A 72,089-nucleotide genomic window follows, 5' to 3' on the forward strand; every position below is an offset into this window, starting at 1 on the left:
AGCCGAGAAGATAAGCAGCCATAGCTCTTTAGCTGTTAAGACATGTGACCGTGGTTTCATTTGGGGGTGGGGAGACTCTCAATAAAGCCATATCCAGGTTTCTACTGCTACTTGAAGATTGCTGTATTTTGGATTGTCACTGTTTTCTAAAGACTGACAGTGTCATATTGTTCAAGATGAGCAATTCTCAAAAGGTGCTTCTTCCTCATAAAGGTGATACCATCTTTGTTTTACCCCAACCTGCTGCCTTCCTAAGCTTCCTGCCACTGCATTCACTCTGTGACTTCTTGAAAACAACATGTATGATTTATGTAATAACCATGCAGTGTTCTGGACAAAGTGTGTGGTCAGACATCTTCCTTAAGAGTTCCTTAACTCTCCCTCCATTGTTTTTGGCTTGCACCAGATTTTAGAAGCCTCATGGCATTTGCCCTGTGGAGATGGTGAGACTGTACATATTTGCTATGGAAAGCTCCTCCCACAGATGTCCCCTGAGAATCCACTAAATAGGAGCTTGTGTTCTCTCAGAAAACCATCTCAGATGCCAGGGAGTTACTGTGAAATATTTGTCACTGCCTCCCGAGTTCTTCCTGTTCAAGTAAGAAATTCATGCATGCACAATGCTTTGCATTTGCTGGGGTGTCACAAAAGCTGGAGAACAGAAGGCAGTCTCTGAAACCACATATTCCCTTTGGATCGTTTGCTGTGAAGGGAAACACTTGAGACAAAAACAACAACCCTTCATGTTTCACACACTGCTCTGTGCAGACTGATCTTATAAATCTTTGGAGTCTCCCTGCTGTCGCTTTGGCTGTTATTAAACCCAACACCCTTGCTTGTGGCAGCATCTTTAATGACTCTTCAGCACCACAAGCATCCTCTAAATTTCTTTATACTCCAGCACCTTGGAAACTCACAAGAAGTTTCTCAACCCTGTAGTTTTATCCTGCAGTGAGTTTTGAAAAATGGAAGGTCAAATCTTTCCTGCAGAACCTTATATACCAGCAATTAATTCTACTCTAAAAGTAGTCCCTAACCCTATAATCAATCAGCAGAACTCACATGCACTGTGAGAAATACAAACGGAACATATAGCTTCATTTTCTAAGAATTTATAGTTTATCTGAAGAGGTAAATATGAAATAATAAAGTGTGTCATTTAGTATTTAGTGATGTGAGCTAGGGTTACAATTGGTGATGAAACAGTGCAGAATCCTGGGCCTATGGGAATGCTGGACCAGACCTGCTTTCATAGTAACAAGTCTTTTTTAGGCCTTGAAGAGACATGGGAATGGACTAAACAAAGAAGATAGAAAGAACATCTGAGACTATGAGAAGAGAAACTCAGAAGCAGGGCATCACCCTGGGAGAACTAAGAAATCAGCTGAACTAAGTACTGTAACATTTGTGATCATATAGTCAAAGCTATGATTCTTCCAGTAGTCATATATGGATGTGAGAGTTGGATCATAAAGATGGCTGAGCACCCAATAATTGACGCTTTCAAATTGTGGCACTGGAGAAGACTCTTAAGAGTCCCTTAGACAGCAAGATGAAGCCAGTCAGTCCTAAAGGAAATCAATCCTGAATATTCATTGGAAGGATCAATGCTGAAGCTGAAGCTCCAATATTTTGGCCACCTGATATGTAGAGCTGACTCATTGGAAAAGACCCTGATGCTGGGAGAGATTGAAGGCAAAAGGAAAAGGAGTGGCAAAGGATGAGATGGTTAGATGGCATTACTGACTCAATGGGGAAGAATTTGAGCAAACTCTGGGAGACAGTGGAAAACAGAGGAGCCTGGTGTGCTGCAGTCCATGGAATCACAGAGTTGGATACAACTTAGCAATTGAACAACATTTGTGTATATCCATCTGGTCTTCATTAGTGGGCATTTTCCTTCAGTTATAAACTCATACCTTTGTGTGCATTTTTGCCTTTTAGAGAGGTTCTAACTTCTGGGCTTTAAAGTCAGAAAAACCCTAGACTCAGATTCCAGCTCCATTACTTACTAGCTATGTGACCTTGGTCAAGTTGATTTAATCAATGTCTCAATTTTCCTGACAGTTAAACGGAGATAATCATGGCAAATTTTCCAAAAGGTCATTGTGCAAATTAAATTCTATGCTTAAAAATTACAACACAGATACGACACAATAAGACATACAGTGAGGACTCAAAAATGTTGAGTGTTTTACTAATGAATTAATTTTTGCCAGTGTTTGCTGCTGATTTTCAGAGTAAGAGCCCAATTCTTAATTTTAGTTCATCCAGTCTTACTGGATAAAAATATCTTCTCTCCTCTCTGACACTTTCATTGGTCTCTGAGCAAAAAACGACTTCTCTTTTCTGAATTTTCATAGCATATTTGTTATACCTTTGTTATTATGATGATCAGATTTGGGGTTACTGGTGTCAAGGTTGTATCTTTGCTGTCTTCTAGCCTCCAAGTGCATTGACTGCATGATTGAAGAACAAAATCCTCTTGGCTTTTCTAGCAGCACTTAATCCAGCATCTTCCTGTTCACAGTGGGCACTCAATGTGGGACTCAATAAACTTTGAGACTTGAATTTAATAGTGAATATTGTTAAATCAGAAGATTGTCTTTACAGGAATTCCAAAGAGCAGAAAATGGTTCTTTCCCTTTTCCTTTCAAATAAGGAAATTTACTGGCTCTGATGTTGCCAGACAGCTAGAGAAGGGTGAGGGTAAAGAGTTCCCTGGGAAACTTGGTACCTGTTGCCTGGATTTGAGGAGGGGGTGGTACAGTGGAGACTGGTGCCTGGCTATGCTCATGAGAGTCTGCTGAAAAGCCTGACTATGTTGCTAACGTCATTGCCTTAGACTAAGTGGAATGTAACTGGGCTTGAGTCATCTTAAGAGGAGATCACCCAGGAGGACCACATGCTGGAAAGTGTTTCCAGAAGAAGAAAGACTAGAAGTAGGGATGATATTTTAAATACCTACTACTATTAAGACACTGTAGACTATCAGGCTCCTCTTTTCATGGGATTTCCCAGGCAAGAATACTGGAGTGGGTTGTTATTTCCTTCTCCAGGGGATCTCCCCACCCCAAGCATAGAACCTTGGTCTCCTGCATTGCAGACAGATTATTTACCAACTGAGCTATGAAGGAATCACAGTAAGACACCAGCACCAAACAATGAGGATAGACTCCAGCAGATGATAATCCAGTACAGATCCATACTGGCTGAGCATCAATATGGCCAGAAATATTCTCCAGGGAGCAAGAGCCATCAACTACTCAGAAGACTAGCATAGGAGTCCACAGTAGGAAGGTGTCAAAATAGTCAACTAAAGTGCCCACAGAGAGAGCCAGCATTTGGACAAGACAATGAAGGCTGTATTCTCCCCCTGTTCTACTTTCCCTTTACAGCTGCCAACCACAAACACAAGAAAAGTAGAGTCAAGAGAGAAAATGGACAAACTTTAGGTGCTCTTTTTCTTGGGCTGGTTGGGAAAAGCCTGGGTAGAGGGTCCATGCTGGACAGAGGCAAGGAGCTTTTGATCAGGTGACATTCTGATGTTCATTCCATATGAGACAATTCAAAAGAGGCTATATTGCAATATAAGGGTCGAGGAGTGGGAGGTACAAACTACTGGGTGTAAAATAAGCTCAAGGATGTATTGTACAACATGGGAAAATAACCAATATTTTGCAATAACTAAGTAGAAAGTAACTTTTAAAAACTGTATAAAAATAAACTTATTTTAAAATTCAAAAGTCTGGAAGGCACCCAAAATACTGTTTAGGAACAGAAGGGAGATAGGCTTAAAGGCAGGAATCAGAGAGAAAAAGTAAGTGATTTCCTAAGTGCATTCTTTTGTGTCCAATCTTTTCAAAAAAACTGAGTATAGAGCCTCAAAACTTTCAGGAGTTGTCACGCAAGAATTCTGGCATTAAAAGGATCAACTGTTTTTTAACCTCTTTGTTGATACACTGGTCGGTCAAACAGCAGTCTCAGGGTGTATCTCTGACATGGGCCATTTCCTACAGGACAGATGAGAGGAGTACATTTTCCAGCATCGTAGAGACCAGGTTATAATGTGCATGAAGCGGGAAGAATAATTATGTTCTTCACAGTGGCTGAGCCAGAGATGAATATTAACATCAGTTCATGGGCACAATTAATTACCCTCTCTGATATCTAATTTCCACTGTGTGGAGAATACTCTTTGTGAGTGCTGAGGTGGAAGTAAGAGGGCAAAAACCAAACAGTATTTCAGAGTTTTATTATAAAAAACAATTGGCTTCCCCAGGGCAGCCATCCCTGATTCTCTGAGGGTAGAAGGAATTGATGTGATGTAGAAGAAAATGGGGAAAGAGAACAATAACAAGGTGATTTCCATTCACCTCAGTTTACTCATGCCTTTTGGCATGACCATGGTCAAAAGACTTAAACATTTCAGGTAAAATTTGAACCAGAGACAATGTCAGCAAAATCACTGATATTGACATTTTTATTTTGAAAGATCAGTTGATGTTCAAAGTAAGCACTTCAAGACTTTTCCCTCCCAAGAGGAATGAGACACTGGACACTCAGGAGTCCAGAGTTAGAAGCTTAGATTAAATCTATTTCCTCATAATAGATTTCCCCTCTTCCTGCTGCTATCTGTACACATAAAAACTAATTCCAAATATCATTAGATGACAAATATCAATATTTTGGGACACAATAAAATTAAACATAAGACACATATCCTGTGGCTCAAGTAGATCAAAATTTCTAGAACAATCTTTAAAATATATGTATGGAATTTGACTGGGAGAAGTGAGTTCTCCATAAAATTTTAAAAAATGAACCACTTCTAGGACCACAGTATCTTTATTCAATATTCCTTACAGATTAATCCTGTTGGCACACTAAAATAACTTCTGGTAGATCTAAAAGGGAAATTATCTAATTATTATAAAATAAAAGAAATTTTGGTAGGCATATCAATGGCCTACCCTTAATAATAACTCCAAAAGATATCCACATCTTAATTCCTGGAACCCTTGAAGGTGTTATGTTACTGATACATGGCAGGGGAATTAAATTTGCAGAAGCAAGTAAGGTTGCTAATCAGCTGACCCTGAGAGGGGAAGATTATCCTGGATTATTCAGGCGGGCCCAATCTAATCACACAGTCCTTGAAAGTGGAGCACCTTCCCTGGCTGTGATGAGAGTGAGATGTGAGGATGAAAGAAGGGTCAGAAAGATGCAGTGTTGCAGCTTTGAAGACAGAAGAAGGGGCCACAAGCCAAGGAATGTGAAGTGAAAGTTGCTCAGTCATGTCTGACTCTTTGCAACCCCATGCCTATACAGTCCATGGAATTCTCCAGGCTGGAATACTGGAGAGGGTAGCCTTTCCCTTCTCCAGGGAATCTTCCCAGCCCAGGGATCAAACCGAGGTCTCCCACATTACAGGAGGATTCTTTACCCTCTGGGCCACCAGGGAAGCCCAAAAATACTGGAGAGGGTAGCCTATCCCTTCTCCAGTGGTTCTCCCAACCCAGGAATCGAACCAGGGTCTTCTACATTGCAGGTGGATTCTGCAGGGGAGTGGAATATGCAAAGGAATGTGAATGGCCCCTAAAAGCTGAGATAGGCAAAAGAAGAGATTTTTCCTTACAGACTCCAGAAAGAAATGCAGACCTGCTAACACCTTGACTTTAGTTTGGGTACCAAGATGTTAGCCTAAAAGGCCTGTGCTGAACTTCTGACCTTCAGAAGTACAAGATGGTATAATCAGTTTGTATTAAGTTGTTAAGGTAGCAACAGAAAATAGTGGTATAAGATGCAGGTTTTAGCCCTTTATCAGAAAACATGCAGGTTGACACTAGAGATCAGAATATAAGCTAAAAATCACATAAACCCAAATCAAGTAAATAAAATGGGTAATAATCATTTCAATTGACCCTATAAAAACTTGATTTCAGTCAAATTTAGATCTTTAAGTCAAACAGAAATAAAGAAAGAGGTCAAAAAGAAAGTGAAAATCAAAGGAAAAACATAAATAAAATTTCATGATGGGTAAACATGTGGTACATATATACAATGGAATATTACTCAGCCATAAAAAGAAATGAAATTGTGTCATTTGCAGAGATGTGGATGGGCTTAGAGACTATCATACATAGTAAGTTAGAGAGACAAAAGCAAGTATTGTGTATGAAAGCATATATGTGGAATCTAGGAAAATGGGGCAGATGAACTTAACTGAAAGGCAGAAATAGAGATACAGACATAGGGAACAAACGTATGGACATCAAGGGGGAAGGAAGGGTGGATGGATTGGGAATTTGGGATTGACATATACACACTGCTATGTATAAAACAGATAACTAATGAGAACCTACTGTATAACACAGGGAACTTCACTCGGAATTCTGTGGTGACCACAATGGGAAGGAAATCCAAAAGGGAGATATATGTACACGTATAGCTATTCATTTTGCAGTACAGCTTAAACTGATGCAGCACGTGTAACTATAACCCAACTGAAAGATAAAATAAAAATGGAAAAAAATAAAGTTCTATGATAATGAGTATTTGTGCTAAATATAATTTATTGCTTTTTCTCTCACTTTTCCATTCTCTAGCTGGTTCTGCTTCCTGCCTTTATTTATATTACATTCTATCCATCCTCTTTTACTTAACTAACCTCTTTTACTTAACTAACCTCTTTTACTTAACTAATATGTAGCGGTTAATTAAAATACATTTGTGCTACATGTTGCATTTATCAGATCTACCCTGTGTTTCCTATTCTTAATTATTCACATGGATGACTGAACTGACATTTCTCCCTTTGAATGGCGCCCTCAATTTGTGAAGACAAGCTGATGCTCCTCCTAAGTGAGATCAAAACCAAGGGCAAGTGGTGCCAATCAAAGTGACCACAAGCTGTTTCTGCACAAAACTATTTAAATGTTTCTTTATTTGTATTTTCAATACCAATTGAAGGAACGGAAGGTGACAGATTCATTCAGTAATTGATTGGTCTGGATCCCTTTCAACTAAATGCTCTCAAAGAGAAGATATTCTGAGTGAAACAGGAGACACAGAAACCCTTCCCTTCCCAATCCCCCCCTGAGCTGAGAGCCAAGAAAGCTCAGTCAGCTACCCATAAACTGTGTTCCAGGTCTCAGCTACACTGCCATCATTTCAGATCAGCCCCATCAATATAGCAGATGGACCACCGGATGCACGCTCATTAGTCATATGCTTTAACATGAGCCCAGCTCTCACACCCCCTCGATGGTGGCAACGGAAGCGATTACTCTGGGCACCATGACTGTGTGACTGTGAAAGCAACTGTTTGGTGCTAACTGATTTGCATAATGGTGGAGAACTCCCGGAGTCCTGTTTGGGGAAGTCTCTCCTGTTTCTGCAGCTGCACATGTAGTGCTAGTTTCTACGGGATGGGGAGCCAGAGAGTGAAGCCCTGTTACCCCACCTGCGTAAGGAAGCAGTGCCTCCTGCCACCCTAACCACCTCAGTTTAGTCACAAGTGCCCTTACAAACAGAAAAACTTGCTGCCCTGGAAGTTTCCATGCCGTGGGTAATATATCCAGACCCCAGGACAAGATCTGAGTGCCCACTCAACTCTAAGAGGCAGATGAGAATAATAAGACTTTTTAAATGACCCTATATTCTGGGTGAGACACCCTGGCCACAGTGGCCTGGGATTGCAGAGTGCCACTTGAGCAAAGGGAGGCCAGTCAGGTAGCTGATGGACTCTTCCAGAAGAGGCACAATGAGCATCTGAAAAGAGCCATTGGTTTGAGAAGAGAAGGCATACAGCTGACCACATAGCAGCAGGATGGCAGGCAGAGTAAAGGCAGAAAGATGTCCTTGTTCTAATCCCCAAACCTCTGAACATCATGTTACATAGCAAAAGGACTTTACAAATATGATTCAGTTAAAGATGTTGATATGCGGACATTATTCTGGGTTGTCCATGTGAACCCAGTCTAAGCACAAAGGTCCTCATGTGAGGAAGCAGAAGTATCAGAGTCAGAGAGAGTTTGGAGTGGTGAAGGGGCTATGAGCCAAGGGATGGTGGCAGCCTGGAGAAGCCAGCAAAGGCAAGGAACTGATTCTCTCTGGGAACTGCAAAGGCACAGAGTCCAGTACTATTTAATAGAGAAAAATAAAATAAATATTACATTGGGTGTGTGTCTTAGTCGCTTAGATGTATCTGACTCCTGTGACCCCATTGACTGCAGCCCGCCAGGCTCCTTTGTCCATGGGATTTTCCAGGCAAGAATACTAGAGTGGATTGCCATTTCTTATACCCAAATACAGAAGGAAATGCAGCTCTGCTCACACTTTGATTTTGACCCATTTCAGACTTCTGACCAGAACTGTAAGATAGTAAACTTGTGTTGTTTAAAACAAAAGTGAAAGTGTTAGTCGCTCAGTCATATCCAACTCTTTGTGACCCTATGGACTATGGCCTACCAGGCTTCTCTGTCCATGGGATTCTCCAGGCAAGAATACTGGAGTGGGCTGCCATTCCCAAAGAAAAGAAAAATGTCCCTATAGCCTCAAAATGAAAAATAGAATTCAGTCTTTCTCCCTTCCTTCTACACTGAGGGCAAGCAGTGTTGTTTGTTTGTTTGTTTCTAATCTCCCAGACCTACCTCTTGGAAAGAATAGAACTATTTGTTGCAAAAGTCTTTGCACAGGAGAACAAACAGTTAAAATGCCATTTCCTTCAACCTCAGGGCACAGAGGATTTTGTGAAGAGCTTCCCTCATGGCTCAGAGGTTAAAGCATCTGCCTGGAATGCGGGAGACCCGGGTTCGATCCCTGGGTTGGGAAGATCCCCTGGAGAAGGAAATGACAACCCACTCCAGTACTCTTGCCTGGAGAATCCCATGGAGGGAGAAGCCTGGTAGGCTACAGTCCATGGGATTGCAAAGAGTCAGACACGACTGAGTGACTTCACACATCTTCAAGGATAGAAAGTAAAGCAGATTCCTCCAGAAGCAGAAATTAGTGCCCTGATCCCACCATATGTCCCAGGAGACACTAAGACCTTCTTATAAATGGAGATTCCCAGGGACTGGACCTGGAGACACAGCCTAGTAGTCCATGGTCAAATTTCTTAGGGCAAAACTGGAGTGAAACAAACAGATCCTTTTAAGCAGAATAATTGCCTGACTTTGAGGGAAACACAATTTGGACAATAAGCAGTTTACCAGCACCAACCACAACATGGAGCCCAGAAGGGCCTCCCCAGCTTCCTGCACAGTGTAAGAAACCTCCCATGCTTATATAACCCCAGAGAGTAGAAAGGGACCACCAAACATGCCAAACATTTCATTTCTTATCAAACAGGCAGACAAAGACTTGGAGCCCAGTATGACTTCATAAAGAAAAATAAAATATTACACTTCTTGAACCAAAATATTGGAGAAGGCAATGGCAACCTACTCCAGTACTCTTGCCTGGAAAATCCCATGGATGAAGGAGCCTGGTAGGCTGCAGTCCATGGGGTCGCTAAGAGTCGGGCACGACTGAGTGACTTTACTTTCAATTTTCACTTTCCACTTTCATGCATTGGAGAAGGAAATGGCAACCCACTCCAGTGTTCTTGCCTGGAGAATCCCAGGAAGGGGGGACCTAGTGGGCTTCTGTCTATGGGGTCGCAGAGAGTTGGACACGACTGAAGTGACTTAGCAGCAGCAGCAGCAGAACCAAAATATAGTGAAGCAAATTCCTGCCCCTTTAGAAAATGATCAGGATGAATCTTGTCATGATTCAAATCATAGTACAAGCCTCCCTGGTTACTTTTGCTGAAACCCTTACACCCACACTGCTCTGTCCCATCTGAAACAATCTCCATTTGATCCCCTTTCTCCTAATGCCTTTCAATCATGTCCATGATCTGCAAACAACCCTAATTCCCTGGTGGCTTAGATGGTAAAGCATCTGCCTGCAATGCAGGAGACCTGAGTTCAATCCCAGGATTGGAAAGATCCCCTGGAGAAGGAAATGGCACCCCACTCCAGTACTCTTGCCTGCAAAATCCCATGGATGGAGGAGCCTGGTAGGCTACAGTCCATAGGGTTGCAGAGAGTCGGACATGACTGAACAACTTCACTGTCAACTTCTTGGAATAGTCCCTCCACCTCTTCATCTAATTGAAATCTGGTTATCTCCTGAGAACAAAGCATTCCTGGGAGACTTTCCTATACAAGCTATTCTTGTATTCAGTCTCATGTAGCAGTGGGAGGGTCATCTTCCCTGTTTCTCACCGGCATGCCCATCCCATTGGACCCTCACTCTCTTACAAATCCACCAATTGTGAGGCTTGCCATCTGGCTATATCACCGTGCTCCTGGCTTATAACTTTCTTTGGACCTCAACTCCTTTTATCATTTTTAATAATACCAACAGTCAATACATATAGACCTCACTGACACCCCGGGACTCAAGTTCTTGACCTCACTATTCTGTGATGTAATTTTACTTTCCTCTGTATTCTCAAGGGCAAACCATGATTGGATCTTATCTTTACCAAAAGTTATATAACTTCAGCATCTTGAATGCAAACATTTCACTCTCTGAACAGTCTGCTCTCCTGCAAGCCCACTTGCTTAAGTACCAACATCTTAAAGTGCTTCTACTCCATCAGGACCTTCCAGTCCATTGGCTCAATAATTTTTCTCTCCATCTAAACCCTAGTTTCTCTCCATCCATTTACTTCCCTGCTTGTTCAGCTTAGATGACATGTTCCATTATGATAATCACGCCATAATTGGTGTTGGCAAACATCATCCATTTCCTTGTCCCCTCTCTCCCTCCATCATTCCCACCTGAAAAAAAACATCCCACGTTGGATACAAAGCAACCATTTACCTTTCTATGCCTTCACCCAGAGCAACTTAATATGGTAGAGAAATCCAAGGAAACAACCAGGAAGAACAGTTTCACTTTTAGTTCATGTTTGTACGTGGCGAATAAAACCTCAGCTACCCAACAATTCTACTTCCTTCTATAGTAAAATTGATTTCCGGTCCTCTATGATTGTTCTTTCACATGTTCACTTACCTCCCTAAATTTCCCACTCCCTCTCAGTCTCAGATGCTGACCTTGCCTCAGACTTGACGATGCGTACTTATCATTACATCACCAGACCTACAACTTCGCCATGTGTATATATGGGCCACAAATTCCTGTTCCAATTAAGGCAGTGCCCTAGTCTTCCCTAAGCGTTATGTTAGTTGCTCATTTGTGTGCAACTGTTTTGTGACCCCATGGGCTCTACCCTCCCAGCTCCTCTGTTCATGGAATTCTCTAGGCAAGAATGCTGGAGTGATTAGCCATTTCCTTCTCCAGGAGATCTTCCCAACCCAGGGACTGAACCTGGGTCTCCTGGGTCTCCTGTATTGTAGGTGGATTCTTTACTGTCTGAGCCACCAGGGAAGCCATTCTTCCTTAAGATTATCCCAGTGTTTTCACAGGACCTTTGGTCACCACCACTGTCCAGCAATGTCAATCTTTCTCCCTCCACTGATAATTTCCAATAATATACCAAAATGGTCTAATATTTCTCCTCAAGAACAGGGAAGAGGAGGAGGAAGAAGAAAGCTACCCTCTTTCACACAGCCTGCCAGCCATTGCTTCTCTTTGTATACAAAATTCTCAAAAAACTTGGCTGCACACACAGTCTCTATAACCTGCCTCCATTGCCTCCTCAATTCCCTTCAACCTGGCATTTTATGCCATCTGCCTTCTATGTTCTAATTGTTTACAGATCCACAGGAAAGCTGTGGACTTTTATACCTTCATTTTGATTTACTCTCTTAGCAATACAATTCATATGTCACCAGATTCTGTTTCCGTTTTCAAGTAGATCAGCATGACATCTGCATATATATGTGATTTTTCTTCTAACATTAATGCATATTATGCATTTGTTCCCTATATTGAATTCATTAAGATTCCTAGTACAAAGTGGAATGGCAGCAAAGAAAGCAATGAGAGCAAGCACCACCAACTTATTTCTGACTATGAAGAAAATGATTTTTGTGTGAATTTTATGTTTATTTTGAAATAATTTCAGATTTTTTAGGTTACAAAAAATACATATGTGGAGGTGTATATATATATATATATATATATATATATATATATATATGAATATATGTATATAGTAAAACACATTATATGCAGAGTACATCATGTCAAATGCCAGGCTGGATGAAGCACAATCTGGAATCAAGATTGCCAGGAGAAATATCAATTACCTCAGATGTGCAGATGACACCATTCTAATGGTAGAAAGCGAAGAGGAACTAAAAAGCCTCTTGATGAAAGTGAAAGAAAAAAGTGCAAAAGCTGGCTTAGAACTCAACATTCAAAAAACTAAGATCATGGCATCTGGTCCCATCACTTCATGGCAAATAGATGGGGAAACAATGGAAATAGAGACAGACTTTATTTGGGGGGGGGCTCCAAAATCACTGCAGATGGTGACTGCAGCCATGACATTAAAAGATGCTTGCTCCTTGGAAGAAAAGCTATGATTTACCTAGAGAGCATGTTAAAAAGCAGAGGCATTACTTTGCCAATGAAGGTCCACATAGTCAAAGCTATGGTTTTTCCAATAATCATGTATGAATACGAGAGTTGGCCCATAAAGAAGGCTGAGTGCCAAAGAATTGATGCTTTTGACTGTTGTATTGGAGAAGACTCTTGAGAGTCTTTTGGACTGCAAGGAGATCAAACCAGTCAATCCTAAAGGAAAATCAACCCTAAATATTCATTGGAAGGACTTGATGCTAAAGCTCCAATACTTTAGCCACCTGATGTGAAGAGCCAACTCATTGGAAGAGACCCTGATGCTGGGAAAGATTGAAGGCAGGAGAAGGGGACAACAAAGGATGAGATGGTTGGATGGCATCACTGATTCAATCTCCTGGGCAAGCTCCAGGAGATGCTGAAGGACAGGAGTGGGAAGCCTGACATGCTGCAGTCCATGGGATCGCCAAGAGTCAGACACAACTGAGCGACTGAACAACAACAAGAAACATTAACACAATTCTAAAAGTCAGAAACAGAGCAAGCGGTAGACTCAGAGAAGAGTCACTCTCTCCATCCCTTCCACCCCATTCCCATCCATCATGCTGTTCTGTTTCACCAATTCTTCCTAAGTTGTTTTTCTATTTGGGGAGTTGAGGGGGTTGCACAAATGAGCAACACTGTCTTATTTCCTTTTCTTTCTCACATGAAAGATAGCATGTTGCAGATACTCTCCTGCATTTTATATTTTTCACTTAACAACATACTCCCAGAAATCATTCATACATTTTTTTATTCATAGAGATTCTCTCCATTAACCCTCCATTATGTGGTGTTTTTTAGTTTATTCAATCACTCTCCTATATGTGGGTATTTGTTTCCTTAAGCTCTATTTTGAAAATTTTTTAAAGTTTCTATAAATAGCCATGGGCATATACATATTTTGAGATTTGGGAAGGTATATCTTCAGGTGAATTTCTGGAAGTGGGATTGCTGAGTCAAAATGTAACTGCATATATAATTTTATTAGATTTTGCCAAATTCCATTCCAAATGGGATGTACTGGTTTGCATTTTCACCAATGTTATATGAAAATGGCTGTTTTCCCAGCCTCATCAACAGCATTTTTAGTCATCTGGTTTTTAATTTTCACCAATAGGATAGGTGAGAAATGGTATCACAGTACCATTTGCATTTCTGTAATTTGCATTTCTGTAATTTGCATTTCTGTAATTATGAGTGAGGTTGAAGAGCTTTTCATTAATTTAAAGGTGATTTTCATCTTTTTAAAGATCAGTTTATATCATTGGTTCACTTTCCTGTCAAGCTTTTGGATTTTTATTTTCTCAATTTTTAAGAATACTATATTTAATAGAGAATACTATATTTAATATTATCCTTTGACTGTGATATATGCTGAAATATTTTCTGTCAGTTTGTCATTTGTCTTTTAACTTTGTTTACAGTGTTTTTTGACGTGAAATTTTTATTTTTCTCTAATGAAATTTGTCCATTTTTTCTTTATAGCCTCTTGATTTTGAGACAGTTTAAAAACCTTCCCTTATATCCAGGTTTTAGAGGAATTCACTCATTTTTTTTCTACTATTCTATTTTATGTTTAAAATCTGCATGCATTGGAAATTTACTTCTGTGTGTGGTGTGAGTGAATGACCTAATTTTATTTTTTTCCAAAGGAGTAAACAGATTTTTAAGCACTATTAAAAACTGGATCTTTGACTTGGTGATTTGAGATACAACTTTGTCATATGCTTAATTTCTTTACATACTTGAGTCTTTTTCTGAACTTTTTATGTTATTTCACTACTCTGTTTACCCATGTATCAGTATCACATTGCCTTAATTATAGAGGCTTCATGCTATGTTTTAATGTCTGATAAGATTAGTCTTCCTCATGGTTTTCTTTTTTCTTTTTTTTTTTCTTGCTGCTTTTCTGGGTGTTCACATATATTTGTTTTTCCAAATGATATTTAGAAACAACCTGCCTAGCTAAAAAAAAAAAAAACACTGATATTTTTATAAAGATTGTATTAAACTCACACATGAATTTAGCAAGTCATCCCATCCAAGAGAAGGGTGTGTCTTTCCATATGTTCAAGTAAACTTTTACACTTTCCAAAAGTATATTACAGTTCCCTCAAATAAGGTTTGCACATTTCTTAAGTTTATTTCTACACATTTAGTCTTCTTTTTTCCTATTGCATGTTGGGTGTTCTCTAACTTTATAATCTGTAATTCATTTTTATGTACGTGTGGATATGAAAACTATCTATTTCTGTATATTAATTTTATAACCTGGTACTTTACTTTTTATTGTTTGAGTTAATTTTATGATTGACTCTTTAGGGTTTGCTGGGTATGGGAAAATATCATTTGTAAATTGAAATAGTTTTACTTCTTTATCAATTCTTATTCCCTAGCTGATTTGCTAGTCTCACTGAACTGGTCAATACCTCTAGTATAATGTTGAATAGTAATGGAATAATGACTTGGACTTCCATAAGTTACTCTATGTTTAAAGTGACTTTTTACTGATACGTTTGGTACTTAAAGGAGAGCTTGACTCGGAATAAATTTTTAGTTCACACTTTCACTTTGTTGAAAATGCTGCTCCATATGATGTTTTTGAGAAATCTGATAGCCATCTGACTCCTTGGCTTTTGTTATTTAATGCTTACACATGGAGGCCTTAAGAATTTTTTATCTTTTAAGTCTAATTATTTTTCTCAGATATGCCTTAAAGTTAATTTTTCTGGGTTAATTTCTACATGCATCCAGTGAGCTTTTTAAATACCTAAATCTAGATCCTTTTTATTTCTAAAAAGCTTTCTTGAATTAAAGTTTTAAATGATACTTTTATTATTTTGTTTCTTCAAGGGCTTTAATCAAACATTATTTATTTCTTCTTTTTCTTCCATTTCAACCACTTCCTCCCTGACTCTTTTTACTTCTCTCTTCATCCTATTTTTATTCTCTTGGTTATTTTCTGTCTTTCTCAAATGCTCCTCATTAAATTTCCTTTTGAGTCTCTTCTCCCTTTGGCAACTTGCAATTTAGCCTTCATTTGTGAGATGATTTGATCTCTTTTCTATTTCTTTCATGAGTTTAATCAACTCTCTTCATTTCTTTCTTTGACTCTGTCTATTTCTGTTCATAATTTTTGTATTTGTGACTCAAGATAGGCTATCATATCCCCAAATGCTGCTGAAGTGCATTTCATCAGTTTGGAGAGATGCCTGACAGTTTTCTAATACTTCTTGGTTGCTTTGTTTGTTTGAACAGAGAACTAGTCATCAGCTGAGTTAGACTAATTCTCATTTTCTAATACAGTAATTTTATATAGATTTATCTGACTTTTTTCTATTCATTTTGCAAATTTGAGTGGTTTCTAGATTCTTAGTTCAAAGGCACCATCTCTATCAGTGAGCAAAGTGCAGTTTCTTTAGTGGATGAGTTCAATGCTTTGGTTTCTATGTTTGTTTCCACATGCTTTTTGGTGATGTTGTTCAGTTGCTGACCCTTTGTGATCCCATGGACTATAGCATGCCACACTTCCTTGTCCTCCACTATCCCCCAGAGTTTGCTCAAGTTCATGTCCATTGATTCAGTGATTCTGTCTAACCATTTCATCTTCTGCTCTCTTCTGCTTTTGCCTTCAATCTTTCCCAGCATTAGGGTCTTTTCCAGTGAGGCAGCTCTTCACATCAGGTGGCTGGAGTGTTAGTGGCCAGAGTATTGGAGCTTCAGCTTTAGCATCAGTCCTTTCGGTGAATATTTGGGATTTTTTAAATTAGGATAGTAAGAAGAAAACATTCTTTTTATTTTGGAATAATTTTAGATTTATAGAAAAGTTGTAAAAAGTATAGAGAAGGTGTGTATACCCATCAGCCAATTTCAATTTACCCTAGAGTTAACTAGAAAAAAGTGTCTTTGCCATATTACTGTTATTAACTGTATTCAACTTTATTTGGATTTCACCAGTTTTTCGGCTAATATGTTTTTCTGTCCCAAGACGCAATCCAACTTAACACATGGCATCTAGGTGCCATTTTTTCTCTGCTCTATGAAATTTTTCAGTCTTCCCTAATTTTTCATGACATTGACAGCTTTTAGAAGTACTGATCAGATACCTTATTGACTGTCCCTCAGTTTCAGCTTGGATGACTTACAGGGCTTGGAAAGAATACCGCAGAGGTGAGGTGACTTTTCTCACCACAACGCAGCACAGCACAGGATACAGGATATTCTCATGTCTTCACTAGTGGTGTTAAATTTGATTTTTTGGTAAAAGGTGTTTGCCAGTTTTCTCCACTGTAAAGTTTCTATTTTTTCCTTTCCACACTCTAGTTTTCAGAAGCAAGTTATAGAATCCAGCCCGGAATCAAAAGAAGAAAAGCTAGGCTTTACCTCCTGGAGAGGGAAATATCAACATACATATTATTTGGAACTCTTCTATAGAAATAGTAGTCTATTCCTCCCCATCTATGTGTTGATTTCATCATCTGTTTACAGCAGTATGGACTTGTCTATATTTATTTAATACTTTGGTTTATAATTCAATATTTTGTTCCTCAAAATATTCCAACTTTGGCCACTGGTAATTATTTCAGTTTGGGTCCTATGTCCCTTTGACATGCCTCCATCCTTTTACTTTTTGAGAAACCTCTCACTTCCTAGTACTGTGTTTGTTACTTTGGGGGGAGGTTGTTTTTTTTGTTTGTTTGTTTTTTGGAGAAGCAATTATGGTCCTCTGGGTATTTTTTTCCTTCTTTTTTGTCTCAAAGGATTCTAAAATTTGCCCTTAACTTCCTCTTTATCGGCCTTTTTTGCCTTCTTCACCCAAAGGGTATGCTTTTAAAAGGCTGCCACTTCATATCACGCATAATTTTAAGACCCTCTCTATGGCCAGTGCTCTAATCTAACAGGACACTTTTTTACCATTTTTTTTTAATTTCAAACGAACTTTCTCTTCCAGAGGTTGCTTTCAAGCAATTTCAAGTGCACCTGTAGCTCTCTACTTCTCTCTTCCACTCTATTTTTCTGCCTTTACTGTGGCTGCCCTTACTTGCCCCAAACTTGTACCAGAAGCATAAGCAATCACTCACTGAGATTTGGTGCTTTTTCATTTTTTATTAACAGTTCATTTGAAATTCGGTACCTTTTACCCTTTACTTATACTGAAAGCATGATATGATGTGTTCTGGTTGTTCTATACTGGTTTTTGCAGGGTATCAGGATACAGATGTAAGCACTTGCCATAGCCCTAGTTTCCTGTCAAGAATGATGTGGAATGCTGATGCCCGCATCAGTGTAAAGAAGTTTCATTTATTCCTAGTTTCTTCAGGGTTTTTCTTTAAAGTCAGTATTTATTCTTACCAAATGCTTTTCCACATTTAGTGAGATGATAAGTAAGATAATCAATTGACATGTCTTCATAAGTTCTTTAAAATAGTGATTATATCAATGGATTATTTTTTAAAGTAGATCCTTCTTCCATTACAGTAATATGTTGATCATATTACATCCCCTGCTAAATTACATTTGCAAAGAATTCATTTTACTTTTTGGACCCATGAAAAACAAAATATTAGCTTCCTCAAATAAGTTGAGTATCATGCTGTATTTTTCTCTGTTCTAGAACATGAGGACTAGCTCACCCTTAAAATTTTGAAAGACTTTACTCATTAAGTTTCCTTAGCCTTAAGAAGATATACAGTTTAGATGTTTTCTATGGTTTTAGACCTTAAGTTCCCTGCTTAAAATCTACTTTTCTACTTTTTATCCAATTTTAATATTTCATATTCTTAATGTTAATTTATTTAATGTTCAAATATGTTGGCAATATTTATACATATTTATGTTGTTTTCATTTTTGTTATATCTATAATGATGTTCCCTTCACATTCTTATTGTTGTTATATTAACGTCTTCTGTTTTCTAGATTTAAAAAAAAACTAATGAAAGAAACTGTTGTTATGGATCTATTCTCATGAGTTTGTTTTTGCATTTGTTTTCTATTTTGTCTTTGCGTTCTATTTGTGTCCTTATCTTTGTTAGTCTTTATAGTTTTCTCTAATTTGTCCTTTTTCTAACTTCTTACACTGAACACTCAGTTCCATTAATTTCTATTTTTCTCATTTGCTAATATATGCATCTAAAGCTACACATTTTTTATCATTTTGACCATATCTCAAAGCACAAATTTTTATAAGTACTGCTTTTAGAGTTATTCATTTTAAACTACTTTATCATTTTATTCTTATAAACTCAATAAGCCAAAATTATTTTAAAAGGTTTTTGTAAAGATTTTTTGAGGTAGAAAATAATTTTTGTTGAGAATGTCTACTTGAATTGTGTTATAGACAGTGAATACAGATTGTGTGATTTTATTCCCCTTTTTACAACAGTCTGGGTTTCTTTCATGGCCTAACACATGATCGGTTTGATAACATTTTACACAAGGATATATATACATGTGCTGGTCACCAAAACTGCTGCCTTTTCTTTCTATACATATTGCATTTCCCAGCCTCCCATCCTGGCAGATATGGCCAAAGAATGAGGGAAGAAGTAAACTGTCCATTTCCAAGTCTTTTCCACTTTTGATTCATGGGCTTCTTTTTTCTTAAGACTTCAGCTGATAAACACAATGACTTTACAAGTCAAAAGGGACAAAACCACAAGAAAGGAGTCACACCTACATCACATCTTAGAGAAGAGCCATCAATTCACCATAAACACTCATTTTAAATTTTACATGAAAAATAAATAAAATTCTGTTATGTGAAACCATTGAGAGCTTGGGGTTCGTCTGTTATGGCAGCTAGTATTACCTATACATTGACTAAAGAGGCCTGTTTATTATTTCTAAGGATTGAGGTTGGAGTTGGCTAGAGCATTATCAGTTTGATCGAATCTCCCAATTTCTTCCCCCCGTGAGTCTTTATATTTAGAACCTATTAGTTTCCTCCTTGTCATCTGATGTTAGCTATTGCTTGTCAGCCTCTTCTGATGCATTATGCCTAACACTTGGTCCTCAGGAAATCATCCCCTAAAGGTGAAGGATATTCTATATTTTATACTAATCTATATCCAATATCCAGTTCACTGCCTCATACCTAGTAGATGTTAAACATTTCCTTAATGGACAGATAAAGGGAGAATGACTGCTAGACAAAGTCCTTTATGAAAGAAATCTGTGTTACTTCTCTGGGGGCTCCTAGGAAGCCCAATTTATACATTTGTCTTTAAGGGTATGCAAGAATAATCAACTCTTAGAGGCTTAGGGGATGTCTACAGTGGGAATAGAAAGAATCCCAAGCAGATTGTTAAAATGGTCATTTAAATGCACAGTGAATTTTCACCACTTTGAATATCTGCCTTTGCCACATTTCTTCCCCACGGAAAAGGCTGGAGACATAGACAAGAGAGCCATCTTTTCGAAACCTTAATTTTCAAAAATAGAACAGAGACTAAGCACCAGAGACCATGTGCAAATATATCACCTACTCCCCAAAATTAAGTGAAGCAAGACTAGCCTTCAAGTACTTAAGCAACCAATCCACAGATACCAAGGGCCTCTGCCATATGGTCTTTCCACCATCTCCCTTCTACTCTAATGACAACTATACCGCAGGCAAATCTACACTTCACTATCCGATCTTTCCGTCTTCGTGCCTTGCTCCTGCTTCTCCCTCAATCTGAAATGTCCCCCCACCCCATCCCCAACCCATTGTACTTCTGCCTTCTGATTTCCCATCTGCGCTTCAAGGTCAAGAATGCTGCCTCCTCTAGAATTCCTTCTCCAGTTCTCCTAGCTGGAAATGCACCTCTCTCCTTTCCACCTTCTGAGATCAGTTACTTTATTATTTGGTTCAGATATGGGATTGTCTATGCAAAGAGATCAGTATTTAATATGTGACAGTGTGAATGATATTAAAATTGGAGTCCTGTGTTACATAGTTCATCAGTTCAGTTCAGTTCAGTCGCTCAGTCGGGTCTGACTCTTTGCAACCCCATGAATCGCTGCACTCCAGGCCTCCCTGTCCAACTCCCGGAGTTCACTCAGACTCACGTCCATCGAGTCCATGATGCCATCCAGCCATCTCATCCTCTGTTGTCCCCTTCTCCTCCTGCTCCCAATCCCTCCCAACATCAGAGTCTTTTCCAATGAGTCAACTCTTCACATGAGGTGGCCCAAGTACTGGAGTTTCAGCTTTAGCATCATTCCTTCCAAAGAACACCCAGGACTGATCTCTTTTAGAATGGACTGGTTGGATCTCCCTGCAGTCCAAGGGACTCTCAAGAGTCTTCTCCAACACCACAGTTCAAAAGCATCAATTCTTCAGCGCTCAGCTTTCTTCACAGTCCAACTCTCACATCCATACATGACTACTGGAAAAATCATAGCCTTGACTAGATGGACCTTTGTTGGCAAAGTAATGTCTCTGCTTTTGAATATGCTATCTAGGTTGGTCATAACTTTGCTTCCAAGGAGTAAGCGTCTTTTAATTTCATGGCTGCAGTCACCATCTGCAGTGATTTTGGAGCCCAAAAAGATAAAGTCTGACACTGTTTCCACGGTTTCCCCATCTATTTGACATGAAGTGATGGGACCAGATGCCATGATCTTAGTATTCTGAATGTTGAGCTTTAAGCCAACATTTTCACTCTCCTCTTTCACTTTCATCAAGAGGCCTTTTAGTTCCTCTTCACTTTCTGCCATAATGATGGTGTCATCTGCATATCTGAGGTTATAGATATTTCTCCCAGCAATCTTGATTCTAGCTTGTGCTTCTTCCAGCCAGCCTTTCTCATGATGTACTCTGCATATAAGTTAAATAAGCAGGGTGACAATGTACAGCCTTGACGTACTCCTTTTCCTATTTGGAACAAGTCTGTTGTTCCATATCCAGTTCTAACTGGTGCTTCCTGACCTGCATATAGGTTTCTGAAGAGGCAGGTCAGGTGGTCTGGTATTCCCATCTCTTTCAGAAGTTTCCACAGTTTATTGTGATCCACACAGTCAAAGGCTTTGGCATAGTCAATAAAGCAGAAATAGATGTTTTTCTGGAACTCTCTTGCTTTTTCAATGATCCAGCAGATGTTGGCAATTTGATCTCTGGTTCCTCTGCCTTTTCTAAAACCATAGTTCATGGGTTCAAAAAATTATATTGAAGTTTTGCACCTCAATATATATATTTATAAATATGTATAATGGTCATAAATATGTTACAGAGAAACAAAAATTGAAACCTCATCTAATTTAGAAAAAAATTCTAACCACGTGTTTGGAGAAAATTTTTGAAAACTTGGTACAGAATAGAAAAAGATAACAAATAACTAATGATCAAATAAGAAGCATGTGAAAGGGGGATCAGCAGTAGCCTTTAAGGGAGATTTCCAAGCTTAGGGTGGAAAAATAAGCAGATAGCATTACAGTTGAAAGAAGGTCTAAATTAAAAGCAGAGAACCATGTAAGGAAAGAGTGAGCGATGGGAGCTGTCAGCAATACTACAGAGAAGTATGAATTCTTGGTATTAAGCCTGAGTGTAAGGAGCTGAGAGGAGTTAACTCTTGACTTCTTCCAGAATTGGAGTTGCATTTGGAGATGCTATACAACTGGATCTTTTAGATACACTTAGATCAAAACTGACATATACACCCTGAAGTGAAAGTCACTCAGTCATGTCTGACTCTTTGCAACCCCTGGACTATACAGTCCATGGAATTCTCTAGGCCAGAATACTGGAGTGGGTAGCCATTCCCTTCTCCAGGGTATCTTCCCAACCCAGGGATCGAACCCAGGTCTCCCTCATTGCAGACGGGTTCCTTACCAGCTGAGCCAGAAGGGATGCCCAAGAATACTATAGTGGGTAGTGTATCCCTTCTCCAGCAGATCTTCCCAACCCAGGAATTGAAGCAGAGTCTCCTGCATTGCAGGTGGATTCTTTACCAACTGAGCTATCGAAGTATGTAAAATGGAAAACTTTTTGCAAAAAAATGGATAAGGACCTACTGTATAGCACAGAAAACTCTACTCAATACTCTATAATGAGCTTTATGGGAAAAGAATCTACAAAAGAGTGGATATATGTATCTATAACTGATTCATATTGTTGTATATCAGAAACTAACACAACATTGTAAATCAACTCTACTCCAATAAAAATTGGAATAAGTAAAAAGACAGAAAATAGATCAGTCAAATAAAAATTTTCTCTATTCTATTAAAAATCAAGATCATAAAGTTTTACCTCTCAAACACTAGAAAGAAGGGACAGGCGATAGTTTTGGAAGTTTTAGCCACAACAATCGGAGCAGAAGAAATAAAAGGAATCCAAGTTGGAAAAGAAGAAGTGAAACTCTCACTGTTTGCAGATGACATGATCCTCTACATAGAAAACCCTAAAGACTCTATCAGAAAATTACTAGAGCTAATCAATGAATATAGTAAAGTTGCAGGATATAAAATCAACACACAGAAATCGCTTGCATTCCTATACACTAATAATGAGAAAGTAGAAAAAGAAATTAAGGAAACAATCCCATTCACCATTGCAATGAAAAGAATAAAATACATAGGAATATATCTACCTAAAGAAACTAAAGACCTGTATATAGAAAACTATAAAACACTGGTGAAAGAAATCAAAGAGGACACTAATAGATGGAGAAATATACCATGTTCATGGATCGGAAGAATCAATATAGTGAAAATGAGTATACTACCCAAAGCAATCTACAGATTCAATACAATCCCTATCAAGCTACCAGCGGTATTTTTCACAGAACTAGAACAAATAATTTCAAGATTTGTATGGAAATACAAAAAACCTAGAATAGCCAAAGCAATCTTGAGAAAGAAGAATGGAACTGGAGGAATCAACTTGCCTGACTTCAGGCTCTACTACAAAGCCACAGTCATCAAGACAGTATGGTACTGGCACAAAGACAGACATATAGATCAATGAAACAAAATAGAAAGCCCAGAGATAAAGCCACACACATATGGACACCTTATCTTTGACAAAGGAGGCAAGAATATACAATGGAATAAAGAAAATCTCTTTAACAAGTGGTGCTGGGGAAACTGGTCAACCACTTGTAAAAGAATGAAACTAGATCACTTTCTAACACCACACACAAAAATAAACTCAAAATGGATTAAAGATATAAACATAAGACCAGAAACTATAAAACTCCTAGAGGAGAACATAGGCAAAACACTCCCTGACATAAATCACAGCAGGATCCTCTATGATCCACCTCCCAGAATACTGGAAATAAAAGCAAAAATAAACAAATGGGATCTAATTAAAATTAAAAGCTTCTGCACAACAAAGGACACTATAAGCAAGGTGAAAAGACAGCCTTCTGAATGGGAGAAAATAATAGCAAATGAACCAACTGACAAACAACTAATCTCAAAAATATACAAGCAACTTATGCAGCTCAAGTCCAGAAAAATAAACGACTCAATCAAAAAATGGGTCAAAGAACTAAATAGACATTTCTCCAAAGAAGACATACAGATGGCTAACAAACACATGAAAAGATGCTCAACATCATTCATTATCAGAGAAATGCAAATCAAGACCACAATGAGGTCTCACTTCACACCAGTCAGAATGGCTGCAATCCAAAAGTCTACAAGCAATAAATGCTGGAGAGGGTGTGGAGAAAAGGGAACCCTCTTACACTGTTCGGAATGCAAACTAGTACAGCCACTATGGAGAACAGTGTGGAGATTCCTTAAAAAATTGCAAATAGAACTGCCTTATGACCCAGCAATCCCACTTCTGGGCATACACACCGAGGAAACCAGAATTGAAAGAGATACATGTACCCCAATGTTCATCACAGCACTGTTTATAATAGCCAGGACATGGAAACAACCTAGATGTCCATCAGCAGATGAATGGATAAGAAAGCTGTGGTACATATGCACAATGGAGTATTACTCAGCCATGAAAAAGAATACATTTGAATCAGTTCTAATGAGATGGATGAAACTGGAGCTGATTATACAAAATGAAGTAAGCCAGAAAGAAAAACACCAATGCAGTATACTAACACATATATATGGAATTTAGAAAGATGGTAATGATGACCCTGTATGTGAGACAGCAAAAGAGACACAGGTGTATAGAACGGACTTTTGGACTCTGAGGGAGAGGGAGAGGGTGGGATGATTTGGGAGAATGGCATTGAAACATGTATACTATCATGTAAGAAATGACATGCCTCTTCAGAAACCTGTATGCAGGTCAGGAAGCAACAGTTAGAATTGGACATGGAACAACAGACTAGTTCCAAATAGGAAAAGGAGTATATCAAGGCTGTATATTGTCACCCTGCTTATTTAACTTATATGCAGAGTACATCATGAGAAATACTGAGCTGGAGGAAGCACAAGCTGGAATCAAGGTTGCTGGGGAAAATATCAATAACCTCATATATGCAGATGACACCATGCTTATGGAAGAAAGTGAAGAAGAACTAAAGAGCTTCTTGATGAAAGTGAAAGAGGATAGTGAAAATGTCAGCTTAAAACTCAACATTCAGAAAACTAAGATGATGGTATCTGGTCCCATCACTTCATGGCAAATAGATGGGGAAACAATGGAAACAGTGACAGACTTTATTTTGGGGGGCTCCAAAATCACTGCAGATGTTGACTGCAGCCATGAAATTAGAACATGCTTGCTCTTTGGAAACATGCTTGCTGTTTGGAAGGAAAGTTATGACCAACCTAGATAGCATATTCAAAAGCAGAGACATTACTTTGCCAACAAAGTTCCATTTAGTCAAGGTTATGGTTTTTTCAGTAGTCATGTATGGATGTGAGAGTTGGACTATAAAGAAAGCTGAGTGCCGAAGAATTGATGCTTTTGAACTGTGGTGTTGGAGAAGACTCTTGAAAGTCCCTTGGACTTCAAGGATATCCAAGCAGTCTGTCCTAAAGGAGATCAGTCCTGGGTTTTCATTGGAAAGACTGATGCTGAAGCTGAAAGTCCAATACTTTGGCCACCTGATGTGAAGAACTGACTCATTTGAAAATACCCTGATGCTGGGAAAGATAGAAGGCAGGAGAAGGGGACAACAAAGGATGAGATGTTTGGATGGCATCACTGACTCAATGGACATGAGTTTGAGTAAACTCCAGGAGTTGGTGATGGACAGGGAGTCCTGGCGTGCTTCAGTCCATGGGGTTGCCAAGAGTCAGACACAACTGAGTGACTGAACTGAACTGAACTGAACTGATAGCCAATTAACAATGTTGTGATACTTTCAGGTGAACAACAAGTGACTCTGCCATACATAAACATGTATCCATTCTCCCCCAAACTCCCCTCCCATCCAGGCTACCACATAACACTGAACAGAGTTCCATGTTCCATTGGATTATCCATTTTAAATATAATAGTGTGTACATATCCATCCCAAATTCCTTAACTATCCTTCCCCCAGCAACTATAAGTTCATTCTCTGTGAGTCTCTTTGTTTTGTAAATAAATTTATTTGTATAATTTCTCTTTAGATTCCACATATAACGATGTCATACAACATTTCTCCTTCTCTGATTTACTTCACTCAGTGTGAAAAATCTCTAGGTCCATCTATGTTGCTGCAAATGGCATGATTTCAATTCTTTTTTAAAGTTTGAACAAAGGACTCCTGAGACACATCACTACCTCTTTTCTTACATTGTCCACAAGGCCACAGTTGAGTAGTCTCACCTAACCATCTGGGCAAAATCAGTCTAACTTGAATCAGGATGATAAAACTATCTTAATTGGAGTTGTTTATGTGTCTGCTTTTCTTTCTTTGAGAAACTGTCTTTTCCATTGCTCTATCCATCACAGTACATACATAGCGATGTCACTCAATGCATAGTTAGTTAATGTTGCTCTTTGAGTCTTCAGATATTTCCAACATGACTTCTGCAATCACCTTAGCAACTCCGGAAAGACTTAAATTACAGAGATATTAAATTTTAACACTGGAAGTAACAGTAAACATGTTCAAGGTCTGGGAAGGCAAAAAGTGATTTTTTCATTATTTCCAAGTGTGATTGACTGCTCCTGACTCCTTGGAGTCCTGCTTTGAGAAGAACTGTAAGGTCATTTCCTGGAGGAAAACTTCTACAATTCATTAGGGATGCCTGCTAGGGAAATATTAGCTTGCAAGCTATTTGCCATGACTTGTATCTAGAATAATACCTCACTCTACAGATGCAAGAACTGAGTTTTAGAAAATAAGCAATTTGCTCAAAGTCCAGGAGCTACTTAGTGTCAAAGCCATGACAATATCTCCCATATCAGTACTGTACAGTACTGATATGGGAGATATTGTCATGACTTATTTCATTACACAATACTGGGGCTAAGTTTTTGGTTGGAGGTTTTCCCCCACCATGGACAATTCGATTTTCTGGTAGTACTTGCTGCTGCTGCTGCTGCTGCTGCTGCTGCTGCTGCTGCTGCTGCTGCTGCTGCTGCTGCTGCTGCTGCTGCTGCTGCGTCACTTCAGTCATGTCCAACTCTGTGAGACCCCATAGACTGCAACCCACCAGGCTCCCCCGTTCCTGGGATTCTCCAGGCAAGAACACTGGAGTGGGTTGCCATTTCCTTCTCCAATGCATGAAAGTGAAAAGCAAAAGTGAAGTCACTCAATCGTGTCTGACTTAGTGACCCCATGGACTGCAGCCCACCAGGCTCCTCCATCCATGCAATTTTCCAGGCAAGAGTACTGGAGTGGGGTACCATTGCCTTCTCTGGTAGCACTTACTAAACTCCATTTAACTTTCAACAAAGGTAGCTGAAGAGACAGTAATGATAAAACCTTCAAAAACCTGACTTAAATAATGATTTAGGCATATTTTTGTGCCCACATCCCTAAAAACAAAGCAACTTATTTTAAAAGGCAATTATCAAAGATGTTTACCTAGAAAGTGGTGTCATTCCTCTTCCCTGCCCATGAAAAAACAATATTTATTAGTTATCCATGGCTGTGTAACCATGTAACCCAAAACACAGTGAATTAAAACAATTATTTATTAACCCTCATGTTTCCATGGGTCAAAAATGTCAGAGTGGCTTGGCTTGGCAGTTCAGTTTATTCTTAAGTGAGGTTGCAATCAAATAGTGGTTGAAACTGGAGTCAGCTCAAAGTTGGGGCTATCTATGCAGAGATGTGAACAGCTGGAGACTGGAACACCTGGGCTCCTCAGGCATCTTCCCTGCCTGTGTGGTATCTCCATGTGACTTCTGCAGCCTGGTGGCTTTAGGTTAGCCAAAACTCTTATGTATCAGCTCAAGGATCAGAGAGCTTACTGGAAGTTATTCTACCTTTAATAATTCAAGCTTAGGAATCACATACTGTTACTTCCAGCACACTCTATTGGTCAGGGCAATTACAAAGTCCACTCAGACCTCACCTCTTAAAAGAGGAATGTCAGTGTTACATTGTCAGGAGACAGTGTGGGATGGGATATATAGTATAAATCTGCCATGAAGGGTTAGTAAGCGAAGGCATTTCAGGGAAGAACTCAAAGGCAACCATACCATCATATTCTGGGAATCAAGATTATATTATCAATCATCCCAGTTTAGAGTTGCCACAGGGCATCTAGTTAAATTTAAACTTCAAAAAAACAATGAGTAATTTTTAGCATCAACCATGCCCCATGCAATATTCAGGACATACTTAATCCCCAACTAATTAACACTGTGGTAGATAGTCTGCATTTTTATTTGCTAAGTATGGCAACCCTCTCCCAGAGTAACTCAGATGGTCAAGGAATTGATATTTTTATCTGCTGTTTGGCTTGGGAGTGAGACAATCTTAGTATCACTGTCATCAGTACTTTCTCAGTTTGCCCAGGTGTAGTGACCAAAGCACCATCTGTGAAGCTGCTTTCATCTCCAGAATAGAGCACTGACTTCCATGTTTCAAGACTAGTGTGAATGTGGGATCACTGTCTTTTTAGCTCTCTGATTCCCCAGAGTTTTCTTTTTTCAATATTTCAGCTGTGCAGAAGCTGATCTCCTGGCACTGGTTTTGTTTCCTGACAGGCAACATTAATTCATTTTCACATTCACACTGAAATCACTTCTCTCTCTGTCTAACAACAACAATAATGGTGAAAGCCCATTTGGAAAACAGCTTGATGGAACAGCTGCTCCAGACTCATTATGAGTCTAACACTTTCTCTAATCTGGGGGACGGGATGCCCACAACAGCAAGTACATTGTGGTTCAGGTATCCAGTAAACACTGCACTTCTTTTTCTGATTTACTTTTCCACTCATGCAATTAATAGAAATAAAGTTCAACTGTTATACTACCTTCAGTGACTTGCTGAAATTTCCTCCACTTATCTCCAGGCCTATCCAACCGGGATGTCTTGCAATGTCTCCCCCACTATTCCATATATTCCAAAGCTGTCTCACATTTCCAGTGTCATTCAAAGACAGGCTTAAATGTTCCCCCTTTGAAAAATATTATTAGCTCTTGTACAATCCATTCTGGATCCCCAAATTAAGATCTGAGACTTAAGATATTCATTAACTAACAACAAATCTGGCATTATGTTCTTCCTCTGCTATATACAAGTTAAGATGACTCAAAAGAGTTTCATGTTGCCATGGGAACTATCAGAGTGATGTACCAAGGAAAAGGGCCTTGGTAGCAAGGTAACATTAAGCTCCTCCTTTGAATTCATAAGTAAATACAGCTCTCCTCTATCATGCTACAACAAAGTATGTAGTAGATATTGCTGATGTCAAATCTAACATTCATTGTCTTCTTTTTCCTTACTAACAGAACCTCAGTTTTATACAACTATCCACTCCTTCCCAACATGTCCCTTAAGGGAGAGTTGGGGGACTCAAAGATCCAACACTGAGACCAATAGTGATATACCCTCATGTACACTAAACTCAGCTTTTGATTAATCTAAGTCAAAAATAGAATGGTATTTCTCTGACCACTGTTAATGATCCAGAGGTGGGCAGCTGGACATGGAAAGGCAAGTAGTTAGTCCCAGTAATACGGAAGGCCACTCTGAGATCGTGTCAGAACAAGTGTTGGATTAAGTCAACAATATAACTGTGGTGTTGGAGAAGACTCTTGAGAGTCCTTTGGACTGCAAGGAGATCCAACCAGTCCATCCTAAAGGAAATGAGTCCTGAATATTCATTGGAAGGACTGATGCTGAAGCTGAAACTCCAATACTTTGGTCACCTGATGCAAAGAATCAACTCATTGGTAAAGACTCTAATGCTGGGAAGGGTTGAAGGTAAGAGGAGAAGGGGACGACAGAGGATGAGATGGTTGGATGGCACCACCGACGAGATGGACATGAGTTTGAATAAATTCTGGGAGTTGGTGATGGACAGGGAGGCCTGGCATGCTGCAGTCCATGGGGTCACAAAGAGTCAGACACAACTGAGCAACTGAACTGATTGACTGACTGATAATCAGTCAATTATCTGGGATCTTAGTGGCATTACAGAGCCTCTGCTTTGTATTATACCTGAAGCAAATATATGAGATGATACATTTTATAATTGATTAATCATTTTGAGCCAGGATTTTCTGATTCTAGCAGTCAAAGGCTTCTCACTCAGAGTAGATGAAGAATGCAGGGTCCAGCCAAAAAGAAAACAGTGTTTTCAATCTTTCTCCCAAGTCCAGTTCTCTAAATCTCTTTTGCAACAGGGACCTAATCCACAGCAGCCTAGAATGCTATAGTCAAGTTCAGATATGGTTTACTATTGTAGAGGAAATTCTGAGGCATAAACAGCAAACAATATCTTAATAATGCCTCATCATATCATGTGACACAACAAAGTGTCATCCAGTAAATTATCTCACTCTCTGGGCTTCCATTTACTTGTATTACTAGTCTCTACTTGGCACCACCATCTTTTCAGGATTCTGCTATTGCAAGTGTCAGAAATTCAAAGTAAAAACATGAAACATATTGGCTAACATAACTGAGAAATACAGAGATTAAATCTTAACTTTGGTTACAGCTAAATTCAAAGTTTCTAATGACGTTGTCAGGATTTTGTCCATCTTTTCATTTCTTTCCATTCAATTTCCATTCAGTTGAATACTTTCAGTCAGGCCTTACTCACTTAGTAACAACAATGACCACTTCCCCCAGCAAATCTAATTTTATGTATTTCTTATGTCTGATGCAGAGACCACTCTTTCTCCATCAATATCTGTACAAATCTCGAAAAAAAAAAAAAAGAAGAAGAAGAAGAAGGATCTGATTGTTTCTTTGGTCATGTTCTTTCCCCAAGTAACAGAGGTCCTATGAACTATACTGTGGATCCCAAAATTCATATGTTAAAGTCCAAACCTGCAATGTGATTATATTTGGAGATAGGTTCTAACAAGAGGTGATCAAAGTTAAATGAGTTCATTTAGTGGTGGAACCCCAATCTTAGAGGGCCAGTACCTGTCAAAGATGAGGAAGAAAAACCAGGATGCTTCTCTCTCGACTCACAAACCAAAGAAAGGACATATGAACAGATGGTGATCACCTATAAGCCAGGAGACGAGGTATCACGATAAAATCTACCTTACTGGAGCAAGGGCTGTGACGGCGCGCAGAGCGCAGCCGAGAGGAGCTACACTGCTTCCGAGGTCAGGGGCAGCGGCTGAGAGTGCCAGGCTGCGACAGTGCAGGAGCAGCTGAGAGGAGCTACCCCTGCCCAAGGCCAGGGGCAGTGGTGGGGTGGAGCTGCCCCACGCTACAGGCCAGAGGCGGTGGCCGGGAGGAGCAACTCCATGTCCAAGGAGCAGTGGCTGCACGGGCGCCAGAGGGCCTAGAGGAGCAATTCCACGTTCAAGATCGGGAGGGGCAGCTGTGGGGAGATATCCCTCTTCCAAAGTAAGGAGCAGCGGCTGCACTTTGCTGGAGCAACCGTGAAGACATACCCCACGTCTAAGCTAAGAGAAACCCAAGTAAGAAGGTAGGTATTGCAAGAGGGCAGACACACTGAAACCATAATCACAGAAAACTAGTCAATCTAATCACACTAGGACCACAGCCTTGTCTAACATAATGAAACTAAGCCATGCCCTGTGGGGCCACCCAAGACAAGAGGGCATGGTGGAGAAATCTGACAGAATGTGGTCCACTGGAGAAGGGAATGGCAAACCAGTTTAGTATTCTTGCCTTGAGAATCCCATGAACAGCATGAAAAGGCAAAATGATAGGATACTGAAAGAGGACCTCCCCAGGTCGGTAGGTGCCCAATATGCTACTGGAGATCAGTGGAAAAATAACTCCAGAAAGAATGAAGGGATGGAGCCAAAGCAAAAACAATACCCAGCTGTGGATGCGACTGGTGATAGAAGCAATGTCTAATGCTGTAAGAGCAATATTGCATAGGAACCTGGAATGTTAGGTCCATGAATCAAGGCAAATTGAAAGTGGTCAAACAGGAGATGGCAAGAGTGAATGTTGACATTCTAGGAATCAGCAAACTGAAATGGACTAGATTGGGTGAATTTAACTCAGATGACCATTATATCTACTACTGCGGGCAGGAATCCCTTAGAAGACATGGAGTAGTCATCATGGTCAACAAAAGAGTCTGAAATGCAGTACTTGGATACAATCTCAAAAACAACAGAATGATCTCTGTTCGTTTCCAAGGCAAACCATTCAGTATCATAGTAATCCAAGTCTGTGCCCCAACCAGTAATGCTGAAGAAGCTGAACGGTTCTATGAAGACCTACAAAACCTTTTAGAACTAACACCCAAAAAAGATGTCATTTTCATTATAGGGGACTGGAATGCAAAAGTAGGAAGTCAAGAAACACCTGGAGTAACAGGCAAATTTGGCCTTGGAATACGGAATGAAGCAGGGCAAAGACTAATAGAGTTTTACCAAGAAAATGCACTGGTCATAGTAAACACCCTCTTCCAACAACACAAGAGAAGACTCTACACATGGACATCACCAGATGGTCAACACCGAAATCAGACTGATTATATACTTTGCAGCCAAAGATGGAGAAGCTCTATACAGTCAACAGAAACAAGACCTGGAGCTGACTGTGGCTCAGATCATGAACTCCTTATTACCATATTCAGACTTAAATTAAAGAAAGTAGGGAAAACCACTAGACTATTCAGGTATGACCTAAATCAAATCCCTTATGATTATACTGTGGAAGTGAGAAATATATTTAAGGGACTAGATCTGATAGACAGAGTGCCTGATGAACTATGGATGGAGGTTCGTGACATCATACAGGAGACAGGGATCAAGACCATCCCCATGAAAAAGAAATGCAATAAAGCAAAATGGCTGTCTGGGGAGGCCTTACAAATAGCTGTGAAAAGAAGAGAAGCGAAAAGCAAAGGAGAAAAGGAAAGATATTAGCATCTGAATGCAGAGTTCCAAGAATAGCAAGGAGAGATAACAAAGCCTTCCTCAGCGATCAATGCAAAGAAATAGGGGAAAACAACAGAACAGGAAAGACTACAGATCTCTTCAAGAAAATTAGAGATACCAAGGGAACATTTCATTCAAAGATGGGCTCGATAAAGGACAGAAATGGTATGGACCTAACAGAAGTAGAAGATGTTAAGAAGAGGTGGCAAGAATACACAGAAGAACTGTACAAAAAAGATCTTCATGACCCAGATAATCACGATGGTGTGATCACTCACCTAGAGCCAGACATCCTGGAATGTGAAGTCAAGTGGGCCTTAGAAAGAATCACTATGAACAAAGCTAGTAGAGGTGATGGGATTCCAGTGGAGCTATTTCAAATCCTGAAAGATGATGCTCTAAAAGTGCTGCATTCAATATGCCAGCACCTTTGGAAAACTCAACAGTGGGCACAAGACTGGAAAAGGTCAGTTTTCATTCCAATCCCAAAGAAAGGAAATGCCAAAGAATGCTCAAACTACCGCACAACTGCACTCATCTCACATGCTAGTAAAGTAATCCTCAAAATTCTCCAAGCCAGGCTTCAGCAATACGTGAACTATGAACTTCCAGGTGTTCAAGCTGGTTATAGAAAAGGCAGAGAAACCAGAGATCAAATTGCCAACATCTGCTGTATCATGGAAAAAGCGAGAGAGTTCCAGAAAAACATCTATTTCTGCTTTATTGACTATGCCAAAGCCTTTGACTGTGTGGATCACAACAAACTGTGGAAAATTCTGAAAGAGATGGGAATACCAGACCACCTGACCTGCCTCTTCAGAAACCTATATGCAGGTCAAGAAGCAACAGTTAGAACTGGACATGGAACAACAGACTTGTTCCAGTTAGGAAAAGAAGTACGTCAAGGCTGTATACTGTCACCCTGCTTATTTAGCTTATATGCAGAGTACATCATGAGAAATGCTGGGCTGGAAGAAGCACAAGCTGGAATCAAGATTGCTGGGAGAAATATCAATAACCTCAGATATGCAGATGACACCACCCTTACAGCAGAAAGTGAAGAGGAGCTAAAAAGCCTCTTGATGAAAGTGAAAGAGGAGAGTGAAAAAGTTGGCTTAAAGCTCAACATTCAGAAAACGAAGATCATGCCATCTGCTCCCATCACTTCATGGCAAATAGATGGGGAAACAGTGGGAAAGTGTCGGACTTTATTTTGGGGGGCTCCAAAATCACTGTGGTTGGTGATTGCAGCCATGAAATTAAAAGAAGCTTACTCCTTGGAAGAAAAGTTATGACCAACCTAGATAGCATATTCAAAAGCAGAGACATTACTTTGCCAACAAAGTTTCATCTAGTCAAGGCTATGGTTTTTCCAGTGGTCATATATGGATGTGAGAGTTGGACTGTGAAGAAAGCTGAGCACCAAAGAATTGATGCTTTTAAACTGTGGTGTTGGAGAAGACTCTTGAGAGTCCCTTGGACTGCAAGGAGACCAAACCAGTCCATTCTGAAGATCAGCCCTGGAATTTCTTTGGAAGGAATGATGCTGAAGCTGAAACTCCAGTACTTTGGCCACCTCATGTGAAGAGTTGACGCATTGGTAAAGACTCTGATGCTGAGAGGGGTTGGGGGCAGGAGGAGAAGGGAACGGCAGAGGATGAGATGGCTGGATGGCATCACAGACTCGATGGACGTGAGTCTGAGTGAACTTCAGGAGTTGGTGATGGACAGGGAGGCCTGGCGTGCTGCGATTCATGGGGTCGCAAAGAATCAGACCCGACTCAGCGACTGAACTGAACTGATTGGCACTCTAATCTTGGATGTCCCAGCCTCCAAAACTATTAGAAATAAATGTTTGTTTAAGCCACCCAGCCTGTTATATTTTTATGACAGCTCAAAATTCTATTACAAGTAGTGAGAAAATGAAGCAATTTTAAGAAAAAGAGTTACATTTAAGTAAGAGTTGATATACTATACAGACTGTTTCTAAAAATATAGAGACTGCATTCCTAGAGACCATGTTAAATAGCCTGGAGTCTATTTAGCTCTTTTTTCTTTCACCAGAAATTCAGAAGTCACATATTTGGATGTCCTAGCTGCAAGGTGGGAAGCAGACTGTTTCCCTGATGTCCTCCTAGTAGTAGTTTCTCAGTCCACATGAGCCCGGGCTGTAAGCAAGAAAACACCTTTAAATAACAGGCATTTCAGGATTTATTTACCACAATACAGCTAAGCCTAGCCTAACTAATACATCAAGATGGAACTAAACTACTAGACAAGAGTAATGTATAAGGAGGGAAGTTAATTCTAAAGCCCTTGTTTTGTTTGGGAAAACAGTAACTATATTGACTAACTATGCATATTTAAGACAAATATGATATGAATATAATTTCAAAGAATTACAGGGAAAATGGAAAATAAAGAAAACTCAATCATTTACACTTAAATATTTAAGGTGAAATAGCATGATATCTGTGATTTTGTTTAAAATTCTAAAACAAAAAGAGAGAGAAGGGTTAAATAAATTATATGTTGCAAAACTGATAATTTCCACATGTATGTGAGAATATGTAGGAATTCATCATACTATTTTCCTACTTTTATATATACTAGACTGTTTTTTAGATAACAAGTTTTTCCTTAAAGGCCAGAAAAATGGTGGAGCTGGCCTGGGAACAGAAAACACTGAGGATGACAGATGAGAAAAGAAGGGAGTCAGGTAAGCTGATGAAATCATCAAGCTGCTAATTCAACAAATAAGCAGCCTTAATGTGTTCAAACATGTCCTTGAAAATGAGATACCAAACAGGATTAAATGTGCAAAGATTTTATTAAGGAAAGGGGAGGAGGTGGGAAAGGCCAGAAGAGCCATCCAATTGCAATACAAGTTTGACTCTTGAGGCAAGAAGTTTTGGATGAAGTGTGCAAGGCGGTCTGGGGATCCACAAGCCAAAGCCAGCTATCAGAGGAGTCCAGTATCTCCCAGAATTGGGTTGCCTAAGCCTCAATGCCACACTCAGTCATTGGTGGAGAGCAGCCTGTGGGAAGCATGGCTTCCATGAACATGAACCAGCAGCTAAGTTTCTTGATTGGTCACACTCTCTGTAGTTAGAAGTCTGCAAGTTACATTCTGATGGCTCTCATTCCTTATTCCTCTATCCCTCTTTTCTGGGGACTTTTTTCTACACAAAGTATTAAGATTTTTAACTATTTAAGCCAAAGGCATCCTGATTTACTACAAATAAAGTATTCATAGCCACAATATAATGATAAAATGAGCAGGTCACAAGAAGATTATCATAATTTTAAACTTGCATTTGCCTAATGGCATGACATCTAAATATACAAAGGAATTGCTGCCAGATGTAGGTGACATTAATGAATTCACACTGACAGTTCAATGTTTTAACATCTCTTTCAGTGATTTATAGTTTAATTAAACATAATATTAGTAAAAATATAGGAGAATTAAATATCATAATTAACAAACTCAAAGCAATCAAAAAGATTCATTTATTTTATGTGCACAGAAAAGACAAAAAATAAGGGTTTAGTAGCAAGAATCAATGAATAGCAAATAATCAATGTGCATTTTTGGTACAAGTATTTGGTGCAATAGGTAGAGGAAAGACTACTCTTCCACTCTGTTTATGAAGTGTAATTTATTCAGTCTTTTCTTTTTTAAATTATTATTTTTTTATTTTTTTTTTAATTTTAATCAGAGGCTAATTACTTTACAAGATTGTATTGGTTCTGCCATACATCAACATGAATCCGCCATGGGTGTACACGTGTTCCCCATCCTGAACCCCCCTCCCACCTCCCTCCCCATCCCATCCCTCAAGGTCATCCCAGTGCACTGGCCCTGAGCACCGTGTCTCATGCATCGAACCTGGACTGGCGATCTGTTTCACATATGATAATATACATGTTTCCATGCTATTCTCTCAAATCATCCCACCTTTCCCTTCTCCCACAGAGTCCAAAGTCTGTTCTTTATATCTGTGTCTCTTTTGCTGTCTCGCATATAGGGTCATCGTTACCATCTTTATAAATTCCATATATATGCATTAATATATTGTATTGGTGTTTTTCTTTCTTACTTCACTCTGTATAATAGGCTCCAGTTTCATCCACCTCATTAGAACTGATTCAAACTCATTCTTTTTAATAGCTGAGTAATATTTCATTGTGTATATGTACCACTGCTTTCTTATCCGTTCATCTGCCGATGGACATCTAGGTTGCTTCCATGTCCTGGCTATTATAAACAGTGCTGTGATGAACATTGGGGTACACGTGTCTTTTTCAATTCTGGTTTCCTCAGTATGTATGCCCAGCAGTGGGATTGCTAGGTCCTATGGCAGTTCTATTTCAAGTTTTTAAAGGAATCTCCCCCCTGTTCTCCATAGTGGCTGTACTAGTTTGCATTCCCACCAACAGTGTAAGAGGGTTCCCTTTCTCCACACCCTCTCCAGCATTTATTCTTTGTAGACTTTTTGATAGCACCCATTCTGATGAGTGTGACATCATACCTCATTGTGGTCTTGATTTGCATTACTCTGATAATGAGTGATGTTGAGCATATTATCATGTGTTTGTTAGCCATCTGTATGTCTTCCTTAGAGAAATATCTGTTTAGTTCTTCGGCCCATTTTTTGATTGGGTCACTTATTTTTCTGGAAATAAGCAGCAGGAGTTCCTTGTATATTTTTGAGATTAATTCTTTGTCAGTTGCTTCATTTGCTATTATTTTCTCCAATTCCTAAGGCTGTCTTTTCACCTTGCTTATAGTCTCCTTCGTTGTGCAAAACCTTTTAAGTTTAATTAGGTCCCTTTTTTTTTTTTTTTTTTTTTTTTGCTTTTATTTCCAGTATTCTGGGAGGGGGGTCATAGAGGATCCTGCTGTGATTTACATCAGCGAGTGTTTTGCCTATGTTCTCCTCTAGGAGTTATATAGTTTCTGGTCTTATGTTTAGAGCTTTAATCCATTTTGAGTTTATTTTTGTGTATGGTGTTAGAAAGTGTCCTAGTTTCATTCTTTTACAAGTGGTTGACCAGTTTTCCCAGCACCAATTGTTCAAGAGATTGTCTTTTCTCTATTGTATATTCTTGCCTCCTTTGTCAAAGATAAGGCGTCCATTGGTGCATGAATTTATCTCTGGGCTTTCTATTTTGTTCCATTGATCTATGTTTCTGTCTTTGTGCCTGTACCACACTGTCTTAATGACTGTAGCTTTGTAGTATACCCTGAAGTCAGGCAAGTTGATTCCTCCAGTTCCATTCTTCTTTCTCAAGATTGCTCTGGCTACTAGAGGTTTTTTGTATTCCCACACAAACTGTGAAATTATTTGTTCTAGTTCTCTGAAAATTACTGTTTGTAGCGTGATAGGGATTGCATTGAATCTGTAGATTGTTTTGGGTAGTATACTCATTTTCACTATATTGATTCTTCCGATCCATGAACATGGTATATTTCTCCATCTTTAGTGTCTTCTTTGATTTCTTTCATCAGTGTTTTATAGTTTTATATATATAGGTTTTTTGTTTCTTTAGGTAGATTTATTGCTAAGTATTTTATTCTTTTTGTTGCAATGTTGAATAGAATTGTTTCTTTAATTTCTTTTTCTGTTTTCTCATTGTTAGGGTATAGGAATGCAAGGAATTTCTGTTTGTTAATTTTATATCCTGCAACTTTACTATATTCATTGATTAGCTCTAGTAATTTTCTGGTGGAATCTTTAGGGTTTTCCATGTAGAGGATCATGTCATCTGCAAACAGTGAGAGTTTTACTTCTTTTCCAATCTTGATTCCTTTTATTTCTTTTTCTTCTCTGATTGCTGTGGCTAAAACTTCTAAAATTATGTTCAATAGTAGTGGTGAGAGTGCACATCCTTGTCTTGTTCCTGACTTTAGGGGAAATTCTTTCAATTTTTCATCATTGAGGATAGTGTTTGCTGTGGGTTTATCATATATGGCTTTTGTTATATTGAAGTATGTTCCTTCTATGCCTGCTTTGTGGAGGGTTTTCATCATAAATGGAAGCTGAATTTTGTCAAAGGCTTTCTCTGCATCTATTGAGATAATAATATGGTTTTTACCTTTCAATTTGTTAATCTGGTGTATCACATTGATTGATTTGTGGATATTGAAGAATCCTTGCATCCCTGGGATGAAGCCCACTTGCTCATGATGTATGATCTTTTTAATATGTTCTTTGATTCTGTTTGCTAGGACTTTGTTAAGATTTTGCATCTATGTTCATCAGTGATATTGGCCTGTACTTTCCTTTTTTAGTGTGGCATCTTTGTCTGGTTTTGATATTAGGGTGATGATGGCCTCATAAAATGAGTTTGGAAGTTTACCTTCCTGTACAATTTTCTAAATTTTGCTCTTCTCTAAATTTTTGGTAGAATTCAGCTGTGAAGCCATCTGGTCTTGGGATTTTGTTTGTTGGAAGATTTCTGATTACAGTGTAGATTTCTGTGCTTGTGATGGGTCTGTAAAGATTTTCTATTTCTTCCTGCTTCAGTTTTGGAAAGTTATACATTTCTAAAAATTTGTCCATTTCTTCCAAGCTGTCAATTTTATGGGCATATAGTTGCTGATAGTAGTCTCTTATGATCCTTTGTATTTCTATGTTGTCTGTTGTGATTTCTCCATTTTCATTTCTAATTTTATTCATTTGATTCTTCTCCCTTTTCTTCTTGATGAGTTTGGCTAATGGTTTGTCTATTTTATTTATCTTTTCAAAGAACCAGCTTTTAGCTTTGTTGATTTTTTGCTATGGTCTGCTTTGTTTCTTTTTCATTTATTTTAGCCCTAATTTTTATGATTTCTTTCATTCTACTAACACTGGGGTATTCATTTCTCCTTTTTCTAGTTGCTTTAGGTGTAAAGTTAGGTTATTTGATTTTTCTCTTGTTTCTTGAGGTAGGCGCATATTGCTATGAACTTTCCCCTTAGCACTGCTATTACTGAATCCCATAGGTTTTGGGTTGCTGTGTTTTCATTTTCATTAGTTTCTATGCATATTTTAATTTCTCTTTTTATTTCCTGAGGTTTGTTGGTTATTCAGAAGTGTATTGTTTAGCCTTCATAGGTATTTGTATTTTTAATAGTTTTTTCTCTGTTCAGTTCAGTTTTGTTTAGCTGTGTCTGACTCTTTGCAACGCCATGAATAGCAGCACGCCAGGCCTCCCTGTCCATCACCAACTCCCGGAGTTTACTCAAGCTCATGTCCATTGAGTTGGTGATGCCATCCAGCCATCTCATCCTCTGTCCCCCTTTCTCCTCCTACCGCCAATCCCTTCCAGCATCAGGGTCTTTTCGAAGGAGTCAACTCTTCTCATGAGGTGGCCAAAGTACTGCAGTTTCAGCTGTATCATCAGTCTTTGAGAACCCCGTGAACAGTATGAAAAGGCAAAATGATAGGATACTGAAAGAGGAACCACCCAGGTCAGTAAGTTCCCAATATGCTACTGGAGATCAGTGGAAAAATAATTCCAGAAAGAATGAAGGGATGGAGCCAAATCAAAAATAATACTCAGTTGTGCATGTGACTGGTGATAGAAGCAAGGTCTGATGCTGTAAAGAGCAATATTGCACAGGAACCTGGAATGTTAGGTCCATGAATCAAGGCAAATTAAAGTGGTCAAACAGGAGATGGCAAGAGTGAACGTTGACATTCTAGGAATCAGCAAACTAAAACGGACTGGAATAGGAGAATTTAACACAGATGACCATTACATCTACTACTGTGGGTGGGAATCTCTTAGAAGAAATGGAGTAGCCATCATGTTCAACAAGAGTCCAAAATGCAGTACTTAGATGCAATCTCAAAAACGACAGAATAATCTCTGCTCGTTTCCAAGGCAAACCATTCAATATCATGGTAATCCAAGCCTATGCCCCAACTAGTAATGCTGAAAAAGTTGAATTTGAATGGCTCTATGAATACCTACAAGACCTTTTAAAAGTAACACCCAAAAGGGATGTCCTTTTCATTAGGAGACTGGAATGCAAAAGTAAGAAGTCAAGAAACACCTGGAGGAACAGGCAAATTTGGCCTTGGAGTACAGAATTAAGCAGGGCAAAGGCTAATAGAGTTTTGCCAAGAAAATGCACTGGCCATAGTAAACACCCTCTTCCAACAACACAAGAGAAGACTCTACACATGGACATCACCAGATGGTCAACACCGAAATCAGATTGATTATATTCTTTGAAGCCAAAGATGGAGAAGCTCTATACACTCAGCAAAAACAAGACTGGGAGCTGACTGTGGCTTAGATCATGAGTTCCTTATTGCCAAATTCAGACTGAAATTGAAGAAAGTAGGGAAAACCACTAGACTATTCAGGTATGACCTCAATCAAATCCCTTATGATTATACAGTGGAAGTGAGAAATAGATTTAAGGGACTAGATCTGATAGACAGAGTGCCTGATGATGAACTATGGACAGAGGTTCATGACATTGTATAGGAGACAGGGATCAAGACCCCATGGAAAAGAAATGCAATAAAGCAAAATGGCTGTCTGGGGAGGCCTTACAAATAGCTGTGAAAAGAAGAGAAGCGAAAAGCAAAGGAGAAAAGGAAAGATATAAGCATCTGAATGCAGAGTTCCAAAGAACAGCAAGGAGAGATAACAAAGCCTTCCTCAGTGATCAATGCAAAGAAATAGAGGAAGACAACAGAATTGGAAAGACTAATCAGAGATACCAAGGGAACATTTCATGCAAAGATGGGCTCAATAAAGGACAGAAATGGTATGGACCTAACAGAAGCAGAAGATATTAAGAAGAGGTGCCAAGAATACACAGAAGAACTGTACAAAAAAGATCTTTATGACCCGGATAATCACGATGGCGTGATCACTCACCTAGAGCCAGACATCCTAGAATGTGAAGTCATGTGGGCCTTAGAAAACATTACTATGAACAAAGCTAGTGGAGGTGATGGGATTCCAGTGGAGCTATTTCAAATTCTGAAAGATGATGCTCTGAAAGTGCTGCACTCAATATGCCAGCACATTTGGAAAACTCAGCAGTGGCCACAGGACTGGAAAAGGTCAGTTTTCATTCCAATCCCAAAGAAAGACAATGCCAAAGAATGCTCAAACTACCGCACAACTGCACTCATCTCACATGCTAATAAAGTAATCCTCAAAATTCTCCAAGCCAGGCTTCAGCAATACGTGAACCATAAGCTTCCAGATGTTCAAGCTGGTTTTAGAAAAGGCAGAGGAACCAGAGATCAAATTGCCAACATCCGCTGGATCATCAAAAAAGCAAGAGAGTTCCAGAAAAACATCTATTTCTGCTTTATTGATTATGCCAAAGCCTTTGACTATGTGGATCACAATAAACTGTGGAAAATTCTGAGAGAGATGGGAATACCAGACCACCTGGCCTGCCTCTTGAGAAACCTATATGCAGGTCAGGAAGCAATGGTTAGAACTGGACATGGAACAATAGACTGGTTCCAAATAGGAAAAGGAGTATGTCAAGGCTGTATATTGTCACCCTGCTTATTTAACTTATATGCAGAGTACATCATGAGAAACGCTGGGCTGGAAGAAGCACAAGCTGGAATCAAGATTGCTGGGAGAAATATCTATAACCTCAGATATGCAGATGACACAACCTTTATGGCAGAAAGCGAAGAGGAACTAAAGAGCCTCTTGATGAAAGTGAAAGAGGAGAGTGAAAATGTTGGCCTAAAGCTCAACATTTAGAAAACGAAGATCATGGCCTCTGGTCCCATCACTTCATGGGAAATAGATGAGGAAACAGTTGAAACAGTGATACCCCTCATCCAAGGTAAGGAGTAGTGGCTGCACTTTGTTGGAGCATCCGTGAAGAGATACCCCACAACCAAGGTAGGAGAAACTCAAGTAAGATGGTAGGTGTTGCAAGAGGGCATCAGAGGGCAGACACACTGAAACCATAATCATGGAAAACTAGTCAATCTGATCACATAGACCACAGCCTTGCCTAAATCAATGAAACTAAGCCATGCAGTGTGGGGCCACCCAAGACGTATGGGTCATGGTGGAGTGGTCTGACAGAATGTGGTCCACTGGAGAAGGGAATGGCAAACCACTTCACTATTCTTGCCTTCAGTATTCATGAACCCTGTAGTTGACATCTAATCTTACCACACTGTGATCAGAAAAGATGCTTGAGATGATTTCAATTTTTTTGAATTTACAAAGGCTAAATTTATGGCCCAGGATGTGATCTATCCTGGAGAAGCTTCCATGTGCACTTGAGGAAAAGGTGAAATTTATTGTTTTATTGAGAAATGTCCTATAGATATCAATTAGGTCTAACTGGTCTATTGTATCATTTAAGTTTGTGTTTCCTTGTTAATTTTCTGTTTAGTTAATCTATCCATAGGTGTGAATGGGGTATTAAGTTTCCCACTATTATTGTGTTACTGTTAATTTCCCCTTTCATAGTTGTTAGCATTTGCCTTACATATTGTGGTGCTCCTTTGTTAGGTGCATATACAATTGTTATATCTTCTTGGATTGATCCTTTGATCATTATGTAGTGTTCTTCTTTGTCTCTTTTCATGGCCTTTATTTCAAAGGCTATTTTATCTGATATGAGTATTGCTACTCCTGCTTTCTTTTGGTCTCCATTTGCATGAAATATCTTTTTCCAGCCCTTCACTTTCAGTCTGTATGTGTCCCTAGGTTTGAGGTGGGTCTCTTGTAGACAGCATATATAGGGGTCTTGTTTTTGTATCCATTCAGCCAGTCTTTGTCTTTTGGTTGGGGCATCCAACTCATTTACATTTAAGGTAATTATTGATAAGTATGATCCCATTACCCTTTACTTTGTTGTTTTGGGTTTGAGTTTATAAATCTTTTCTGTGTTTCCTGTCTAGAGAAGATCCTTTAGCATTTGCTGCAGAGCTGGTTTGCTGATTCTGAATTCTCTGAAGGAGATGGGAATATCAGACCATCTGACCTGCCTCTTGACAAACCTGTATGGTCAGGAAGCAACAGTTAGACCTGGACATGGAACAACAGACTGGTTCCAAATAGGAAAAAGTGTCAAGGCTGTATATTGTCACCCTGCTTATTTAACTTATATGCAGAGTACATCGTGAGAAATGCTGGGCTGGAGGAAGCACAGTCTGGAATCAAGATTGCTAGGAGAAATATCAATGACCTCAGATATCCAGATGACACCACCCTTATGGCAGAAACTGAAGAAGAACTAAAATGCCTCTTGATGAAAGTGAAAGAGGAGAGTGACAAAGTTGGCTTAAAGCTCAACATTCATAAGATCATGGCATCTGGTCCCATCACTTCACGGCAAATAGATGAGGAAACAGTGAAAACAGTGGCTGACTTTATTTTGGGGGGCTCCAAAATCACTGCAGATGGTGATTGCAGCCATGAAATTAAAGGATGCTTACTCCTTGGAAGGAAAGTTATGACCAACCTAGATAGCATATTCAAAAGCAGGGACATTGCTTTGTTAACAAAGGTCCGTCTAGTCAAGGCTATGGTTTTTCCAGTGGTCATATATGGATGTGAGAGTTGGACTATAAAGAATGCTGAGCGCTGAAGAATTGATCCTTTTGAACTATGGTATTGGAGAAGACTCATGAGAGTCCCTTGGACTGCCAGGAGATCCAACCAGTCCATCCTAAGGATATCAGTCCTGAATATTCATTGGAAGGACTGATGCTGAAGCTGAAACTCCAATATTTTGGCCAGCTGATGCAACGAGATGACTCATTTGAAAAAACCCTGATGCTGGGAAAGATTATGGGCAGGAGGAGAAGAGGGTGACAGAGGATGAGATGATTGGATAGCATCACCAACTCAATGGACATGGCTTTGGGGGAACTCTGGGAATTGGTGATTGCCAGGGAGTCCTGGTGTGTTGTGGTTCGTGGGGTCGCAAAGGGTCGGACATGACTGAGCAACTGAACTGAACTGAACTGAATTCTCTCAGCTTTTGCTTGTCTGTAAAGCTTTTGATTTCTCCTTCATATTTGAATGAGATCCTTGCTGGGTACAGTAATCTGGGTTGTAGGGTTTTCTCTATCTTCACTTTAAGTGTGTCTTTCCATTCCCTTCTGGCTTGAAGAGTTTCTATTGAAAGATCAACTATTATCCCTATGGGAATCCCCTTGTGAGTTATTTGTTGTTTTTCCCTAGATGCTTTTAATATTTGTTCTTTGTGTTTGATCTTTGTTAATTTGATTAATATATTTCTTGGGATGTGTTGCCTTGAGTTTATCCTATTTGGGACTCTCTAGGTTTCTTGGACTTGGGTAACTATTTCCTTCCCCATTTTAGGGAAGTTTTCGACTATTTTCTCCTCAAGTATTTTCTCATGGCCTCTCTTTTTGTCTTCTTCTTCTGGGACTCCTATTATTCAAATGTTGGGGCGTTTAACATTGTCCCAGAGGTCTCTGAGATTGTCCTCATTTCTTTTAAATCTTTTTTCCTCTCTGCTTCATTTATTTCCACCATTCTATCTTCCACCTCACTTACCCTGTCTTCTCCCTCAGTTATTCTACTGTTGGTTCCCTCCAGAGTGCTTTTGATCTCAGTTATTGCATTATTCTTTATAGATTTACTCTTTTTTTATTTCTTCTAGGTCCTTGTTAAACTTTTCTTGCATCTTCTCAGTCCTTGTCTCCAGACTATTTATCTGTAAATCCATTTTGTTTTCAAGATTTTGGATCATTTTTACTATCATTATTCTGAGTTCTTTTTCAGGTAGACATCCTATCTCCCTTTCTTTTGTTTGGTTTGGTGGGCTTTTATCATGTTCCTTTACCTGCTGTATATTTCTCTGCCTTTTCATCTTGTTTAAGTTGCTGTGTTTGGGGTGGCCTTTCTGTATGCTGGAAATTTGTGGTTCCTCTTTATTGTGGAGGTTTCTCCCTGTCGGTGTGGTTGGACGAGTGGCTTGTCAAGGTTTCCTGGTTAGGGAAGCTTGCATCGGTGTTCTGGTGGGTGGAGATGGACCTCTTCTCTCTGGAGTGCAATGAATTGTCCAGTAGTGAGTTTTGAGATATCTGTGGGTTTGGTGTGACTTTTGGCCACGTGTATTTTTGTGTTCATTGTTATGTTCCTGCATTGTTGGAGAATTAGCTTGGTATGTCTTTGCCTGAAACTTGTTGGCTCTTGGGTAGAGCTTGGTTTCAGTGTACATATGGAGGCTTTCAGATAAACTCTTGTAGATTAATGTTCCCTTGAGACAGGAGTTTTCTGGTGTTCTCAAGTTTTGGATTTAAGCCTCCTGCCTCTGGCTTTCAGTCTTATTCTTACAGTAGCCTCAAGACTTCTCCATCCATACAGCACCGATGATAAAACATCTAGTTAATGGTGAAAATATTCTCCACAGTGAGGGACACCCAGAGAGGTTCACAGAGTTACATGGTGAAGAGAAGAGGGAGAAGGGAGATAGAAGTGACCAGAAGGAGAAGAGGGGGAATCAAAAGGGGAGGGAGAATCTAGCCAGTAATCAATTCCCTATTTGCTCACCACAGTCTGGAATACTCAGAGAGTTTCATGGAGTTCCACAGAGAAGAGAAGAGGAAGGAAGGAGATAGAGGTGACCAGGAGGAGAAGAAAGTGAAGTCGCTCAGTCGTGTCCAACTCTGCGACCCCGTGGACTGTAGCCCACCAGGCTCCTTCATCCATGGGGTTCTCCAGGCAAGAATACTGGAGTGGGTTGCCATGTCCTTCTTCAGGGGATCTTCCCGACCCAGGAATCAAACCCACGTCTCCCGCATTGCAGGCAGATGCTTTAACCTCTGTGCCACCAGGGAAGCAAAGGGGAAGTTAAAAGGATAGAGACCAATCTAGCCAGTGATCAGTTCCCTAAGTGTTCTCCACAGCCTGGAATACCCAAAGAGATTCACAGGGTTAAGTAGAGAAGAGAAGGGGGAGCGAGGAGACTGAGGTGACCTGGGGGAGAGAAGGGAGTGTTAAAAGGGGAGAGAGCAATTAAGCCAGTAATCACTCTCCTAAGTAAAAATGGGTACTGAAGATTGGATTCTTAAAGGTACAAAATTGATAGCAAATACCAAAAAGCAAAGGTTAAAAATATAGAGTAGAGGTTAGATTCTCAAAAATGCAATATCAAAAAAACAAAATAAAATCACAAAATTTATTTTAAAATATATATGAAATTTGCTTTAAAAATAGGGTCTTTTGCAAGGTAATAGTAGGTTTTAAAAATGAAAATTAAAGGGGTAAAAAAGAACTTAAAAAATAAAAAATGATAATAGTAAAATATATCTAGGAATTTCTCTGGAGCTGTTGAGGGCAGTGTGGGGTCAGTTCAGTTTCAGATAGTTCCATGTCCAAGCTTATACTTCTTCTCAAGGTCTATAGGTCCCGTGCAATGTAGTCAATGCTAACTACAGCGTTTTAATATGTGGTACCTGTCACTTCCAAAGCAGTTCCCTCTTCTTTATTTATTTTGGCTTCCTCTGTTTTCAAGTCTCTTCAGTATCTAACTTTGGCCCTGGCACAAGGGGGTGAAGCTGGTCATTTATTTAGGCTCACTTGTTCAGTTGTGCTGCAGGGAAGGAGGAACACTGCAAACAAATATCACTGGCGTGTGTGGGGCGTGCTCCCAGTGTCTGGGCCACACTGGGTTTGCCCCTGCTCACGGTGTGTGTGCTTTCCCAGTCTACACTGCTCAGGCTCCAGGTTGCTCTGCAGGGGTACTGTCTAAAGTGGGCCCTGGGTTGTGTGCACTTCCCAGGTCTAAGCCACTCAGGTTCGGGTTGTCCAGTACCCCACAAAGGCACAGACTCAGTTGGGCCTACGTTTTGGGCCCTTCCCAGGTCCGAGCAGCTCAGGCGATCAGATGCTTGGCGAGTGCACTCTCCCCGGGGTGGTGGGGGTGGGGGGGTGCGTCTTATCACCTCCCTGGTCCCGGCTGCTTGGTTTCCTGGGTGCGCAGCGGGAGCGCTGTCTCAGGTGTGCCGTGTGTCTCTTCTGGGGCACTGATCTCAGGCTGCAACCCTCCTGGTGGATATCAACTGTCCAGGATCCCAGGAAGACTTGGTTAACAACTGGGAGCCTCCTGGAAGTTTGGTAGAGGATGCCGTCTCTGGGGCTGAGTTTGCCCCTTGCCTTCCGGCTCTGGCTGTCGCTCGCTTGCTTGCTTCCCTGCCTCTGGCGGGGGATGGCCTGGTCCACAACTGGCTAGCTCTCCTCTGGTATTTGCTCAGTCCTTTGTTCTGTGAGTGGGCCGGCAGTACCTTAGGTTAGAGTGTTTCCCAGGAAAGTTCTCTCTCTCTCTCTCTGGCTATCCCACAATTTGGATTGCTATCTCACATCAGCTCCCTCAGATTGCCCTCAGGGCATTCAGGCCTGGTTCTTACCCTAAGCAATGCATCCCACACCTCCCTGTTCAGCCCCTGCTTGCTGGAAGTGGAGGCAAGCGTCTGGGATACTTCTTCCCTGGGATTTGCGGTTAGGCGCCTAATCTGTGGGTTTTACTTATTTTTTCCTCACAGTTATGTTGCCCTCTGAAATTCCAAAACTCCCTACAGACCTGCCAGTGAGAGGGTTTCCTGGTGTCTGGAAACCTCCTCTTTTGCAACTCCCTCCCCAGGATGGGTCTCCATCCCTAACTCTTTTGTCTCTCTTTTTATCTTTGATATTTTGTCCTACCTCCTTTTGAAGACAATGGGCTGCCTTTCTGGGTTCCTGGTGTCCTCCACCAGCGTTCAGAAGTTGTTTTGTGGTATTTGCTCAGTGTTCAAATGATCTTTTGATGAATTTGTGGGGGAGAAAGTGGTCTCCCCATCCTATACCTCTGCCATCTTAGGACCACCCCTGTTCAGTCTTTTCAAAGGATATATTGGCAAGTACCAATCAAAATATACACTACATATACTTTTTGTCAAAGGAACACATGCATATGGAAGTCTACAAAATAATTTGGCAGTGTTTGTGCTGAAAAGCCAAAATCCCACCATCCCAATCCCAACTTTATCCACATCCCATCCCAACCTAGGCAAGCTCTTAATTGTTCCTGTTTTTAGTTCCATTACCCATATAGTTTTTATTTCTATGACTCTAGACAATAAGCTATCCCACTCTTCCTGATTTATCAACATTACTAAACTATATATTGGCTTTCCTGACAGTTCAGCTGGTAAAGAATCCACCTGCAATGCAGGAGACCCCAGTTCCATTCTTAGGTCAGGAAGATCAGCTGGAGAAGGGATAAGCTACCCACTCCAGTGTTCTTGGGCTTCTCTTGTGGCTCAGCTGGTAAAGAATCTGCCTGCAATGTGGGAGACCTGGATTAGATCCATGGGTTGGGAAGATCTCCTGGAGAAGGGAAAGGCTACCCACTCCAGTGTTCTGGCCTAGAGAATTCCATGGACTGTATAGTCCATGGGGCCGCATAGATTCAGACACGACTGAGCAACTTTCACTTTCATTAGCTACATAATTTAGAAAATGAAAATTTTCTCATTTATTATTTTTCCTACTTTTAAAAATAGCCTGCAAGGATATACAGATATAGATACAACAGGGACATAGATAGAAAGATAAATAGATAGATAGAGAGATACAGAGATTGATAAATCAGTAGATAGGTAGACAGATTCTATCACACATCTTACTTAAACCTTATTTTTCTATTAACTTTAGACATTAGCCTTTGAGCCTCACTTTGAGCCTCTTTACCCATTCCCCACTTTTCCTTACCCTCAGTATACCCCAGCCTCCATAGCTGCACTGTACTTTAATATCATCAAAATGTTTAACTCTTACATTTTTTGAAATATAATAAAAAGCCAAAGCTTTAATGCTTTCACCATAGAGATGCTCCAAAAATTAACTTCTAAAAGATAGGAAGCTGCCTGCACAATTAGGGAAAATGAGAACATAAGAGGAAAACCACTGGCATCGCAGGACCTGGGTTCTAAAACCACCTCTGTCTCTAACTAACCATTGCTCATGGTCCTGGAGAAGTCACTTCTGCAGTCTCATTTCTTCATATGCAAAATGAAGGATCTGGCCTAGGCTGATAGTCTAGAATCTTTCAGCAATGTGAGGAAAAATGAAAATAGAATAGCATTGCTTGATTCAGACGCCAAAGAGGAAAAGTACACCCATAACTTAGAAAATAAGTTGAGGCTAAAGTAAGGAGTATATCAACAGGACCTTTATTCATATCACTGGAGTTTGATGCATTTCAGCTCCAGTGGTATGCAGAGATGGCATATTTATTCCACTCTTTCAGTTAGAAAAATTAAAATGCAAATATATGGAAATTATGGACATTATAAATGAGAACAAGAAAGAAAAATAAAATCCTGATTATGGGTTGGATGAAAGGACACTATCAGAATCCTGAAATGAAATCCAAATATCCATGCTTAGAGAACCACAACCAATATAAATCCCCGTTCTCGCCCCTGCATTTCTAAGTCACCACCTGGAGTCTCTACCATCAGTTAGTGCTCAGTACTCCTGGCTGCATTATCTCATGTATGTAGGAGGCACAGAATCTCAATCCACAAAACTCAACTATGCCAAAATGCAGCTTTGTTTTCTATATATGACCTGACTTTCTATCTCAAACTTTCCATTCCCACTTTTGGCAGAAACTTGAATTTGACACTTCTGGGTAAAAATCAATCAAGTCAGGGTTTTCATAACTCTTATCCTCAGGGTTGCAGTTAAATTCCAAGTACAAAGAAAGGACAAAGACTGTGTGTGGTACTTAGCATCAGAGCCTGGGAAATGACCATCATCATTGTCTAATCAGTCTGCACTGGCATCTACTGAAGAGTCCTGGATCACTCTAGTCACTGATCGGCGCCTGTCTCCCACTGCCGTGTGCAGAGCCCTGCACAGCCTGTGTGGTCCCTGGCCAGCCCCGCTCTCCAATGCCATTGCCACATCAGCCAAGCTGCACACTCCTCATTCCGATGAGAGGCTCCCCCACATCCTGGGGCCTCCTTCAGTTCTTCCTCTGGCCCTGCCAGCCAGTATGTGGAAAAGGTCTAGAAGTTCTCCTCTGCCCATCTCAGACTGTAAGAAGCCTGATAGCTCTGTCAGACCCTGCCTGTCTGGATTCAGCTGTCAGCACTTCAATTCTCCTGCTCTTGCCACACAATGAGGGGTGCTGGGTACTCTTTGACTTGTTGTCTTTCCTGATCCCTCAGTAGGAAGGACAGGTCTTCCCAGACCTTGGATCACACATTCTCTCACACCTCTGCCCTTAGCCAGGGAAGGTGCCCGATGCCACATCCAGCCCTCTTTACTCCCTTCTGCTTTGCCAACATCTTCAATGTACAGGTGAAATAAGCAAGGCCCAGAGAGGTTAGCACACAGGCCTTGACCACACAGCTTATCATCTCCTTTGATTCCAGTTTCCTCACTTACTTACTTCTCTGTTTGTTAAATAAACTTTTGCTGAGTTCCACAATTACCATTCACCAAGAATAAAATGAGAGTACTGTGTTTGAACAACTCACACTCTAGTGAAGGATGTAACAGTTGTAAACAGATAATGATGATATACTTAAATAATTGGCCAAACAGATATATGAACAAGTGACATGACGGCTACAGTGGGAGCTCTCTGGTTAGTTCCCTACCAGAAATCCCACCCATCCTGACACTTTTTCTTCTGTTAGGAAACAAAGACAATTAACAGATTGATCACTAGCTGTTATTCTCTAAGCAGTCAGTAAAATCACAAAAATTTTCCCAGAAAATGGACCCCATATATCCAACAAGTGGAGGAAATAGTATTGCCTAAATATCGCTTACTTGTCTTTTTTCTCTGTCTCTGAATTCCTAAAAGAAATTCATTTCTTCTTCTAAAATTTTTGTATAGAAATCTTATATTTCTTTTTTTTTTTTACTTTATTTTACTTTACAATACTGTACTGCTTTTGCCATACATTAACATGAATGCGCCACGGGTGTACATGAGTTCCCAATCCTGAATCCCCCTCCCACCTCCCACTCCATATCATCTCTATGGATCATCCCCGTGCAGCAGCCCCAAGCATCCTGTATCCTGCATTGAACATAGACTGGCGCTTCGTTTCTTATATGATAGTATACATGTTTCAATACCATTCTCCCAAATCATCCCCCCTCCCCTCTCCCTCAGAGTCCAAAAGTCTGTTCTATACACCTGTGTCTCTTTTGCTGTCTCACATACAGGGTTATCATTACCATCTTTCTAAATTCCATATATATGTGTTAGTATACTGTATTGATGTTTTTCTTTCTGGCTTACTTCACTCTGTATAATAGGCTCCAGTTTCATCCATCTCATTAGAACTGATTCAAATGTATTCTTTTTAATGGCTGAATAAGAATAAATAGAAAACTGTCTTACAATATCCAAAAACATTCAAGTGCAAAGTGATAGAAGATAGCCCTGGGTCCACATTTCTGCCATGAGCAAAAGGACAAAAAAGTCAGGACCCCACTCCATCCTCAGTGTGAAAGAACAGCCCAGTTAGCTCTGCAGACATTTCAGCATTCGGCATTGCAAACTCTCTCTCCAGCAGTTCTGGGGCCCAGAATAGTTCAGACAGTGGGCAGAGGCAGAGCAGTGAGTACTTTGACATCACTTGGTACAGGTCCCAGTTGCTTGGAATTTCTGACTCACTAAAATCAGAATATTTAAAGTATAGTCTATCCCAGAGAAGGAAGACAGCCAAGAAAACAGTGGTCCAGAAGAAGAAAGCTGCTCTCATCAGATAAAGGGTGAGCCAGTGAGCAGACCAGTAAGCTGGAAGTGAAATAGTAGTGGAGGGAGCATTGTCAGAGGAGAAGCAGGCAGCTTAGTTTCACCAACTCTGAAAAGCAGCTCTAGATGTGGAAGGCAGTGGGGGGCTGTTGTGAACAGAAGTCATGGGGCAGTCAAAGGAGAAAAATAAAGCTGCTGGCAGGAAAGCTAAGAAACTATGCCAGGCAGAGTCCCAAACCAAGCCCGGATTACAGCTAAGAAGCAGGTACACCCTGGGACACCCTCAAGAGGGAAGAAAGAATGAATAAATCAAATAACTGCAACTATTTATGGACACCTCTATGGCCCCAAAAGATGTAGGGACTCCTCCCAGTTAGTTACTGAAAGAGTGGCTGTCAATTGTGCTTCAGTAAAGGAGACGCAGGGCTTCCCTGATGGCTCAGTGGCAAAGAATCCTCCTGCCAATGCAGGAGACATGTGTTCGATCCCTGATCCAGGAAGATCCCACATGCCACGGAGCAACTAAACTCGTGTGCCACAACTACTGAGCCTGTGCTCTGGAACCCGGGAGCTGCAACTGCTGAAGCCCGCTGTGCTCTAGAGCCCATGCTCTGCAATAAGATAAGCCACTTCAGTGAGAACCCTACGCACGGCAACTAGAGAGTAGTGCCTGTGCCCCACAGCTAAAGAAAAGCCCACGCAACAGGGAAGGCTCAGAGCAGACAAAAATAAAATAAAATAACAAATAATTTAAAAAGAAAAAGGAGATGTGGGTACAAATAAAGACTAGGTTTGGACATGCAGAAGGCAGTGGCACCCCACTCCAGTACTCTTGCCTGGAAAATCCCATGGACGGAGGAGCCTGGTAGACAGACTGCAGTCCATGGGGTCGCTAAGAGTCAGACTCGACTGAGCGACTTCACTTTCACTTTTCACTTTCATGCATTGGAGAAGGAAATGGCAACCCACTCCAGTGTTCTTGCCTGGAGAATCCCAGGGATGGGGGAGCCCAATGGGCTGCCGTCTATGTGCACAGAGTCGGACACGACTGAAGCGACTTAGCAGCAGCAGCTTAGCAGCAGCAGCAGCAGATTTGGACAGCTGAGGAAAAGGCCAAGAAAAACAGAGGAAATGGTTGCAGTGAACAAGAGGTACAGAACCAAAGAGAGAAGCTATGTGCTATAGAGGGAAGGACTTGCGTAGGAACTGCTTCAGAGAAGTGGCCACATTTGAAAGGCATCAAGGTGGAAACAATGAAAAGAGAGAATGGTGGGAAAACCAAGAAAAGGAAAAAGCACAGAAAATAAACTTCATGTGTTCCTATGACTACAGAAGGGACCCAAAGGAAATAGCCTAGAACTAAGGGGAAAATTGGAAGGTAGGGAAAGAAAAGGTGTCCCAGATGAAATGAACAGAAGCACCTACAGGAAGCCCCAAAAGTCACAACTAGAGAAATAGCGAAAACTGGAATGTGCTTATAGATTTGAAATCTGAGAAGACAGGGAGAGTTGTAAACACCTAGTATTTTAGCTTTTATTTATCATGTCGGTGACAATCAAATCAGATCCCAGATGTAAACAAGCCACCAAAAGTATACACATGGGTTTACAGTTTTATGTTACTGTTTTGTGATATTATGAACAATATGAATAAAACATATCCATTATCCAGAAAGCTACCAAAACATGACTTACTCAGGTAAACTCAAGAGCAGCCTTTGTTGTGCTTCTAGCACTTAGCACTAACGCAAAGAAACCATTAGGATGAGCCAGACATGAGGTCATTCAGGAAGTCAGAAATTAAATAGCCCAGGGGATGGAGGGCCCACCCATGGGTTAATAGCAGAAATTCAACTCTCATTCCCCAGGAGTATTTCATTCTCTCTATGCGTCTTTTTCAATACCTCATCTGGTTGCCCAAGGTAATCATAGCACTGAGTTCCAGACATGGCCAGCTGTCTCCCCAAAATATGTTTTCTCTTTTGTTCTTTACTCCATATTTCTCCCCAGATTTTTGCTTAATAAATGATTGACCAGCTCAAGTGTACACTTCTCAGCTTCTCTTGCAGCTATCTGTGCCAAGTGATTATGTTCTGGTCAATGGGATGAGCAAGAAAGTGATACTTGCAACTTACAGGCTGTGTGTTCCACATTATTCCCCTTTCCACTGGTCAGAATATGGTTATAATGACGAGAACCACAGTAGCCATCTTAGACTGTAAAATTTGGAAAAAGTGTACTGAGGATAGCAGAGCAATAAGACAGGGGGAGCCTGGATCCCCAATAGTGTGATGCCACCCTATCAGGCCTGTACTGCTTATATTCAGACTGCTTCATGAGAGAAAGTGAATTTATATCTTCTTTAAGCTACTATTATTTGGGCCTTTGTTAGCAGCTGTACCAATATCACAACTAAAATATCATCTTTTATGTAATAAGCCTGAATTTTTCAATCCACTTACTCAAATGTGCAAGAAATGCAAGTTAATTAGTCATTATGGCAACTTAACCTCTATTTCAAGTTCCATCTAATTTGATGGTGGAAGAAAAGTCATCTCAATCAAATTAGAACCTTCTCAGCCAATCAAGGTTTTCTCCACTATTTTAGGGTTTTCTTCACTCCTGGTCCTCTGAGAGTCTTTATATATGAAGAGGGACTTATGAACCTGGCCACAATAAAGACATGCTGGCATTTTTTAAGTTGTAAGTTGGCTAGATATCGAGATTTCTCTAGTCCTGAAGTTCATGGGACATCTATTTACAGGTTCCCATACATGTAAGGCTCTGCCATGTATACTGGCCTTTTCTCAGCTATGTCCAGATTACTGGCACCCACTTGGAAAATGACATCTTACTGTCCCCACACCCCATCCAGGGTACCTCATCCAGTGTTGTCCTTCAGGGCCCTCTGCCCCGGCAGCCTTTGTGGATGCCTGATCCCTGCTCTTGCATGTTATAATAGCGATGAAAAAGGAAGCCGGGCATAGCCCCTTCCATTCTTAGATTCATAAACTTTCCTAGTCTTTCTTACCACCTTCTCCAACAATTTTTAATATTTCACATTTTAAAAACATTTTTTGATAACTGCTGTGACAATCCACCCTAGAGGAATTGAGCCCTAATATTATTTCTGCATTTTTGGCAAAACAATATCCTATTCAGATTTTCAACATTTACAATTCACCAACCACAGTTCAGTGGGCTTAACAATATATTTATGCCTCGTTAAGCCTTTCCTCTGACATCTTATATTCAGCATAATTCAATTATGTGTGACCAGATCTCTGCATAATATTTTTTGGCTCCCCCGAATACCAAGTTAATATCCTTATATCCATGAATGTCAGGCTTGGTTATGTGTATTTGTTAGGGCTTGAAAGGGTAGGAACTTTACATTTTCATGAATTCATCTCAAGTTTCATCTGTTTTCCACATGGGCCAGGATCATAAGCATGATGTATTAAGTGATACTAAAGAGGAAATGACTAGGGACAGTCAGCTGTTTGACCACCTCCACATTGGGGGCCTTTCCCTCTGCTCTACCTGGGTTCCTGTCATGGTTATGCCCGGAATTATGTCATCACTGGCATCTGCCCTTCCTCCCTAATCCCAGTTTCAAACCTGCCACTCTCTAACCATGACCCTTACTGGTCCAGAAGATTTTCTCAAGAACTCCTTCTGATTTCTTAATGACCTCAAAACCACTTTTTCACTGTCCATTAGCTAATTACCCATTAGCTTCCCTTTTGTTCTCAGCCATCCTTGATTCTAGGGCCCATCATAATAATCCCTTCCTTGCTAATACCCTCAATGCCCTGGCTGCCCTCTATCTGTCATCTTCACCTGGGAAAACCCTAGTCCTCTATAAGTTACCTTTTATCTTTTCAGTGTCTTTAGCTGAGGAGCTGTATAGTGCCAGCTTAAGTTAATAACTGAGTTCATTCACTCATTCATTCATTTATTAACTATTTCTCTAGCATCTACTATTTACCAGGCCGTTCAGACAACATGGAGACAGACAAGGCGCTTGCTTTCTGGAGCCTATATTCTAATCGACATGACTTGCTTGAAATTTATGAACTCAAATGTGCTCTTATGAAAGGTCAGCAACTTCATGATTACTTTTTTGTATGCCTGCTTTCCCACTGTGTGATTTGATCATTTTACACCTCTGCTTTCTTTCAAATCACCCATTCTCCCTGTTCTATCCATATCCTCCCCTTATGATCTTGCCTCATTCTTCACCGACAAAAAATAGACAAATTAACAGCCACAGGCCTCATCATATGCTGAAGTCTGTCTTCCTTTCTGTTAACAAAGGAGGTTTTCCTCCTTCTCTCAAAACCAATCCCTATCCCTATGCTCTGGATCAAGGGCTTTTTCTTCCCTTATTAACTCTCTGGAAGAATAGTCCCATGACACATAAACATGCCCTCTTGAAATTCAACTTTTAAAAGTCCTCCTTTTTCCATGACCTCAACAAAACTAAATTATCCAAAAAGATGTCTACAAATACAATGTCAATTTACTCATTCCCATGCACTTTTCAATCCATTCTAATATAATCCCAACATAGCACCACCCAATTCAACCCCACCGTTCTGCTGGATGGCTCTTATCACAGTCACCAACTCCTTCTCCATGTTGCCCAACAAAACCCTCTTCATCCTACTAGACCTCATGTCAGCATTCAGCTCAGTTGATAATTCTCTCTTCCTTGAAACACTCTTTCATCTCCTGGTTTCTACGCTTGCCAGGATTTCCCTTGCCATGTTAATCACTCCTTTTCAATCTCCTTTGCAGCTCTTTGTGAAGTGAAGTCACTCAGTCGTGTCCGACTCTTTGCAACACCATGGACTGTAGCCTACCACCCTCCTCCGTCCATGGGATTTTCCAGGCAAGAGTACTGGAGTGGGTTGCCATTTCCTTCTCCAGAGGATCTTCCTGACCCAGGGATCGAACCCAGGTCTCCCACATTATAAGCAAGACACTTTACCGTCTGAGCCACGAGGGAAGTCACCTGAGCGTTAAAGCACTGGTTCTAGCATACATTTCCTAGGTGATCTTCTCCTTAATGTAGCTTGAAAGAAAATGAAAGTGTTAGTTGCTTCAGTCTTGTCCAACTCTGCAACCCCATAGATGGTAGACCACCCAGCTTCCCTGTCTATGGAATTCTCCAGGCAAGAACACTGGCGTTGATTGCCATTCCCTTCTTAAAACAGTTGTGTGTGTGTGTGTGTGTGAGAAACTCTCAAATTTATACCTCAGACCTCTCCTTTGCTCTCCAGACTCGCATATCCAACTGCCCAATGGACCCTCCACAAGCCCTGTCTATTCTAATACATAGATGGAGACACGGACTGTCTGACTCAATTCCTTTTTCTCCATCTCCACTGCCCCCACACCAAGGCTAAGATAAAACCGCAACTGTAGTCTCCTGTCTCCATTCTATATTCTTTAATATTTATTTTTTTAATTTTTCATTGTACCAGGTCTTAGTTGTGGCATGTGGGATCTAGTTTCCCAACCAGGGCCCTTGAATTGGGAGCACAGAGTCTTAGCCACTGGATCACTAGGGAAGTCCCATCCAGGCTGCTATTCTTGACCCTCCCTTTCCCCCACTTTCTTCACTCAGATGCCAAAGCAGTCCTAAAATATAAGTGATGTATTTTTTCTCCTACTCAAACGAATCCTTTAATGGCTTCCCTTTTGTGGGATACAAATTTAAACTCTGTAACATCGCCTGTAGGCCACTGCGTGACCTGGCCTGACCCGTCTTGAACTGCATCACGTGTCTTTGTGTATGCTGTTCCCTCCAGCTGAAATGCCCTTCCCCTCTATTCTTTACATGCCTAGTTCCTTCTACCCTTTCTCAAGTATAAAGCAGTTTTCCCCCACTCTATTGCCATGACTTCCAGTTGGTTTCCTTCATAGTGAAGTCACTCAGTCATATCTGACTCTTTGTGACCCCATGCACCGCAGCCCACCAGGCTCCTCAGTCCATGGGACTTTCCAGGCATGAATACTGGCATGGGTTGCCATTCCTTCTCCAGGGGATCTTCCCAACCTGGGGATCAAACCCAGATCTCCCACATTGTAGACGGACAATTTACCATCTAAGCTACCAGGGAAGCCTGGTTTCCCTCATAGTACTTATTATAATTTATAGTTATTTTTAATAATGCAGCTGTTTTCTTCAGTCAGCAGCTTAGTCACTCAGCCATGTCTGACTCTTTGTGACCCCATGGACTGCAGCACGGCAGGCTTCCATGTCCATCAGCAACTTCTGGAGCTTGCTCAAATTCATGTCCATCGAGTCAGTGGTGACATCCAACCATCTCATCCTCTGTGGTCCCCTTCTCTTCCTGCCTTCAATCTTTCCCAGCATCAGGATGTTTTCAAATGAGTCACCTCTTTGCATCAGGTGGCCAAAGTATTGGAGTTTCAGCTTCAGCATCAATTCCTTCCATGAATATTCAGGACTGATTTCCTTTAGGATGGACTGGTTGGATCTCTTTGCAGTCCAAGGGACTCTCAAGAGTCTTCTCCAACACCACAGTTCAAAAATATTAAGTCTTTGGTGCTCAGCTTTCTTTATAGTCCAATTCTCACATCCATACATGACCACAGGAAAAACCATAGCCTTGACTAGATGGACCCTTGTTGGCAAAGTAATGTCTCTGCTTTTTAATATGCTGTCTAGGTTGGTCATAACTTTTCTTCCAAGGAGTAAGCATCTTTTAATTTCATGCCTGCAGTCACCATCTGCAGTGATTTTGGAGCCCCCAAAATACAGCCTCTCACTGTTTTCATTGTTTCCCCATCTATTTGCCAAGTGACAGGACCGGATGCCATGATCTTAATTTTCTTAATGTTGAGTTTTAAACCAACTTTTTAACTTACCTCTTTCACTTTCATCTAGAGGCTCTTTAGTTCATCTTCGCTTTCTGCCATAAGAGTGGTGTCTTCTGTGTATCTGAGGTTATTGATATTTCTTCAGTGTTTTCTTCAGTGTTTGCCTATATTTCCCATTCAAATGCTAACTCCATGAAAGTAGACATACTTTTGCTTTGTTCATCATGATATTTCTAGCATATGAACCAATGCTTGACACCAACTCAAAATTAAATTAGACATTTGCAGGATGAATTAATAAAAGAATGAGTGAATGAAGTAAGGAAGTTGTAAGGATGGATGTACCATTTCCATCACTAAAGTTATCATGTGGCAGGAGCCCAATAACTTACAATTCCTAGCTGTTGCTCTCTGTTCTTTTATAAGAAGAGTTTTTCACCCAACCCTTGAGATGTGTGGCTCTCTGTTTTCAATTTGTTTTTATTGTACACGGAGCATCATTTATGAAACCCCCAGTTAGTGTTTTGTTACATGTAAGCGAGCATTAGAGCATTCAGAATCCACTCTCAAGTCTCCAAGCTGTGAGATTTTCTGGGAGTGTGAGACTAACACGGTGAGGAGATCAGGGCACTGCACCCAGACACAGAAAAGCACACCCCCTCGCTCCTACACCAAAAGCAACCACTTCCCAAACTCTTACTCTGTGTCAGGCACCAGACTAAGCCCTTCACAAGCTCTCACAGCAACCCAAGGAGAGGGACCAGGAGTTCTCCACTCATATATGAGGGAACCAAGACTTCAGTACTTGGCCAACGCGTCCAAGTCCATAAAGGGCGTGAATAGCAGAACTACACTCTTCTTCTCTCTGCTAGTCTTCCTCAGGCCTGCGAAGATGCAGGTGACACAAAGATAGGGGAGACCCTAGGGCTCCCTTCAGTTCCGAAGACAGGAGACAGCGCGCAAAGAACGCGAAAGGCCCCCAGACTTCAGCCTTAAACCCCGAGATGATGCTGTCTGCTCACAAAAGTGGATCTTCTGTGGTGACATGACTGTACTTTTTTTCCAATTTACCTCAGTCACTGGTATATAAACCTTATGTCTCACACTGCACAAATCCTGAGGGATGCTCTAGTATGTGTATCTTTAGAACTTTATTTAGAATTATTCTTCCCTTTTCCAGAGGGATTGAAAATGATAGGCTGAGGACAGCTGAATTCCAGTAGCCAGAAAATGTGTTCACTGGGACACTTTTCCGAATAACCCCCTGTGGAGAACACATGGGGGCCATGAGCCAGGGAGGGAGAGGAGCTCCAAAGAGATGGCAGCTCTCAGGCCCAAACTGCAGAAGGACAAAGCCTGGCAATTGACGGGCACTAATGAGGCTAGAAACATAATTCCTTTTAAGCAGATGTCCTTTGGCTGAATTTCACTCTCTAGAAATCCATTTATCATCTGCCAATGCTCCTTCATCATTTCATTCTGTTCATGTCAGAGCAGGCAGGCAACGAGTTAAGTCAAATGATCAGAAATGACACAGACTTTTCTCCAGACAGAAGAGCAACATGCAGGGAGAGAGAAGCTATCATTACATACGATGAACTGAGTATAGGTATGTGAAACAGTGGTAGATTTAATACTCAATGCCCTGCTTTGCTGACCTGTTTTATTACAAGTATTAATAGTGATAGCTGGTAGTTCAGACAGTAAAGAATCTGCCCACAGTGTAGGAGACCTGTATTCGATCCCTGGGTTGGGAAGACCCCCCGGAGGAGGGTATGGCAACCCACTCCAGTATTCTTGCCTGGAGAATCCCATGGACAAAGGAGCCTGGTGGGCTATAGTCCATGGGGTCACAAAGAGTCATACATGACTAAGTGATGAGCACAATTAACATTCATTGGGTACATTTATTGAGGTTATTCTCTTAAGTCTTTCCACATAATAATTCTTTGAATCCTCACAGCAACCTTATAAAGTACTATTACTTGCCCGATTTTACTGATGTGGAAATTGAGACTCAAAAGCTAAAACAATTTTCCCGATGTCACACAGCCAGACACTGGTCCTGCAAGAATTAAAACCCCAGAGCCTGAACTCTTAACCCCTATACTCACCTGCCTCTCACAGATATATAATCAATTATCTGTAAATATCAACCTCTGTGTGTATTAGTCACTTAATCATCTCTGACTCTTTGCGACCCCATGGACTGTAGCTCACCAGGCTTCTCTGTCCATGGGATGAGCAAGAATACTGGAGTGGGCTGCCATGCCCTCCTCTAGGGGATCTTCCTAACCCAGGGATCAAACCCAGGTTTCCTGCGTTACAGGCAGATTCTTTACCATCTGAGCAATAGGGAAGTCCCTAAGATCAACTGGATGCCCTCAGTTTTAATCACTGAGTCATTTGAAAAGGCATGCTGAGCTTAGTTATGAAATCACAGATTCTTAGAGTTAGAAAAAGGCAAGTGGAAGAAAGTGATCATATGTACTTCAGAAGAAAGAAATAAAGATTAGCAAATAGCTATGATAGGAATGTAGTTTTTACTTAAAGGAGGATTATTCTAACAATGTCACAGGTGGTTTTGAGGGCCAGGCCTGGAGGTGGTCCACATCACATTGCTCTCATCCTCAGCCCCCGTACAAGGGCTTGGTCACATGACCAGTGGGTTATGCAGCACGGACCACCTGCTATGTGAAAGGGGAAGGCAGGGTTTGGTGCACAGGTATTTTCCTTTCAGCTCCATGGAGTTTTCCCCTTGCTTGTGGCTATTTTCAAAGGTCACTGAGAGTCCAACAAACATTTTTTTTTTTTGCTTGCTTTCTTCAGATTTACTACAGTACCACAAGTTACTGATGACCATATTGACTAAGAAAGAGCTGAGATTTCGCAGGGAAGAGAATCTGAAAATAAAGCAGGCTTTTCCAAATGCTGTGAGGAGGGGCATGGTAACTGCTGGGACACCAGACAAATGTTTCAGGGAATCTAAAAGAGAAAAGCAGCATGTTATTATAGACATAATCCCTTAAAGAAAACAGAACCAACTCCCATACTCACTACTTGAAGCCCCAGAGCCCCTAATCCTTCCTCTACATCCCAAGTTGTGCTTACATTTGTGCTTTTCCTGAGTTCTTCACCCAAAATAGAGAAGACAGTAGGCTTAAAACCCATTTCAGCTGCTTGCCAGTGAAAAATGGCATCACGAAGCCAATGGTTATTTTTGGAAAATCCACTCTCCTCTAGAGATGAAAACCAAATCAGATGGTTTTTCCACTTGATCAGTTTTAAAGCATCGAAGTTGGGGGAGGTGAGTCTTGGTAATATTCTCTAAGTAGGACTCCATTAAAAATTTACCATTTAATAAGAAATCGGGTTTGTTTCACCAAGATGTGTACATTCGTTATCCAAGTAGTCCGTCTAACCACTTTGTTTCTCCCCTAAGACCAAAACCCTGACATGAAAGGGCTTTTTCTCTACTCATTTCCGTTTCTCCGTGTTCTCTCTTCCTCTCAAATTATTAGTAGTCTTTAAAAAAATAAAAACAACCATAAATAGAATGAACAGGAGTGCTCCATTTTCCAGGATGCTCTGCAAGGATAAGGATAAGGACCAAGGATAAGGACCTGATTTTTCCTTCCCTGTACAGAGAGCAGTTGTCTTAATAGCTTAATAGCATCTGACTGATAATAATGTCTTATTTGGGGAGAGAGCCTTGAGTTGGGAGAAAAAGCCTAAGTTGGGCAATTGGCCAACTATAGAAAAAACTATGCCTCTTCTGTAAAATGGAAAATTATTTGGCCATTTAAAAAATCATATTTCCAAAGAATTATTGTGAAGGGTTAGTTGCTCAGGCATGTACAACTCTCTGCAACCCCATGGACTACAGCCCACCAGGCTCTTCTGTCCATGGTATTCTCCAGGCAAGAAAACTGGAGTGGATAGCCATGCCCTCCTCCAGAGGATCTTCCCAACCCAGGGATTGAACCCGGGTCTCCTGCCCTGCAAGCAGGTTCTTTAATGTTTGAGCCACCAGGAAAGCCTACTCACTGGAACTTTTAAAAATTTCTAGTCATAAGTATATTGAACTTTTGTCTTATAATTTAAGCTTGAAAACAATAGGTTTGCCATTCCATAATGACTCATACAGAAAACTTGTAAAGATTCTTAAAACATATCATGCTTTCTGTTGTCCTTGAAAAGAAAAATGCATTCATATGAATAGCTTGCTAGAATTTAATAATTATTTGCTTTGTGAAGATAGATATCTACTATACCCCCTGCTCATTATTTTGTGAATAAAATTGTAAGCATAAGAAAAAAAAAAAATACAACTACTATACAGTGCTTGGAGAAGGAAATGACAACCCACTCCGGTATTTTTGCCTGGAAAATCCCATGGATGGAGCAGCTTGGTGGGCTACAGTCGATGGGGTCGCAAAGAGTTGGACACAACTGAGCGACTCCACTTCACTCTACAGTATTATCCCAGTAAACTGCTAGTTTTCTGTGGATGATTCTACCTAGTTTTATCAATAGCATTTCCACTCTATCCTTCCATTTGCCTGTCTTATGACACGATCAAGTTCTAGCTATAATTTTTCTTCAAGTGAGAATTTGAGCAAAATTGAAGCAAGGATTCAAACAATATTGGTAATAATAAGTATTCATATTACTTTAATATGTCCATGAACTATGCCCATAGCTTCATATATCTTACCACACTTGATTCACATACCAGCCCATATTTTAGAGATGAGAAAACTGAGTCACAGGCTTAGATGTATTCCTCAAGGTCTTACACTTGGTAAACAATTTCTCTGGAGTTTAAACTGAGGAACTCTGGCCTCAGCATGCACACTGCTAACTCTATAGTACACTGCCTAATAATTTTAGTAAGAAAGAGAGGAGAGAGGGTGTTGGGAAAAACAAATGTCTGATCTTCTTACAAATCCACCCACACAAGGACATAAGAGAAATTAGCCAGGAAGTAAATCTAATCTTCACTCTGTAATTCTAGGTCACCATCCTCAGTGGCCATTTGAAGTCTATTCATTGACGGACAAACACTGGTTTACCTTTAGAAATAATATCTCCAAAAAACACAAAAACATAAACCCCTGAGAGCTAACCAGTAAAAGCTTCTTCCAGCTTAGCACACAAAGTATATTCAAAAGAATAATATCAAAAGTTTCCATCACACCAACATGACCACCTCCTCTGGTCTTATCTTTCTTGTAAAGCAGGAAATGAAGAAAACTAAATAGAAAATGATGGCCATAATTTCTAGCTGATTTGAATTAAAATTGCTCTTGAAAAAATTAGTGCTAAAATAGGCCACAAGCTCAAATTAGAGATAGCAAGTCTTGGAAAGCATTCACATCATCGATGGAGAGACAAATTAATCATAAAATAAACATTAGCCCAATGGTTCCAACTCACGAAGAGATGAAAATGGGTCAAAGACCAATCAACTATCAGCACATGTAATCCAGACTCAACAAATGGTAGAAAGAGACTGAAGAGCTCCAGGGCCTCAGGCCCTGTCATGATCCAACACACAGAGGGAGATAACACACACAACAAGGAAAGCAGACAGGGCCAGAATCAAAGAAAAGGATGATAATCAGGTAAAATTGGCCTATTGCCACAATTTCACTGGATAAGCTCATAAAACACTTACTGCAACAATACTGAACTCAGTCTGAAGGTTCATAGAGGTGAGTGTACTCAGAAGAGGTGAAGTCCACACTTCCCCACAGGATACCCACAGGATAGGAAGAATTAGGCCAGGGGCACACTAGTAGCCAGAGCGTTAGGTAGGGAGAAGAATCCATCTGCTATTCAGAGATCCGACGGGCAAGGGAGTCAGGGGGGCTAGAAGGTTCGTGCTAGATTCCAAGCTTGGTTCTGCATCATAAGCCTGGGAGGATGAAAATCATCCAAAACAGTACAGCCAGCCACTAGGTAGCCTGTCCTCCTCACCCAGGCCAGGAGTCCTTTTAGAAAAGAGAAGACAGGGGACTCCCCTGGTGGTCCAGTGGGTAAGACGCCAAGCTTCCAAGGCTGGAGGCATGGGTTCAATCCCTGATGGGGAAACTAAGATCCCACATGTTGCATGGTGTGGCCAAAAAATAAAATAGAGAAGATGATAACCAGGCAAAAAAAAAAAGAAAGAAAGAAAGAAAGAAAGGAGTAGGGTGGGGTTTAGTTGAAAAGATAAGAGAGAGCATATTTAGCATCAGGTGAAGGACAGGCTAGTTTCAGCTATTTGCTTGCTTTAGCCCTTAGGAAATAAATGGAAGAGGGTTTTTCTTTTCCACTGGATTCTGAAATGATGAAAACAGCAGCAATTCTAGAACCTCAAAGTGTTGTCCTAAGGCCTCTTCCTTAGTCATATTCATTCCAGCATTAATTTCTGCCACAGACCTGTTTGGAATGCCTACCCTGGAACAGGTCCCACACCAGAGACACAGAGACATCAAACAGCCACCTCTGGTCCTGAAGGAACTTACATTTGCTGGAAGTGTTGAGTCACCATCCAAATACATGCCCTGTAGCTCCAGGTGCAATGTGCCAAATGCTGATGAAAAAATAGAAAGAATCCTGGCTTGCCAAGGAGGAGAGGCAGTCAGTGGGGGAGGAAAACCTGAGCCAGCTACTGAAAGGGAGAGTCTTCTGAGTCATATCTTCAAGGAGGACTACAATTCCTGCAAACAAAGACACCATCAAAGAGCATTCTGAAAAGAAACAGAACCTGAACAAAGACTCAAGATGAGAAAAACTGAGGAGTGATTAGAGGGGGGAGTAATTTGCTTTAACCATAGGGGGATCCAGATAACAGGTTAAATGGAGCTAAAGGTGGGGCTCTTAGGAAATCAACCCAAGAGAATTTGCTTAGGCACTAAGCATTCTTAATCGTGGACCTGATGGGATGGGGGCTCAGCCATAAGAGAGAAGTGCGTGATGGTTTTGAGAGCTAGAGAAGGCAAGTAAGGAGAACCATCACACATCTGCTTCAAGTAAGATGTGGAACCGAAAAGTAGGAAAAAAGAATCCAGGGAGATGATATGGAGAGGCAGAAAGGAGGTAGAACCTACTGGACTTGAGGCCAACAGGCCCAGTTCTTCACTTCTCCCTGTAACCACATGCAAGCCATGTGATTTGCAGTCACTCCCACTAAAAAGGTGGGGTAATCTTACCTTTTGAATCAGGACTTATCCAATGGCAGGAGGCAGAGGGGTGAGAGTTTGTTTGATCCCAGGCACCTAGAAGTCTTGCAGGTTTCTACTCGTGCTCTGTACCTTTGCCTTTCTCCTGAAAACATAGTCAGCTACAGCTGAGCGACCTGGCCCCTCAGTCAGCACAGCCCCAGGCTGGTAAGTGAGTCCAACCAAGATTGGTAGAGCCATCTCTAGGCCATCGCACCTAACCCTCGACTTAAGAGCAAGGAACATAAGACTGTGTGCTACCAAGTTTTTATGGTTGTATATTGTGGATATACAATCTGATCCCATGGACCACAGCCTTATCTAACTCAATGAAACTAAGCCATGCTGTGTGGGGCCAACCAAGACAGACGGGTCATGGTGGAGAGGTCTGACAGAATGTGGTCCACTGGAGAAGGGAATGGCAAACCACCTCAGTATTCTTGCCTTGATAACCCCATGAACAGTATGAAAAGGCAAAATGATAGGATACTGAAAGAGGAACTCCCCAAGTCGGTAAGTGCCCAATATGTTACTGGAGATCAGTGGAGAAATAACTCCAAAAAGAATGAAGGGATGGAGCCAAAGCAAAAACAATACCCAGCTGTGGATGTGACTGGTGATAGAAGCAATGTCTGATGTTGTAAAGAGCAATATTGCACAGGAACCTGGAATGGCAGGTCCATGAATCAAGGCAAATTGGAAGTAGTCAAACAGGAGATGGCAAGAGTGAACGTCAACATTCTAGGAATCAGCTAACTAAAATGGACTGGAATGGGTGAATTTAACTCAGATGACAATTATATCTACTACTGTGGGCAGGAATCCCTTAGAAGAAATGGAGTAGCTATAATGGTCAACAAAAGAGTCTGAAATGCAGTACTTGGATGCAATCTCAAAAAAGAGAAAATGATCTCTGTTCGTTTCCAAGGCAAAGCATTCAATATCACTGTAATCCAAGTCTATGCCCCCAACCAGCAACGCTGAAGAAGCTGAAGTTGAATGGTTCTATGAAGACCTACAAGACCTTTTAGAAGTAACATCCAAAAAAGGTGTCCTTTTCATTATAGGGGACTGGAATGCACAAGAAGGAAGTCAAGAAACACCTGGAGTAACAGGCAAATTTGGCCTTGGAATACAGAATGAAGCAGGGCAAAGGCTAATAGAGTTTTGCCAAGAGAACACACTGGTCACAGCAAACACCCTCTTCCAACAACACAAGAGAAGACTCTACACATGGACATCACCAGATGGTCAACAACAAAATCAGATTGATTATATTCTTTGCAGCCAAAAATGGAGAAACTCTATACAGTCAGCAAAAACAAGACCAGGAGCTGACTGTGGCTCAGATCATGAACTCCTTATTGCCAAATTCAGACTGAAATTGAAGAAAGTAAGGAAAACCACTAGACCATTCAGGTATGATCTAAATCAAATCCCTTATGATTATACAGTGGGAGTAAGAAATAGATTTAAGGAACTAGATCTGATAGAGTGCCTGATCAGCTATGGACTGAGGTTCATGACATCATACAGGAGACAGGGATCAAGACCATCCTCATGGAAAAGAAATGCAAAAAAGCAAAACGGCTGTCTGAGGAGGACTTACCATAGCTGTGAAAAGAAGAGAAGTGAAAAGCAAAGGAGAAATGGAAAGATATAAGCATCTGAATTCAGAGTTTAAAAGAATAGCAAGGAGAGATAAGAAAGCCTTCCTCAGTGATCAATGCAAAGAAATAGAGGAAAACAACAGAATGGGAAAGACTAGAGATCTCTTCAAGAAAATTAGAGATACCAAGGGAATATTTCATGCAAAGATGGGCTCGATAAAGGACAGAAATCATATGGACCTAACAGAAGCAGAAGATATTAAGAAGAGGTGGCAAGGATACACAGAAGAACTGTACAAAAAAGATCTTCACGACCCAGATAATCATGATGGTGTGATCACTCACCTAGAGCCAGACATCCTGGAATGTGAAGTCAAGTGGGCCTTAGGAAACATCACTATGAACAAAACTAGTGGAGGTGATGGAATTCCAGTTGAGCTATTTCAAATCCTGAGAGATGATGCTGTGAAAGTGCTGCACTCAATATGCCAGCAAACTGGAAAACTCAGCAGTGGCCACAGGACTGGACAAGGTCAGTTTTCATTCCAATCCCAAAGAAAGGCAATGCCAAAAATGCTCAAACTACCACGCAATTGCACTCATCTCATATGCTAGTACGGAGAAGACAATGGCACCCCACTCCAGTACTCTTGCCTGGAAAACCCCATGGATGGAGGAGCCTGGTAGGCTGCAGTCCATGGGATCATGAAGAGTCGGACACGACTGAGCGACTTCACTTTCAGTTTTCACTTTCATGCATTGGAGAAGGAAATGGCAACCCACTCCAGTGTTCTTGCCTGGAGAATCCCAGGGATGGGGGAGCCTAGTGGGCTGCCATCTATGGGGTCACACAGAGTTGGACACAACTGAAGCGACTTAGCAGCAGCAGCAGCACATGCTAGTAAAGTAATGGGCAAAATTCTCCAAGCCAGGCTTCAGCAATACATGAACCGTGAACTTCCAGATGTTCAAGCTGGTTTTAGAAAAGGCAGAGGAACCAGAGATCAAATTGTCAACATCCACTGGATCATCAAAAAAGCAAGAGAGTCCCAGAGAAACATCTATGTCTGCTTTATTGACTATGCCAAAGCCTTTGACTGTCTGGATCACAATAGACTGTGGAAAATTCTGAAAGAGATGGGAATACCAAACCACCTGACCTGCTCTTGAGAAACCTATATGCAGGTCAGGACGCAACAGTTAGAACTGGACATGGAACAACAGACTGGTTTCAAATAGGAAAAGGAGTACATCAAGGCTATATATTGTCACCCTGCTTATTTAACTTATATGCAGAGTACATCATGTGAAATGCTGGGCTGGAAGAAGCACAAGCTGAAATCAAGATTGCCAGGAGAAATACCAGTAATCTCAGATATGTAGATAACTAAAAAGCCTCTTGATGAAAGTAAAAGAGGAGAGTGAAAAAGTTGGCTTAAAGCTCAACATTCAGAAAACAAAGATCATGGCATCTGGTCCCATCACTTCATGGGAAATAGATGGGGAAACAGTGGAAACAGTGTCACACTTTATTTTGAGGGGCTCTGAAATCACTGTGGATGGTGATTGCAGCCATGAAATTAAAAGACACTTACTCCTTGGAAGGAAAGTTATGACCAACCTAGACAGCATATTGAAAAGCAGAGACATTACTTTGCCAACAAAGGTCCATCTAGTCAAGGCTATGGTTTTTCCAATGGTCATGTATGGATGTGAGAGTTGGACTGTGAAGAAAGCTGAGTGCCGAAGAATTGATGCTTTTGAACTGTGGTGTTGGAGAAGACTCTTGAGAGTCCGTTGGACTGCAAGGAGATCCAACCAGTCCATCCTAAAGGAGATCAGTCCCAGGTGTTCATTGGAAGGACTGATGCTAAAGCTGAAACTCCAGTACTTTGGCCACTCATGCAAGAGGTGTCAATTACCCACAACATGTTGTTCTTATTTAGTCTATCTGACTGAAGTCCTGTTTGACTCTTTGCAAGTTCATCGACTGTTACCAACCAGGCAAACCAGCTTAGCTTGCCACTTTTCCTCATTGGAAAAGACCCTGATGCTGGGATGGATTGGAGGCAGGAGTAGAAGGGGATGACAGAGGATGAGATGGCTGGATGGTATCACCCACTCGATGGACATGCGTCTGGGTAAACTCCACAAGTTGGTGATGGACAGGGAGGCCTGGCGTGCTGTGATTCATAGGGTCACAAAGAGTCAGACACGACTGAGTGACTGAACTGAACTGAACTGATTATGAATATGGGCTTCCCCAGTGATTCAAGGGTAAAGAACCTGCCTGCCAATGCAGGAGACAGCTTTGATCCCTGGGTCAGGAGGATCCCCTGGAAAAGGAAATGGCAACACACTCCAATATTTTTGCCTGGAAAATTTTGCCATGGACAGAGGATCCTGGCTGGTTACAGTCCATGAAGTCGCAAAGAGTCAAACAGGACTTCAGTCAGATAGACTAAACAACAACAAACATGTGTGGGTAACTGACATGGTGACAGCTAAGAGAAAAAGACGAAGGACCACGTGGCTTGGAGTGGTTGCCAGATAGAGATGCTGACACTAGAATGCACGTGTAAAGTCAGAAAGGTTTTTGTGCAGGACAGTCACGGTAATGAACAGGGGTGTAGGACCCTGAATTCCACCTTTGGACAGCATCCTTTTAGACTGTTGACAAAGAGGCTCAAGAAGGGGATTCATTGTGCTCTGTGACCCAGAAGGGGATATATGTATACTTACGGCTGATTCACTTTGTTGTACAGCAGAAACCAATTTACGATACCACATTGTAAAGCAATTATCATCCAATTAAAAATAAATTTTGACTGCCATCTGTAGCAACATGGACAGACAGGAAGATTGTCACACTGAGTGAAGTAAGCCAGACAGAGAAGGAGAGATATCCTATGAGGTTCCTTATAAGTGGAATCCAAAGGCAATGATACAAATGAACTTACTTACAAAACAGAAACAGACTCACAAGCTTCAAGAGTGACCTTATGCTTGCTGGGGGAGAAAGAAGAAGGGAGGGATAGTTAGGGAGTTTGGGATGGACAGGCACACTCTGCTATATTTAAAATGGATAACCAACAAGGACCTAGTGTATGTCACATGGAACTCGGCTCAATGTTACGTGGCAGCCTGGATGGAGGACCAGAGTTTGGGGGAAAATGGATACATGTACACGTATGGCTGTGTCCCTTCACCGTTCATCTGAAATTATCACAACATTGATAATCGGCTATACCCCAATACAAAATAAAAAGGTTTTTTAAATTAAATTTTTTAAGTGTGTTCATATATACAAACTAAGGGGTGGCAAACTATACCATGTGAGCTAAATATTACCCGTTGCATATTCCTATAAATAAAGTTTTATTGAAAAACAGCCATGCTCTTGTGCTCATATTGTCTATGCACACTTTAGCACCACAACAACAGAGTTGCGTAGTTGTGACAGACAGAGAGTGATGCACGGGCCTAAAACTATTTAGTATCTTGCCCTATACTTTGACATAAGGGGCCAAATAATGGATTATTTTTTAACACAATATTTTCCTAAATGTACATCAGAAAATGTTTCCTATTAGAAGAGAGAGCACACCTTTAACATGGGCTTGCTTTAAACTGTGCCCTTTCTTTCTTTACTATCTTTACAGTGTCATGATAACCTCATGGTATAAACG

This window comes from Ovis canadensis, chromosome 7, assembly GCF_042477335.2.
Source record: "Ovis canadensis isolate MfBH-ARS-UI-01 breed Bighorn chromosome 7, ARS-UI_OviCan_v2, whole genome shotgun sequence".
Taxonomy (NCBI): Eukaryota; Metazoa; Chordata; class Mammalia; order Artiodactyla; family Bovidae; genus Ovis; species Ovis canadensis.